Below are 72,089 nucleotides of genomic sequence, written 5' to 3'. Positions count from 1 at the left end.
AAGAAAAGTACCCATTTACCAAGCGTTCTAGAACAATCCTGAGGTTGACACTCTTGTTCTGATTGCCGGGCTTGTTTCACATGCCCTAAACTAGTTCACGTGTCAGGAAGGATGCAACAGCTACCTAGGCCTGGGTCACACACTCACACCTAGAATTGGAAGGAAAGTCTGCCACACCTGAAAACACTTGGGTGGGGATTTTGGAGGAGTTCTCGCAAGGAAATCTGAGGTGCTGAGGTGAATGCTGAGGGTCCCACAAGGCCATTAGGGAGAACTGTTGGTTAAAGTAAGTTTATTCTTGCTAGTTAAGGGAAGACACAAAGTCTCACCAACAAGGAAAGTTGCAGCAGGATTTTTATAGGGCTGGCGCTAAGGAGGTCAAGTGGAGCTCTGGTGATGTTGGGTGGGATTTTGGAAGTGAGGAATGAGTAGGGCAAGTGGATGGCACTTTGAATAGGTTGGAAGACATGAAGTGGGGATTTTCCAGTAAATTGTTTAATGGGACATCTTAGTCCTCCTCTGAGACTGATTTTTCCAGAGCAGTTGTAACCACTATGGTGGCTCTTGCTTGGTTTCAGGGTACAGACTTGGTAAATCTCCATTTCTGAGTGGGAGCTAGATGCCTGACTGGTAAAAAGAGGAGATGATCTCTACACTGGGTCATCGTGCCAGCCTGAGGCCAGTCACGGGGCTGACTTGATGCCAAGGCACTTGGATGACTAGTCCAAGCCCTATATCCCTCTTGCCTGAGGACAAGCTTAGGTCAAGAATTAGGTGAGCATGAAGATTTTGAGCTGAAGTTATTGAAAAGGTTGAAGGGCAGTGCCTGAGCAGATCACGTGAGAGGCGTGTCTCACAGTTGTTCCGTGGGTCACTGGAATCTCCTCACAAGCTTCCAGTTTTTCTTTTCGTTCCTGAAAGCTATAGACAGCATTGCATTTCAGGGGGACCAGGAAGAAGGTTTAGGATGCTAGAGAACAAGACAGAGTGGATGGTGGTGGAGAGGAAAAGGAAGAGAATGTGTGATCAAGGAGGCAGTCAAGCCTTCCTTTTAAAATGCCCTGGAGTGTCACTATATGAAGAAGGTTAAGAGTCAACACATTTGAATGAAATACCACATCTACTTGCGTTCAACAAGCACCAAATAATTTCTTCCTCTTTCACTCATGTTAATGATCCTTTTCCCCTAAGCAGATTCACAAATGGGTTTTAGGAAACTTGAGAAGTTCTCATTAATTCTTATGAGTTCAGAAAAATTCTCAATTTCTATGTTCAGTGTTGCATCCCCTAATAATTTTGGTCTGATGAAACAAAAATCATTTTTCTTTCTTCTCTGACTGCCAGAGAATCTTAGCAAAGGGTGCAAAGAAATAGGACTCAGGCCACCCCTGTGAGGTAGAAAGGATCTTGACAGCCACCACGTTGAGTGAGCAGCCTCTCAAAGGTGCCCTTCTGCGTTTGCACGGGGTCTTAGGCCTCACTTCCAAAGCCCTTTGTTTCCTAAATCATTCCTTTCTTTCCCGTGCTTTTGGAAAACTATCAACACAATCAATTTAAGGGGCTAATGGCAGAAGCAACGAGACTCTTTTCTCCATTTTTCCAGAGCTCTCCAGATGGGGGTGCCTCATGTGGGACAATCATATGCCTTGATCGTTGACAGTAATGATTTGGTGAATTGCACCATAAAGGCCAATCCAGAATTAAAAGCAGTCTTCTAAAGAGAGATGAATTTTTAAAAGGTGTTTTTCTGGTGTTTAATGATAGGCCTATGTAAGTGTGAGTAAATTAGGTTCAAATTTACAAAACTCAAAAAAATCCGGCAAAATATCCTTCGCATTTCTCCTCATCTTTGAATACAGGAGCCATTAGAATTGTTGTGTCCATACTCTGCTTCGCTCAGCACAATAGGTTGCGCTAGCAACTTGAGTTTATTGTATTCTGCTAATGTGTGCAGAGTTTGGCACCTGTTCACTTTCTAATAAGGGCACAATGAGAAATGATTCTTCTCTTGTGCACTGTGCACAGCATATTCTGCTTGGAGAGGCAGAACTGGGGGCCACAGTTTCCTTCCTCATCCATAGCTAATCAAAGAAATCATATTCCCTTTCCACTGTGGTCTTTAATAAGACCGACTGGCTGTTTCTCAAAGCTAAAAGTAGAACGGGCATCTGTTGAAAGAATTAACGAGATTACTGATTTTATTTTTCAACAAAAATAGAGCTTGTAGATGTTGGAAAGCAAGACACATATTTGGTTTGGAGTATCATTAGGATAGGTTTTTCTGTCTTCAGTCCTTTCAACAGACATCCATTACACATCCAACCTTCTGATTGAGCACATGTCTCTTCTGTAATTTTAAGGAGGTATTGGAGCCCCAGTTGTGTAAGCTCTGCTGGCCAAGGGAACTATGAAAGGATAAAGGGAAAAATTAATGAAAATAATAGAATGACGATGTACTAAATACATTTCATGTATTATAAATACTTCATAATACATCTACTGTAAATAGTAGAAACTACTGTGATTAGCTATGAGCGGAACTAGAGGAAGCTTTGTAAGAACGGATTGGAAAATCTTAAAGTTGACCAGATGTCTGTGACCCCTGAGGGAGCCATGCTGCTTCTTTCCTCCCACTCTAGGTGGAGAAGGAAGGGTGCCTGAAGGTGGGTGATTTTCTCAGGGTCACAAGAAAGCATAACCCATTGCTCTCAGCCTGTCTGAACTTTCCTTTGCCTCAACCCAAGCCTAACTGGCAGGGAAGACAACCACGCTCCAGATGGCTCATTGTCAGAACATGGGCAAGTTCTTTTTTCTTTACGTCTGGGGCTCCTCCTCTGTAGAATGAGCAAGTTCTCCGAGCTGATCCCTAAAGCCCCATCCAGTTCTAAAATTTGACTACTCTTTTTATCTAGGGACTTGCCCTCTGAAATAACTCATGATATTGTTATCTTTTAACACCCCAGGAGAAATGAAAGACAATTATTGTTAAGCCCCTTTAAAGATGATGAAAGAAAGAAGGAGGAATTAATTTTATACTTTACATATAATAACATAACATTAATGAAATAACTAGAAATAAAATAGGAATTCACAGATGATTTGACTTCAGGTCAGTTTAGCGTCTGGCTTTAGTCAAGTGAATGCTACAAAAGGCAAGAATAGACTTTGGAGTCTGGCCAACGGGAATCTGAATTCCGGTTCCACCTCCACGTGACCCCAACTTACGTTCCTCCTTGTTTGGGAAGTAGAGACTGCACCGCTCAAAGAGTAGGTGCAGGACTGAAATGATTAAGCCATGTAACTAGTGTGATCCTTGGTGAGCAGTAGTCCTCAGCAAATCTTTGCTTCTCCCATAAGCACCCTCTCTTCTTTCTGTTCATTTCATTAGCCTTTCTAGCGGCCTTCCCGGTAAGCTTTGAACCACAATTGTGTTGTAATAGTCCCCGTTCATTATCATATTCTGATTTTGTGCCTGACTCCGTGCTAAATCCCTCACCTGCATCTCCTCTTGTAATATTTACAAAGGCTCCATGAGGTAGACACTATTCTTATTGCCTTCATTTTTAAATAAGGAACCTCTGTGTTTAAAGATGTATAATTCCCCAAGATCACACAACTAGCAGGCCCCAGGATTTGAACAAAGCTCAGTTAAGCACTAAAGTCCATGTAATCAGCCACCACTCTATAATTTCTTCTTTCCTATCTTGAGAGGCATAGAATGAGAGACCATCGTTCCCTTTCCTAGTGCAAAAAATATCAAATTAATACTAAATCGACTGAACTGTCATCCTTGGTTTTATAACCTAGACCTGAGACAACGGGTCTTCATGGATGACAAATGTCCAGGTAATCTTCTGTTTATTTTTTCTTTTAAAGATTTTATTTTTCCTTTTTCTCCCCAAAGCCCCCTAGTACATAGTTGTGGGTCCTTCTAGTTGTGGCATGTGGGACACCACCTCAGCATGGCCTGATGAGCAGTGCCACGTCCGCACCCAGGATCCGAACTGGCGAAACCCTGGGCCACCACAGTGGAGTGCATGAACTTAACCACTCAGCCATGGGGCTGGCCCCAATCTTCTGTTTCTTGACTTTTAGGTAGTATTTCCAGGGGCTGCTGTCACTGAACAAGCACACGTATTCCAAGGGTTATTTGTTACTATTTTGTCTCCTGAGATCATATCATCTAAACAAAATGTACATTAAAGATAGAGAGAGAAAAAGAAATTGCAATATAATTAGTTATTATGCAAGATATAGGCTCTTTGAAAATTGAATGCATGTTGAGCTTAATAAATAGATACGTACTTTCCTTTATTGCTATTATTTTGAGTACTAAATTCTTACAGGCAGCAATGAAGATGAAAACACATGTGAGTTCAAAGATTTTTTTTCTGGATGGATGTGCATTATTACTTGAGGACTTGGGAGTAAGTTTCTTTCTAACTCCAGGAAAGAAAATTTAAAACATTTTTATTTTCCCTAGACTGCTCTGCATTAAATAAGTAGAGGTATTTTCTTTAAATGTAGCCTTTCCATAATTAGAGGAGAAGGTGCAGTAGGAGGGCAAGCATCTCCTGGGATAGCACGATAGCACATACTTTAGCACCAGACAGACCTGTGTTCCAAACATTGCTTCACCCCTACTAACTGAGTGACCATGAAATTTCACATATAAAATTAGCACAGTTATTCTTAGCATTGTTGAGAGAACTAAGTAGGCTTCAGGTTAAACCTGGGGGCTCAAACACACATTGCTACCACTACTCTCTCCTGCAACCCCATCAAAATGGGAGCAACAGAGTAAAGCATATGAACCTTTAAGGGAAAATAGAGCAGAAAAGAAAAGGATAGCAGATGAGGGATATCAACACATTTCTTGGAAGATGAGAAGTGGAAGAAAAAGCAGAAACTTACCTAGCAGAGACAGTTAAATCCCATGTGTATAAAGAAGGAGTGATGAATAAGAAGCAAGTAGACTGTGTCACAGAACTCCTGAAAGGCCCAGGAACTGGAGGTATGGGTGGGGAGGGCACTAAATACAGGAAGATTTATTAAGAGGCTTTGTAAGGAACACCTAGACCCATAAATCTCCTCCTACCCCCACACAGCTGGGTGACTACCCTTCTCCTACCCCAGTATGAGAAGGGAAATGTAGTCTCTGAAGGAACTGAGCCCAGATAGTGAAGAACTCAGAGGCAACAGGTGCAACAGAAGGTAACTGAGGAGCCCACTGCAGCAGGAAGATTAGGTGAAAGTCTCTATACTGAATGATGATGCCAGTATGATTGATAGAAAGATAGAGAGACACAGCTAGAGGATGTAAAATTTCATTAATGGCAAATATGAAAAATTAGAGAGAGAATTACATGAGCAGAGGACAATATAGCATGAGCCCAGGTAGAAATCAAGGCTTCTTTGGATTCTAAGTATTCTCTAAAAGATCACATGCAACTGCTGTTATCATTTGCCATGTTTGAGGTAAGGATTCCACCAAGCTCAGGATGACGCTGTTCGCCTTCTTCTAAAGGGTTTACTTTTCAGAGACCCCAATTCCATGCATCAATGTTTTGCAAACTGCTTAAAAGTCCAGACGATCACCAGGTATAAGGCAATACTGCAAAGCAACCCCAATATATCCCTGAATTTTTATTAGAAGACTGGACAAATTGAAGGTCATTTGTCCAGTTAGCACACTTCAGCCTGCAAGGTCCTTTCTGAAGCCACCCTCCATGAAGCCACAAGTGTCCCTCCAGATTACTCCACTTAGAAAGTAAAAAATGACAAGATCTAACCACCTAAAGAGATTGTAATCAGTTTTTATATGCTTCATTCTTAAATAACAATGCCTAGTCCAGGAGAAGTAGTCTTACGAGAAAATAATTCTCTAACTAAAAATAAGGATAAAACCAAACAAACAGAAAAAAGAGATTGACAACACAAAGAGCATGAGAAAATTACATATATGTATGTGTGCACATACATGTGGGTGCAAATGTGCATGCATGATCCATACGGAGGTTTAGAGGTAATTCAGATAAACTCTTATGCTAAAGAGAATCAGAATGCTGGGGGCAAAAATATAAAATCTGCTTGACTGAACCAAGGAGATGAAAGAATTGTACACTGAAAACAACAAAACATTGCTGAAAGAAATTAAAGAAGACATAAATGAATGGAAAGGCATTCCATGTTCATGGATTGAAAGACAATATTGTTTAAGTGTCATTACTACTCAAAGTGATCTACAGATGTAGTGCAATCTCTATCAACCCAATGACTTTCTTTGAAGAAATAGAAAAATCCATCTTAAAATTCATGTGAAATCTCAAGGGACCCCAAATGGTAAAAACAATCTTGAAAACAAGGAAGAAAGTTAGAGGACTCACATTCCTTGATTTCAAAATTTATTACAAAACTATAGTAATCAGAACAGAGTGGGATAGGCATAAAGACAGACATATAGACCAATGAAATATAATAGACAGCCCAAAAGTAAACGCTTACATATTTGGTTTTGACAAGGGTGCCAAGACCATTCAATGGAGAAAGGACAGTCTTTTCAGTAAGTAGTACTGGGAAAACTGGATATCCACATGCAAAAGAATAAAGTTAGATCATTACCTTATACCATATCAAAATTGGGTCAAAGATCGGAAGTAAGAGCTAAAACTATAAAACTCTTAGAAAAACACATATTGGAAAAACTTCATGACATTAGATTTGACAACAATTTCCTGGATATGACACCAAATCACAGGAAACAAAATAAAAAATCGATTGGACTTCATCAAAATTAAAAACTTTTATGCATCAAAGTCACTATCAACAGAGTAAAAAGGCAACCTACAGAATAGGAGTAAATATTTGCAGCTCACACATATAATAAGGAATTAATATCTAGGATATATAAAGAACTCCTAAAACTCAACAACAGCAACAAAACAGCCCAATTCAAAAAAAGGGCAAAGGATTTGAATAGACATTTATCCAAAGAAGATATACAAATGGTCAATAAGCACATGAAAAATACTCAACATCACTAATCATTAGAGAAATGCAAATGAAAACCATGAGACATCAGTTTATATTCATCAGAGTGTCTATTATAAACAACAATAACAACAGAAACACAGAAAAAAAGTGTGAAGAGGATGTGGAGAAATCAAAACTCTTGTGCATTGCTGGTGGGAATGCAAAATGGTGCAACCATTGTGGAATACAATATTAGGGTTCCTCAAAAAGCTAACATAAAACTACTATATGATCCAACAACTGCACTTCTAAGTATGTACTCCCCAAAATTGAAAGCAGGATCTCAAAGAGATATTTACACACTCATGCTCAGAGTAGCATTATTTATAATAGCCAAAAAGTGGAAGCGAGCCAAATGTCCATTGATGGGTGAATGGATAAAGACAGTGGTCTATATCTACAATGGAATATTATTCAGCCTTAAAAAGGAGAGAAATTCTGATACATGCCACAACATGGGTGAACCTTGAAGATATTATACTAAGTGAAATAAGTCAGACACAAAATGGCAAATATTGTATGATTTCACTTATACGAGATACCAAGAACAGTCAGATTCATAGAGACAGAAAGTTGAAGGGTGGTTACTAGAGGCTGGGAGGAGGAAGGAATGGGAACTTATTTAATGGTACAAAGCTTCAGTTCTGGATGATGAAAAAGTTCTAAGAATGGATAGTGGTGATGGCTGCACAATAATACGAATTCTCTCAATGCCACTGAATTGTACACTTAAAAATGGTTAAAACAGCAAGTTTTATGTTATGTATATTTTACCACAATAAAATAATCTGCTTGAAGTTATGAGAGGCATGACCAGAAGGCGAAGATTACTAGGTCAAGTCTGAGAGAAGGCAACCAAAACCAAAACCATAGCCAAACCAAAACAAAAAACTGAAACCCAGAAGTCAGAAGGATGAGCCCACCATTTAGGACATCTTTCTGCCCAGGGACAATTGTCAATCCAGAAGAGGTAACTGAGAGTCTAATCAGCATTTTTCACAGCTTTGTGGAGTGTGAGAGAAGAAAGAGTTCAAAAAGAAATAAGAGTTCAAGACCATTACAGGTGAGGTCCCTGGTCAACTCTGCATGCTCTGGGTTTAGGTCCTAAAGGATTGTACCCGAGGAGTAAGGGAGAATTGGAAGTAAGCTATTGTGCATTCAGATTGCATCCCAGCTTCAAATCATCTGAGTGGCCTGGGAAATAGCAAACTCTGAAAATGGAATAACAGGAGTCTAGATTGCTAAGACTCCACAGAGACCTGGAAAGAGCCAATAAAAATTATCTGGAGGAAAATGACATGACTCCATACCTCAAATTACTTCTAAAAATTTTCAAATACAATTCTTGGAAACCTCCCCTAACAAAAAAAGAAATGTCACAACAGGAGTCACTACTACATGAAGGAGAACCAGTAGAAACAACAGACAGCAGAAACAGATCTGCAGAGCTCCAGACATTGCAATTATTAGACATAGACTTTAAAATAATTCTTCTTATTATGGTCAAGGAGCTAAACCACAGGATTAAATATTTCTGCATAGAACTAGAAAACGAAAAGTAATATGTGTTTAAAAAGAACAAAATACAATTATAGAAATAAAAACATAATAACTAAAATTAAGAATTCAATGCTAAGGTTCACAGAAGATTAGAAAAATTTGATGAGAAAATTAGTGAATTAGTTAAAAGATCAGAGGAAAAATATCCAGAGGAAAGCATAAAACAAAAGGATGGAATCCGCAGAAAAGAGAATAAGAAACATAGGCAATACAGTTACAAGTTCTAACATATCTACTGGCTTTGAGCTTTCCAAGACTGAGGAAAAGCATTAATTCACAGATTCCAGAATACCAAAGAAAACCCAAGCCAGAAAAATAAAAAGAAATCCATACCTAAAAATATTGGAGTAAAACTGGGAGTAGGTAAGGGAGGGGGAGAAGGGGAATGAAAGGGAAAAGGAAATAATAAAAGCGATCAGAAAGATTACACTCAAAAGAACAATGAAATCTAAAATTAATTGTGCAATATCTTTGATGTTCTGAATCCCATTTCACAGCAAAAATGTCCTTCAAAGCTGAAGGTAAATTAAATATATTTTCAGACAAACAGAAGCTGAAATAATTCTTCACTAACAGACCTGACCTACAGGGAAAACTAAAAGATATTCTCCAGGCAGAAGAAAATTCATCTTAGATAGAAAGCTTGAGATGCAGGAAGAAATGAAAATGATAAATATGTAGATTAATCAAAACAAATATTGACTGTATATTATTATTTTTCATAAAGTTTATGTTGTAAGCAGAATTAAAATTGCATGACAGGAGGAGATGAACTGAATTAAAGTGTTTTAATGTCTTACATTGCCCAGGAAGAAGGTAAGAGTGCTGAGTAATGTTAGACTCTGATGAGTCAGTATGCAGGCTGTGATCTCAGGAACAGCTGTGAAAAGAGTCACACGAGTGCCTATCCAGCCAGCTGCCAAAAAATGAAATAATTTTTTAATCCAAAAAGATGTTGAGAGACAAGAGAATATAGAAGAAGGAAACATAGAAATTATATAGCAAGGTGATAGATTTATATGCAAATGTACCAATATTATATTCAATATAAAAGAATGACAACTCAAATTAAAAGACAAAACTCGTAAGACTGGTAAAAAAGCCTATACGCAATTTAGGGAGGACACATCTAAAACACAAGTATACAGAGAGATTGAAAATAAGTGAATAGAAAAAATATTTCATGTAAAAACAAACCAAAAGAAAGTTTAAATAACAATATTAATATCAAAGTAGACTTTAAGGCAAAAAAATATATCATTAGCTAGGAGGAGAGGCACCTCAAAATGATAAAACATCTGATTCACCCAGAATACATAACAATTCTAAACATGTATGTATCTAATAACATAGCATTATAAAATATAAAAGAAAAAGTGGGAGAAATATAAGGATAAATAGACAATTAGTGGTAAATGACAAAACAAACAGACAAAGTATCAGTAAGGATTTAGATTTGAATAACACAATCAGCAAATTAGATCTAAAAGATATATATATAGAATACTACATCCTATAATTGCAGAATGAGCATTAGTTTCAAGGACAAATGGACCACTTAGAAATATTGATCATATATTGAATCATAAAGCAAGTCTCTACAAATTACAAAAGATTAAAAGCATACAGTATCTTCTCTGACCACAAAGCAATTAGGACAGAAATAAATTTTAAAATATAGTTAGAAAAACATCACATGTTTTGAAATCAAGAAAACATTATAAATAATCTAAAGGTAAAAAAGAAATGCAGTAATAAGTTAAAATTAAACTGAAATTAAAGAGAAAAGAATAATGAAACTCAGAATATATTTCAAGCCAAATGTTCATGAAATATTCCATATCAAAACCTGTGGGGGGAAAAGCTGTACAGAGAAGGAAGTTTTTAGCTCTAAATGCTAAAAAATAATAAGTAACTACCTCAGTAAATCAGAAAAAAGTCAGCTAAATACACAAAAGAATGTGCAAAAAAGTAAGTAATAAAGGCAGGAACAAACATTAACAAAATAGATATACAAACAAAATCAACAAACCAAAAGTTTTTCAAGTTGATTTTTATGGAACCATATTATCCATAGAGAAAAGTTCACATATCACTAAATAGACAGCTCAATGAATTTTCACAAGGTCAACTTTCTTGTTAGCAACACCCAGATCAAGAGAGTCCTAGCAGCACCTCTGATGCCCCACCGTGCTCCCTACCATTACTACTCCCACAAGAGAAAATACCACCTGGACCTCTGACTCCATAGATTAATGTATCCTGTTTTTATTTATATTAATGGAGAGCAATTCATTTATTTAAGATGAGTAAAATTGATAAGCCTCTAGGAAGGCTTAGCAAATTAAAGAGCAATCACAAAAACTATAAAAGAGAGCAATTACAAAAATAGCAAATGTCAAGAATGAGAAAGGTGACATCACTACAGATCCCACATAAATAAAGGCAATAAGAAAATATTATTAATATCTGAAATGTAATGGGAAATTTTTTTAAAGTTGAAAATTAAAAAAACAGAAACAAGAAGAAATAGATACCTGAATAATTCTGTAACTTACAATGAAATTGAATATGAAATTAAAACTTTTCAAGAAAAATCACAAAGACCATATGACTTCAAAGGGAATTCTTCCAAACATTTATGGATGGAATAATTCCAATCTTAGATAAACTCTTTCAGAATATAGGAAAAGAGTAAATAGTCCCCAATTCAGAAAGACAAGCCCATCATTTGGGACATCTTTCTGCCCAGGGACAACTGCCAATCCAGAAATGATAGCCGAAAGTCTAAGCAGTATTTTTCACAGCTAAAAATCACTCATTTTCACCAATGCAAAAATTCTAAACATGGTATTGGCAAACGAAATTCAGTGAAATATGAAAATGATGATACATCAAAACTAACTTTGTTTTTTCCAAGAAAAAGATAATTGAACATTAGAAAAATCAATCAGTGTAATTAGCCACATTAACAAAATAAAGAAAAAAATCATGTAGTAATCTCAATAAATGAATATGGTAGATTGGTTTATTGATCTCAGTTCTTCACTTGCTTATAGCAATTACTATGTCTACGTTCTTGCCATTGCTCATTGTGGACTTGACCTTGTGACTTACTTTGACCAATATGATGTTAGTATAGTCATATGCCACACAATGACGTTTCAGTCAATGATAGACCATGTATATGGCAGCGGTCCCATAAATTAGCACCATGTAGCTTAGGTGTGTAGTAGGCTGTACCATCTAGGTTTGTGTAAGTATATTCTATGATGTTTGCATGATGATGAAATCGCCTAAAGACACATATCTTAGAATGTTTCCCTGTCGTTAGGCAATGCATGATTGTAGATGTGATATGAGAAAAGACTTAAAATGTACTTGAACAGTTAGACTTGCCCTCTTGCACTTCCACCATCATCATGATAAGAATATGGCCCTAGGTGGCTTGCTGTTCCCAGAAGAGTGAGAAACATAAGGAGCAGACTTGAGCCCAACCCATGGCCTGGTGGTAAGAGTTGCCAAACTCCACAGAGTCCAGCAGACCAGCTGTTCAGTTGTCACAAGCCACTGAGTTTTATTGTTAAACAGCACTGATATAACACATGAAAAGGATATGGTAAAATTTAACATTTTGTGATAATAAGAACTTGTAGCACACTAAAAGTAGAAGAGAACTTCTTTAGTTTGATGAAGAAAATCTACAAACACCCAGAGTTAATATCATACTTACTGATATGATTGGATATGTAAAAGTCCAAAACCATCTATAGATAAATTACTAGCATCAATAATGAGTTTAGGAAGATTGCTGGATACAAGGCCAATATACCAAAACTAATTGTATTTCTTTATACAAGCAACCCAGGTAGAAAACATATATATAGCAACACCATATACTAGCAACATCTTATAGAAAAATAAAATTTTAAAAAGATGTTATTTACAACAGCATCAAAACTAAACAATTAGAAATTAATCTTTTTAAATGACTTGCCAGAGTTCTAAGCAAAAATTTAATAAAACTTTATTGAGAAAGAATAATAAAACCTAAATAAATAGAGACATAGGTCATGTTCATGAAATGGAAGACTCTATATTGCAAATATCTCACCCAAATTGATATAGAGATTCAATACAAAATAATAAAAACCCCAAGACATCGTTTCTGTGTGTGTATGCCTGGATGAAACTTGACAATGGATTTCGAAATTCGTATGAAATTGCAAGAAGAATTTGGGAATACTTGTGCTATTGAATATCAAGACATAAATAAAGTTGTGGTGATCAAGGTAGAGTGGAATTGGTGCATGTAAAGACAAATAGACCAACGTAACAGGATCAAAAGCCCAGAAACAGAAGCATATACACATGAACACTTGATTTATAACGAAAGTGGCACTACAGAGCAGAAAGCGAGGACAGATTTCAACTAATGGTTCTGGGTTATTTGGATATCCTCATTAAACAAAAAGAAAGAGAAAACTTGACTTTGCCCTCACGCCATCTACAATATCAATTCCTGGTGACTTTTAACCAAAATGTGAACCAAAAAACAATAAATCACAACATAATTATTCATCGGGAAAATAAACATTATAAACCCGTAAGTGATTTTCACACTCCTGGAATGGCTAAAATTAAAAAGACAAACAAAAGTGGTGTACCCACAACATGACTAACAAAAATGTACAACTGAAATCTCACAAGGTTGTAATCTATCATAACATTAATAAAAAAAAAAATTTAATGAAAAAAAAAGACAAACAAGAGTTGGTGAGGAGCAATTGGGACTCTCTCACACTGCTGGGTGGAGTGGGAGCTGGGAGACAATAATGGCAAACACTTTGACATTCTCTACTAGACTTAGGATATGCTGACCCTATGACCCAGAAATCGCATTCCTAGGTATGAACCTAACATAAATATGCATCAAAAGTGAAAGGGGTTCGTACATTGTAGCATATTTATACAATAGAATGCCTTAAAGAATGAAAACAAATGAATTTATGTGTAACATGGGTGAACTTCTCAAACATAGTGTTGAGCAACAGACTAAAAATAACATATACAGTATAATTCCAGTTACATAATATTAAAAAACAGAAAGCCAGCCCTGACGCCTAGCAGTTAAAGTTTGGCACACTTTGTTTTGGAAGCCTGGGTTTGGTTCTCAAGCACAGAACCACACCACTTGTCTGTCGGTAGCCATGTTGCGGTGATGACTCACAAAGAAGAACTAGAGTGACTTACAACTAGAATATACAACTATCTACTGGGGTTTGGGGGAGGGAAAAAAAGAGGAAGATGGGCAACAGATGTTAGCTCACGGTGAATCTTTCCCATCAAAAAAACAAAAGAAAAGAAAGGCACAACTAAATTTAGTTTTTAGGAACGAATGATAAGATAGTATAACTGTAAAGAAAACAAGGAAATGTCTACCCTTAAGGGCAGGACAGTGGTTACAATTAGGGGATGTGAGGAAACTGCGGCTGGAGAGGACTAAGTATGAGGCTATTGAGGTGGCTAACAGTGTTCTATTTCTTTCCTAGACTGGTGGTTACAGGAGGTTCATTGTATAATAATTCATTAAGGTATATATTGCTTATTTATCTACCTATTTCTATGTGTTATTTGGCAAATTTTTCAAAAGCTTAAAAAAGAAAAAATCACAGAATAAAAACATCCTTAAGAAAACAAAAATGTGGGGCTGGCCCTGTGGCTGGGTGGTTGAGTTCGTGCACTCCGCTGCAGGCGGCCCAGTGTTTTGGTGGTTCGAATCCCGGGTGCGGACATGGCACTGCTCATCAAACCATGCTGAGGCAGTGTCCCACATGCCACAACTAGAAGGACCCACAACGAAGAATATACAACTATGTACTGGAGGGCTTTGGGGAGAAAAGGGAAAAAATAAAATCTTAAAAAAAAAAAAGAAAACAAAAATGTGATTTCCAAAATTATAAAAATATCCAGGAAAATAAAGCCCAGTATATATCCTGGAAAGAAAAAGTAACAGAAAACAGAAAAAGAATAAGATAGAGGATCAACCTTGAAGGTGTTGCAATAAATGGTGAGTAGATTCAAACACAGAAAAGAGAGAACGTGGAGGGGAACACATTAGCAAAAACCAGTAAAATATTTTTCCAGAATGCAAGGACATGGTTTCCTAGCTAACAAGGACCCCCACAAAACAGCCCACACCAAGGGTCATAATTGTGAAATTTAGGAACACAAGAGGTGAAGAGAAGATCACAAAGTTTCCTGGAAACAAACAAATAAAATGGGTTTGTATAAAGAGTCAGGGATTAGAATGGCCTTGTGCTTAATGTCAATACTGGAAGCCTTCAAGTTTCTTGAACATTATTACCAACTTCTAATTTTACACCAGCCACATTATCAATCAAGTGTGAGAGAAGAATAAAGACTTTTAGACCTGTGAGGACTCAATTTGCTTCCCTTGTATTCTTTTTCAGAAAGAAACTGAACTCTATGCTTCCTAAAATGAGTGAGTTAGAAAGGTAAGTCATTTGATGCAGAAGAGAGAGGATTCAAGATGGTAGAGTGAGATTAATTTCCGGAAGAGGATGAAGGGAAGAGCCAGGCCATCAGCAGGGCATCACACAGGATGGGGCAGGAGGCAAACAAAGGGAGCGTATCTGAAAGAACCCAGGGACTGGTAGGTTTCCTGGTTGGTGACTGATGAATGTATTGAGGAATTTTAGAGCTTTCTGGATGAACTTTGGCAAGATTTAACAACAGCATATAGAGAATTAAGCAAATGAAAAAACAAAGTAGTTATTAACTCCAGGAAAAACAAACGTATACAAGAAAGGGAATGCAAGAATAGTGGATAGCTCAACCATGAAAGAAAAATAATTAATAGATTTAACCAGATATTGTGCGAAACTGTTTTGAGAGATGAAACGAGGGGAAATGAGTGGGGGGATAGTGGGGAAGGGTAGGAAGGCTGGAAGGTCTAAATCTTAATATTGAATATTAGGAAGTCAACCAATAATGACTGACCTTGTAAAGCCAAGGAGTAGGATAAATATGTCATTTAAACATAAAAGCTAAAGTATAAAACTTCCAATAGAAAACCTTTGCAACTTTGGGATAGGCAAAGATTTCTTAGATAGGATATAAAAAGCACAAGTTATAAAGGAAAAAAATTGATAAATTGGACTACAATAATATTGGCCAAATTCATTTTGTCCTGATTACTGTAGCTTTATAGTAATTCACGCCTTCAGGTAGTATGAGTCCTCCAATTTTGTTCTTTCATAAGGCTTCTTTGGATTTTCTAGGTCCTTTGCATTTCTGAATAATTTTAGAATCAACTTGTCAATTGCTACCAAAAAAAAGCCTTCGGAGATTTTGACGATTGATTTATTTTAGCAAAAATATATCAAAGCTCTTGACAATCAGTCAAAAAAATCTAAGTTCCACGTCTGAGTTCTTTTGTTAACCAGACAAGTAACATATTTGTCAATTGGGGGGTGTGGCTTAGTGATCAGGATGTGAGTGCCATGGCTGGATGGCCCAGGTCCCAATCCTGGCTCTGCCATTTACTAGCTGTGTGGTATGTACAAGGCATTTAATTCTCCACAGCCTCATGCGTAAAGACAAAAATAATAGTGCCTAGTTCGTAAGATGGTTGCAAGGTAGATGAGTTAGTGCATAGAAAATTCTTCGGTCAGTGTCTGGCATGTACCAAGTACTATCTAAGTGTCTGTTCTTATAATCACACCTATTTTTTCCTTACCTCATCCCAGAATTTATTTAAAGTGGCTTACAATGAGACATAAACTATATCAACATAGCCTAAATGAAAAGTCAGAACAAAAGCGAAGAAAAAATAATTTGTACTAACAGATTCTGAATTTTCCACAAGTTGCAATTAAAGATGTTTTTCTCCCTCATGGGCGTTATACTCATCAAGAACTTTGCATTTCTAATTTAGATACAAGGATATAAGAGAAAGTAGACCCAAGAGAAGCAGAAGAATGAACAAAGCCTGCAAGGAGGTCCGGAGAGAAATAGAGCCAGCAGACGATCCAGAGCAAACCTGGGCTGGGGGGGGGGGGGGGGGGGAGATGGGGGAGGGTGTCACGGGAAGTGAGAGGGGCGTCTGGGAGTCACTTTACACACAGAGCTCCCTTTGAAGAATTCTACCTGGGGTAATAGGGAGGGAGTGAAGGCTCTCGAGAAAGGAGCTCGCATTATTCAGAAAATTAACCTGATTTTGGTCCTTATTAATTTCATAGTCAGAAGTTTAAGAGTCATAATGGCAAGATCCAAGTAGACTGTTGTAGAAAAGCAAAACAGAAATGTACAATAAAACGAAGGGAAGGAAAGAAAGTTCTTCTCTTAGTAGGATCGATCATGCATAGCAAGCTGGCTATCACTCATTTTCAGGAATCTAGGTCTAAAATAAATATGTCCTTTGGGTAACTTCTTCTGAGAATCAAATGGAAATATTTTAGGGTCTCAGAGCTCCAGACTAGACATTTTTCAAATAATTTCCCATGGTACAAATAAATTTAACAGAAACAGAAGGAGCCAGTGGTCCTGAGAAATTACTTCCTTTTTTCATCCTTCTTTGCAATCACTGTTGCAGTAACCTGGGAGACATTCACCCTACAGGTGCCGATGGTCTGGGGTGCTCTTGCTAGCACACTCTATTCCTGGCTAGCAGGATAAGTTCACAACTTCTCATCAAATCATACCTGGAACAGAAAACTCCTGGAGACAAGGGACGTTTATCGCTCTGAGGGTGATCTGCGCTTTCTCTAGTTTCCTTGGAGTAAACAGCGAGGTGATGGCAGTTTAACCCTCACGCGGAGCAGTGACACTCCCTCCTGGCTGGGCATTACATCCGCTGAGGAACCCAGGGTGTGGAGGCCTGAGCTGCCTTCCGGGTTGACTGAGCCAGAATCTCGAGGGTGGAGCGGAAGTATCCCGCAACTCTGCTCGCTCCCGCGGTGATTTACGGGTGTCCTGCTCACAGCATTATTCCAGGCTTCCCTAAGAACAACCTGCTGACCGCATGTTCCAGCCGATAGAGCCCGCTCTGTTTTTAGCCAATACTTTTATTCCCTTCTAAATTGTAAAAATAATCAGATTTTCTCTCTCAAATTTCATTGGGATGTTTTTCGATAGCAAACCAGCTCTGAGGCACGGAGGCTCCTGAGCATGAGCAAGTTCAGTGGATGGGTTTTGTAAGGTGGTTAATGTCCAGGTGAATTCAAAGCAAGATTTTGGGGGAGAATAAAAACATTTCTTGTCCTTCTAAAGCACTATAAGTAGACATTTCAACCCAGATTGTTCTAAATTCATGTTGCGTCTTTTGGTGATGCTTTTAAAAAGATAAAATAATAAAGAAATAAACGAAAGGGAAGCCATGTTAGCCATCTGTCTCGATTCAGCCTGCTGCACAATGAAAGGCTGAACATAGAGAAGAGTGCATTGAGGTTGGAAACCTATTACTAATTCAGGAGCAAGTGCATTAGGAGGCGCTTCAGAGCTCAGACCCATCAGATGCTATTAAGGAGCTGTACATGGAGACAGCCTTTTCATAATTCATGGGACAAGTTCCTTTTCTTTTGGGGGAGAAGGTTTCCTATCCATAGAAAGTTGTCCTTGTGAGTGAATTGTTAGGAATACCAATTATGTGCTTGACTATTTAATTCTACAGATCCTCTTAAAGTCGTGAAAGTGTGTAATTGATCAAAATCTGATTTCGGCATCTTTTTACAGTATTGTTTTTCAATAGCTCCAGTCTTGTTAAAAGTTGGTTGATACAAAATAAAGTTGATTAGGAATTTCTTCTTTGATATTCAAAATAGCTCTAAGGCCAAAAAAAGGAAAAAAGAAATCATTGAAGTATTAATGCTCCAGCCATCCCCCTCCCTTTAAAATACTTCTAATTTTGATTCAAGTAAAGTGACATTTATTTTTGAATCAGTGTTTAATGTTCTCTCCTTCCTGACTTACAATAAAGAAAAATTTCCAGCTAACACTACAGTTGAAAACAAGTGGCTTCACTTGCAATCAGTTCTTATGTGTTTAATGATGTTAAAAAGGAAAAGGAGTTGAGGTTTGGATTGGGATTTCTTGTCCATAAATATATCTTAATGTATCTGTTTTAAAAAAATATATTTCCCGGGGGCCGGCCCGGCGGCACAGCGGTTAAATTCGCATGTTCCACTTCTTGGTGGCCCGGGGTTCGCTGGTTTGGATCCCAGGTGCAGACATGGCACCACTTGGCATGCCATGCTGTGGTAGGCGTCCCATGTATAAAGTGATGGGCATAGATGTTAGCTCAGGGTCAGTCTTCCTCAGTAAAAAGAGGAGGATTGGCAGTAGTTAGCTCAGGGCTAATCTTCCTCAAAAAAAAAAAGCAAAAAACAAACAAAACAAAAAATATATATATTTCCCATCTACTACTAAGAGTTACTGAGTTTTAAGTGTATATTTGCTGGAATTCAGCCCAGTGCTTGCAGTATTTAAGTACATGTTCTCATATAACGTTAGTTCAGTTCACAACTAGATAGGGCAAAAAAAGTAAAAATTTTAAGTGGAAAACAATGAAAAGTTACTTCATCTCTGAGATTAGAAAAACTCTAAATATTAGATCTTGTACCAGTTATGACATAAAGGGACTGGTTTCTTTTCTCAGTGTAGGAATAATCCTAGGAAACCAAAAGGAATGCTTAGGGAAAGTACTTGGTCCTCCAAAAATTTGTATTTGGGCATATTTCAGTGAAATATGCCCAAATACTCTTAGCTTTTTATATCCAAGAGTGTTTTTTTTTTTTTAATTCTGCTTTTGAAACAGACATGAAAATCAATGAATGTAATATAAGGCCTCTGGAAAGCTGAGATCTCTAAGATTTATTTATACTTTGAGAATTGAAAAGCTGGCATGAAACGGGGGGAATTTGGGCCGTGGCTTCTCCCTGGGAGCTCCCAGTGGTGTGACCTAGAAATGGTCATAGCAAAGGATCTGCGGATTTATGGTAGAGAGAATCTCCCAAGGAGACTGAAAGTAGCAGTGCCTCCCTTTCTACCAAAAATGTTAAAGGAGTCAAGATCCTTATGTAAGAGGGCGAAAGTCAGCATCCAGGAAGAAACAGTGGTTTTCCTAAGAGATTCCTAATAGTAAACATTGAGTTTTGTTTGCCATCCAAGTCCGAAGAGCAGTTTGGGAGTTCAGAAGGGTAACTGGTCTGAAGATGAAGCCTGTGTATTAGACCTTACATTGGGATGCTTTGGTGAGAGGACCAGAGATTCAAGACTTAGATTTGGGATATATTCCATCTTAAGGGAAAGGAGGGGGAAAGACCCAGTGCCAAGACTGGCTTCTCCATGGCTTTTAATGCAACACACATTTGACTCTCAGTATAGAGATTTACTTGAAAAGTTGATTTCTTTTCTTAATATTGGGTGGTGAGAATCTCTAAGGGATGCTGTTAATCAGTTTCTTTGGGCTTAAAAAAAACCCCCGACATTTCACACCTACTCCCACTATGCAGTGCACAGTGTAGTAAATAATTTAACACTGTTTCAGCCAGGCGTTTTTCTCCCCTCTCCTCATTACCATATCCAATGTTGAATGACAATTTCTTAACGAGGCAAGATTACTCTCTATTTCTTTATTTCTTCACAGTTCTTGAGAATAGAATTAGTTTTTAAAATTTAAACAGTTGAATGGATGCTGTCTTGATACAGTTTTGCAAGTTTGAGTTATAATGATATTGGTTCCTTCAAAAGACATTTTCTGCATCTGATCCAAGATTAGCTTATGCTTCAGCTAACATTTACCAGATTTTAATAGAATGCTTTTTTAAAATCTGAAACACTCAAAGGACAACGATGATTTCAAATCCTATCTTTAAGGCTAAGTTATGGAGACGGAAATTATTCAAATCCTTAGTATGGTGGTTATATTTTAGACCTTATATCCACATGCCACAGCAGCATAAACAAAGGCAAATTTGTGATTTGGGGATGGAAGCCTATCTTTTGCTCTGTTGTACCTGATATTTCTAATTGGCTATATCTAACCATTGGAAGAAATTACTCTCTGAAGGGAGCATGATAGTGGGGCCAAGAGATGGAGTGAGATTGGGTCTCTCAGATTGGGGGATGGAAGCAGGAAATTGCCACCTGAAAGAAAGAGAGAAATCAGAGAATGGAGCAGTTGGATAATCCAGGATCCATAAAAAAAATCTGGGGATCAAATACTTGAAGGAGAAAAGGTGGAGTGGAATCAAAGATTAAAGCTGAAGTTGGAGTTTGGGAGTCAAGAGAATGTGAATGAGTGATCAGGCGAGGGGTCCTGAGCTACTTTCTGGAATACTGCTCTCTGCAAGTCTTCTTTGATGCCTCTAGCTAATGTCTCCTCTTTTAAATCTCCCTATTAGAGTGTTTTTATGGTGCAACTAATCGGGTGCTTTATGATCTGTTGGAGGTATACTCACCTCGCCAAATCCACAGGGTCTTTGGTCTTGTGTCTAAGTGAAGGTAATAGGGAGATAAGAAAATGGGCATTTACTGAGCACCTGCTATGTAGTAGGCACCAGCTGAAGTACACTTATACATTATTTAATTGTTCACATTTGACAATGGAGGAAACTGAGGCTCGTGGTCATGGAACTAACGAGCAAGTGAGAGAGCCAGGACTCAGGTCACTCCCCTCCACGGTGTGCTTCTCCCAGCACCGTAGGCCAGTGCAGGCTGTGAGTGAAAGAGTGATTTCTGTTTGTGGGTCCCTTCTGTTGTCGTTCTTGAAACAGAAGGAGACACATGAGCCACAGCTAAGTCCCAATCACTCCCAAGTGGACTCTCCAGCTTGTGCATTATGTGGACCCGGTTTCTTCCTTCTCCTTTTCTCAGAGTTTTGATGATCTTAGTTGCTCTGTAACATGACGATTACCCAGCAAAGCCAAGGCAGGACTGAGGAGAACTCTGGTGTGGATTTTACTCTTCGTTGGGAGTGCTGGAGGAAAGTTGTAGATAGAAATTATTTGCATAAGTTAGTTTTATGGAATAACTTTTTGACTTCCTAGAAGCTCAAAATGTCCTATTTTGAAGGAATCTATGAGATCACCTATACTATCCATTTGCCTCCTATTTCCTATTACAGATAAAAGTGACCTATGAGATACACTCTAGAGATCCCTGGGTTAGAGGCGTATTGTTATTATTTACTGCAGAGAATGTCCTTTGATCTTTTTTTTTTTTTTACATCTGCATCATTTTAATAAAGGAAGGGAAAAGGCCTAGTATGTAGAATGCTTTCCTTTTTGGCAGTGAACCTTGAGAGGTAAATATTTAGCAAGGATTTCTGCTAAACTGACGACTAATTGCTTCCAACTTTGGTTAAATTTCTGAGTCCTCCATCAAAACGTCCAAATGGTAAGTCATTAGGCGCATTCGTTCCTCGTTCTAAGAGCCAGGATGTGCTCTCCAGACCTTGTGTTTTGAGTACGAAGGGCCTGTGCAAATTTGCAACATCATTTAGAACCTTCTGAACTTCTCATCCCAAAGGATACTTTCTCTCTGTGGCCTCTCCAGGCTTCCATGATCATTATCTGACCCCAGGCTCTGTCTCCTTCATAACCTCTCAGATGATAAAAATGGCACTGTCATCTTTGAATGCCAGGAAATAAAATGAAAAGTGATGAGAAATCTCTGCCAGGGAGGTTTTGTTTTGATGCTTTCTTCCATCTTCCTTCATCTGCCCATGAGGAAAATGAAGGCAATGCTTTTATCAGCTTTTATTATCTTGATTTATAACCTTAGGTCACAATTAGGAGGTAAAACCTAAAGGCATAGATTTAAATGGTGCCAATCATGCTCTCTCCATTTCATTCTTTTCTCTCTTTTTCCTTTCTCTCAAAAGGATTTCATTTCCTCATTCTTCATAATCGTGTGTCGACCTGCCAGCATAGAGAATGCGTCATTGGCTCCCTTGTCTTTAGTTAATGCCACACTTTTCTGCCTTAACTCTAGCTCACAAACTATACATTTGTGTCATTACATGCCTAGTTTGCACACATTCAATTAGATGTACAATGTGCGTCCCATAGTTTGAGCTGATTTTGACGAGAATTGTGATGAATGGCATTTAGTAGCTTTAATTTATCATCCAGAAATTTTCATTTTCCAACATCACTCAGGGAATTAAAAGAATAGCAATTAAGCTGACCTATTGTGCATCTTTATTCTGTTGCATCATTTCACATTCATTATGGTTCACAGTACAGAATGATGATGTTCATTCATTCATTTGAACGAGTTTCCTTGAGTGTCTTCTATGTGCTGGATACCAGTCAAAGCACAGGGGAAAACAGTAAGAAAATAGGCAAAGTCCTTGTTCTCACGAGGCTAGTGATCAAGGGGCAGAAAGGATAACAGACAAGTAAACTATCCACTTGTGGTATATCCAGGGGGTAACACCAGGCTGGGCAAGGGGCTCATGAGGACAGGGAAGGGAATTGAGGTCGTAGTAGTGAGGGAAGGCCTTTCTAAGAAGGTGACCTGGAGCAGAGGGCCAAATGAAGAGGGGGTGCATGTTATGCAGCTACGAGGCAGCCTTCCAGGCAGATGGAACAACACATGTCAAGGACCCCAGGATGGAGCAGGGTTGGCCTGTTTGAGGAACAGAAAGGACACAAAATCTGGAGCACAGTGAGCAATGGGGAAAGTGGCTGAAAGTAGGCAGCTGATGGACAGATTTATGTAAGGCCTTGTGGGCCAAAAAAAGCAGCTTCAATTTCATCCTGATAAAGATGGGATGCCATTGGAGGTTTTGGAGCAGACGGGACATTATCTGACCTTTGTTTTAAAGAGCCGCTCCAGCTGCAGTGAGGAGAATGGATTATAGAGGTAACTGCAGAAACCAGGCAACCAGTTATAAGTTATCACAAGAACCCAGTGAAGCATAATGGGGCTTGGACCAGGATGGGGGTGGTGGAGGAGAGACAGACAAGGTTACATTCATGCTCTGCTTTGCAGGTGCAGCCAACAGGCTTGGCTGACAGACTGGATATGCTGGAAGAGAGAGTGGGGACAAGGATAATTCCAGGAACTGGGGATGCACAGCTAGATGAATGAAGTTGGGGCTTACCGAAAGACGGAAGCCTGAGGAAGGAGAAGATCAGAGAGAAGGAGGAGGAACTCAAGAGTTCTCTTTTAGACATACTAACTTAGAGAAGGTTGTGGACAAGTTGGTGGAGATGAGGTTCACAGTTGAGGTTAGGCTGAAAATGTGAGCTGAGTCTCTTTTGGCATCTATATATCATGTTAACCTTAAGTTGTCTTTGTTTATGTCTGAAGTTTAGTTCCTTTCTTTTCTTCTCTTCTCTTATGCCCACACGCCTTTATTTCCCTTCATGGGTACACTTTCTGAACTCCCCTGCCCCAAACCCACAAAGCAGATATTCCCAGAGCATTGTATGTGAACTAAAGAACTCCTTGGAAAAAAAGCAATTCTTCCTTTCCAAAGCGTGTCTTGATTACCCCCTCACATGCCACACACACAGTATGATCAAGAGCCCTTACATTTTGAGAAATGTGAAAGATTCTTACTGAGAAAAATAGTTGCCTATAGAATAAGGGCTGAAATTGTCAGGCCGGCATTTAAATTCTGCAATGATCTGACCCCATCTCACCTCTTCAAGGCTCCATATGTTCAAACTCGGGTCTCAGATCCAACACAGGGCACCTCTGGAACTCCAAGAGTTGGTCTAATCTCCCCTCAGCGAGAAGAGGCCATTATTCCCAAACACCCAGGGAGAGCAGGTGGCAGCAGCATCGAAGGAAGAAACACGAGAAGGGAGCTCAGTCCCAGAGGGAAAGGCCCTCAACTTGGAGGACACAGATGGCCCAGTCCCTGGAAAGGTGATCTCTGGTGCAGGGAGGAGCAATTTCACCACTGCTCAAACTTGAGATCCAGCTTCCACGTTGTTTTGTGAATGTGAAGCATCTTGTTCCTGAGAAGAGGGTGCCGTAGATTACAGAAGTATTTGGACCACTGGAAATGGGACTCCCCACCTCACAACAATCATTCATTAATAAGTTGTCATTCTTGTAGATTAGTCTTATTTGCTGCATAGAGCGGGGGTGGAGAGTGGTCTCTGGAACCCATCTGTCCTAGTGTAGGAATCTACCTATACTAGGTCTGTGATGTGGGAGAAATGACTTCACTGTAACTCAGTTTCCACACCTGTGCAACCTACTTCAATGGGTTGTGTGAAGATTAAATGACTTCATATGAATAAGGTACTTAGAACAGTGCTGAGCCCGGAGTCCGCACTCCACTGAGAGTTACTGTTACTATCACCCGTTCACCATTGCTGAGAATCTGACGATCTTCGGGTATGAAGACAATGCAGTCTAACTGTGAGGCTGCAGGGGAAACCCTGACTTAGGAATTGACTCAGCCGTGGCGGTGTTCTTGAGAGGTTCTGCCAGTGAAATGCCACCTCTCCATACCCTTCTCCTCTCAGATGCCATCCTGACCCCATCAGTGCAGACCAACTCTCTTTCTTCATGTTTCCCCGAAAAATATTTCATCATTAGTTATCAATTACTGTGTAACAAATTATTCTGAAACATAATAATAAATAAATAAATAAACATTTATTATCTTGCAGGGTCCAGAATCTGGGAGCACCTAACTGGAAGGTTCCAGCTCAGGGACTCTTCTGAGTGCAGTCAAGATGGTGACCAGTCATCTGAAGGCTTGGCTAGGGCTGGAGGACCCACCTCCAAAATGGCTCACTCACATGGCTGTTGGTGGGAGGCCTCAGTTCCTTACCGCACAGACTTCTCTGTAGGGCTGCTTGAGCGAGTGTCCTCGTGACATGGCAGCTGACTTCCCCCAGTGTGAGTGATTCAGCAGAGAAGGAGGAAGCCATGATGCCTTTTATGACTAGTTTCAGAAGTCACCTGCTGTCATGTCTGCCACACTCCATTTGTTAGAAGTAAATCTCGTGCTCAAGGAGAGAGGAATTAAGTTCCACCTTTTGAGAGGGAGACTGTCAATGAATTGTAGACGTGTAGTAAAACAACCACAATTGGTGACTGAGACTCAGGGCTAGTGAGTTAGTACAATATTCAGGATGGTGCAGACTCTGCCTCCCTCATCTTTAAAGCTCTTATTGGTTTGTAGAAGCTTGGGCCATCTACCTAGGTTACTCACTAAAAATTGTAAGAACCCGGCTGAGCAGCATTTTGTGGTTGGCCCAAATCAGACCCTTATGAAGAACCCTGACCACAGACAAGTCTCTGGAAGCACACATGGCAATGGCATATCTTGGGGATAGTAAAGAAAGCAGCTGAGTTCCTGTGAGCCTCTGATTACCTGACGGCTATTGCTCTGTACACAACGCGTGGAAACTCGGCTCCTGTAACTCTCAGTATTAAAAGGTTTTTTCTTTTCAGTCATGAGACTGAACTCTGTAAGATAAGTCTTGGCACTGGTGGAGAGCTGCGCTCGGGATTTTTAATTCCCTCATCTCCAGCTGATCTCAAATGCATGAGGGAAATAAATTCTAAGTAAATGATGGAGCTCACCCATCACAGAATCATCCATGTAAGTTGCAGAAGAGTCTTTACCAGCATGAAGATGCTTATGTAATAGTATTAGAAGAGAAACAAGCAAGTTATAAAATGGTATATACAGTGGATCCCTTGTTCATCTAATAATTGACTATAGCTTCATATCTGCACATAAATCTATATTTACAGATCTACACTTAGAAGCATATGCACCAAAATATTAATGTTGGTTAACAGTAATTATTTCTGGATGATAGGATTATGAGGGAGTTATGTTTTACTTTTTTGGTTTTTTCAAATCTAATTTTTCAGTGATAAATATGTATTGTTCATTTTATAAAACAGTTATTTTTTCAAGGAAGAACGTCTGGGGATAGCAGACATAATATACAGTGGAAAATATGAGTACTTAAGTTATTATGTTAGGAACTTTAAAATCATTTAAGGGCAGGATTTAAAACCTTGTTTGCATCCTGATCCAAGCTAAAACACAGTAAAAAGACATTTTTGAGTCAATCTGGAAAATTTGATCATGAACTGGATATTAGATTAGGTTGGGCAGCCTATGGCCTGATGCCTGTTTTCGTAAATGAAGTTTTGGTAGGACACAGCCTCGCTGGCTCATTTGTGTGTTGTCTGAGGCTGCTTTCTCTCCAGAACAGCAGAGGTTGAGTAGTTACAACAAAGACCACAGAACTCACGCTGCCCGAAACAGCTACTATCTGGGCCCTTACAGAAAAAGTTTGCTGACCCATTGCTATTTGAAAAACATCTAAAACCTTTGGAAATGCCAACTGAATAATCCCTATTTATGTCACGTGGATATACATGTACATGCGTAGGATTTGTTTTACAATACTTCAGCAAAGGAGGAAAAAAAGCAAAAAAGGATAGACGAGACAAAATCTTGGTAACTGTTGAGGCCAAGAGAAGACTATATGGGGATTCATTGTATTGTTCTCTCTGCATTTGCTTGAACGTTTTATGCAAAGGATACAGATCTGTGTTTACTTTCAATTAATTACTATGCGTGATGGATTGTCTGCCAGAATGCCTGCAATTACCCTCCTCCTGGTCCCTCACCCGGGGAAGGGAGAAGCGCCTGCATACCTCTTACGGTGGCATATTACTCATGATAAGAAGGAGAACTACTGATAACAATGCTGATGAATCTCAAGTTCATGTTGCTGAGTGAAAGAAGCCTAGACTCAAAAGGCTACACACTGCACGATTCCATTTACGTGGTATTCTGGAAGAGGAAAGCTAAGCGATGGAGAAGAGAACAGTGCTTGTCAGGGGCTAAGGGATGGGGCGGGGCTGACTACAAAAAGGACATTTTGAAGACATATGGGAACTTGTCAGTATCCTGACTGTGGTGGTGACATGATTTTTGACCTCGTCTTGGGGAGTTAGTTATTCTCAGTCCTTCACCAGTTCTGCATTAGGAAGAATATTCTCCTTGGGAGAGGCTGACACCATAACCCTCACTCTCTAATGAGGTGCTGCCCCTGAGAAGTTTCCATGGCGTTACTATATTCCTTTTGCTGTGCACCCCCCTCCCCATGGCGACTGTTCATTCACGGCTGGCCTCTGTGGCGCCCTCTCCTCACCATGCCTTGCTTCCCTTTCAGTTTGCCTGATAAACCTTGGCCCCAGGAATGGAGAGCCTCGTGTGCAGAACTGTAGCTTCTCACTCAGGTGTCCCCTGACCAGTTGCTGAAATGCTTGGTCTAGTTCTTAAGGAAAAGCTGATTGAAATAAGCTGAAGGAGCTGTAGCTCAGAGGGTGATGCCAGAAAATTAAAGCAAGATCTGTCCTTTTTATAGCCTAGTACCAACAGCAGCAAAGGTGTATTTACCCTGGGAGGCAGAGGCTGGGGTGTAAGAGAGAGTAGCTTCACACCAGGAGGAGGGTTGACAAATGAACAACCAGGATCATGTGGGTGATGACCAAAGTGGGCCACCAGGGGCCCTTCCGGGTACAGCAACCACGACTAGAAGCACTGAGGAGTCTATGGAGCACAGACGGGGTCACAAGACACAAAAGAGGACTTCGTTGGTGTCATGGAAGATATGCAAACTGCTCTGGGATCCTGCTGTAGGAAAAGAAGAGATAGAGCTGAGGAAGACTCAAGAAGAGGATCCCATGACTGTGAAAATCACCTCTAATTGTACCCTGTGCTACAGAACCAGAAAATGTGGCCTCATGCCCAACATTTTCACGCAAGTGCGTGATGTGATGGATACTCTCCTGGCTACCGTCACACTCAGTTTCACAGTGGTTCATTGAGATTGGGTTCAATCTTATCCTTGCTCTGTAAGCGGGGGAGGTGGGGCTCAAATGTCAGCTCCACAGGAAACAATCTTTATCACGTTCTCTGAGAGAAGACGTGTGTTCCACCTGCAGCTGCTCGGAAGCCCTCCCACCTCTCTTACCATCTTCCTTTTGTTCTCTATTCTGTGTCTTCCCCTATAATTATTCCTAATTCTGGCCTTCTGTTCCATCCTTTCCCCATCATCCTCTGGAATCCCTTATGCCATTCTAGTGAACCTACCTTTATCCTCATCTTCTTCAAAGAATATTCTCTCCATGTCCACGCCTGGGCAGCATCTCATTCTTCCAGCTCTATGTTGTTACTTCCTCTTCTTCCACAGGCTTAACCACCTCCATGTTTGAACTCTGGCCACCAAACCTTGTCACCATGCTGCAGATCCCTGGTCACTTTCCTCATTCACTGAGGACTTAGGCAGCGAATCTGCCAGCTCAAAGCCTGTTACATCACCGGGAAACTTCAGTGTTCTTGTTTGAGGCCCACAAACATCCTAGGCCCATAACATTTGTTCTCTGAACCCTGTATTGTCTTCGCCACCACTCCCGGTTAGCCACCATTCCTGTGACCATACTCAGCAATGGGGATGGCAAATGTGTGGCACTATTGCCAAAACGCCCATATCCTGAGATCCTTGTGAGTTGGTCATTTCATTCTTTCCCGTGTCATGGACAGGGCCGTAGGACCCTTCCTAACACAGTGCGAGAGGGGTGAATCTTATCCATATTCTTATGCCAGCTGGTTACCCAGAACTGCACAATGCCTGTGGTCCTAAATTCCAGGAAACTATTCTCTCCCTCTTGTTACCACCTGCTCTTTAAACTCATTGAGAGCTCCATCATTTCATCTGCCTCTTTCCGGGACACTTGGCATCCTAGTAACCAGGTCCTGCTGCTGCAACTATCCCAATATCCCCAAACTAGGATGGAACCAAGTCCCTTTTCTCTGTTCCCATCTGGTTTTACTTAGTGCAGCTGGGAGTGATTTCCACAATCATGCTAAAAAAAAGCATGGTCTCCAACATCAACTGGTCCTTCAATGCCATTTGGAAATCCTTTTATTGCCATATTTTCTGCCTGGCTCATTTTAAATGCCCTTCTAATATTTAGAAAATTTTATAATTTGCGTTCCCCCTTTCCTAGCCTCCATTACAACTAAACCACGGGCCTACGACCTCGGTGTCCCCAGTTTGGTTCATCCTTGTAAGATCTTGATTTGGAACAAATCAAGCAAAGAAACAGGCACTTTGTGAGGCATCAGTTTGACTGGTGAGGGTAGTAGCAGAAACATCTGACTGTTGAAGCTGGCAGTGGCTACAAGGCTGAGGAGACATAAGTACCCCCAGCCCCGACCCCCACTGCGAGCCAAGGTAGACACAGTGAGGGATGGGAGAACATTTCCTATATTACATTGTAGTAACTTTCTTTTTTTTTTTTTTGATGAGGAAGATTGGCCCTGAGCTAACAATTGTGCCAATCTTCCTCTATTTTGCATGTGGGACGCCACCACAGCATAGCTTGATGAGCAGTGTGTAGGTCTGTGCCCAGGATCCAAACTTGTGAACCCTGGGCTGCCAAAGCAGAGCGTGAGAACTTAATCACTAAGACACTGGGCTGGCCCATGCAGTAAGTTTCTTGATTGCCCATAATTTACCTTTACAATCTCTATCCTTCTATGCTTGGCTTACAGTAAGTGCTTAATAAATTTTTAGCATCAGTGACTTGCCCAAGGTCACTCCATAGGTGGAGGAGCCAGATGTCAAATTCGTTGTTCTCACTCTAAAGCCACTAATCTTTCCAAGACATAATTGGCAGAACTACTTTCTGGGTCTGACTCCCCCCCTTAGGTCTGGGATAAGTGGTGATGGTTGCTTGCAAGAAATTACTCACCTCTCTGCTTCCCTGCCTCTAACTCAGCAGCAGGCCAGGTGGGGCAGTTGCAGAGGTCCTGGTGCATTCTGTGTTTGCTAGAGGCATGATGCACCGTGCCCTCTGAAAGGAATAGCTGAACTTGTGTCCCTGTGAGAGACTGGATCTTGAGGACACAGTGAATGAGAACAGGGAAGCCTGACTGGTGAGCAATAAGCAGGGCTTGGAGGCTTTCTGAAGCCAAGGACAGTTGCAGGGGAAATGTTCAGGGTGACAGAAAGTGGCCTCTTCCATCCCTAAGGAAGGAGCAGTACCAGCTTGACATGAGAGCAGCTCACTCCTCAGTCGTTTCAAAAGTACTTTTACAGGAGAGTTCCTCAAGACTCTACACGTTGCCCTGTGAAACACATGTCAGAGACGACGCTCTCTGTTGGCCTTCCATTTCTTTTTTCTCCATTTTCTTTTTCTTAGTACAAAACAACCGCACTTCCTAGAACCCTCACTTCTAAGTGGGGTCGTGTGACTTGTTCTAGCGGGGGGAGTGGAAGCGATGCATCCACCTTCAGGCTGGCCCCTAAAATCTCCTGGAGGTTCTCCCATCACCTCTTCTCTCTCCTCTCCCTCCATGGGTACAGATGAAGATTCCGATATCTGGAGCCACTCGATGGAAGGGACCAGAATGCCTGGGTTCACCACTCGGAGAAGAGGCACCCTGGAGAGCTGACTGACTCTGTTTCGAAAGCAGTTTCCCCCATCATTTTCTTTCATCACACCTTGTTCGTTTCCTTTCACGGTACAAATTATAATTTCTAATAGTACATATTTCTGTGTGTCTATTTTTAATTCTCCACTAGATAGTAAGCTCTGTGTGACTGGAGACTATGCATGTTTTGTTTGTCACTGCAGAGCCCCTAGTCATCACAGCACATGGCGGGAGGTATTAGTTGTATGAATGAATGAATACGTGCCAGCTTTGGTAATTAGCATAGCAGAGAACAAAGATGAATACAATGAATTAAGCAGTAATACTGAGACTCAGTCAAGTATACAAATAAGGACAAGACCAAATGCAACATAGCATTTTTTTTTTAAAGGAACAGAGTAAGAAGTCGACCTGAGGGAGCTCCCAATGGCCAAAGCTGGAACAATTTGAGCAACAAAAATAAGTATTGGCTTATAATCCTAAATATAAAATAAATATCCATGAGTCCACTGACAGAAATAAATGTTGGAATAACTAAATAAATGGGAAGAAGAGACAAATCTCACATACAGAAGAATTCCAAATAATCTATGTAGGGAGATAGAGTCTAAGTCATCACCCCTTGGGTGGGTATGCTTAATGTCTTGCTTCCAAAGAGTAGAGTATGAAAAGAGGGAAAAAAAGTAACTCAACAGTGGGGGAACCTGGCAAAAATCAGCTCAGCCAAGTGACCAAGGTTCACATTATCAGTGACGACACACGTTGAAAACATGTCCTTTTGACGTGATGTGATGTGATGAGAAAGACACTTTATTCCTGCAGTCTTCCTTCTGAAGACCCATAAGCCTGGTCTAACCAGGAAAAAAACATGAGAGAAACCCTTTTTGAGGGGTATTCTACTCCTCAAATGTCATCAGAAATAAGGACGGTGAGAAATGGTCACAGCCTGTATTAGTCAGGATTCTCCAGAAAAAAAGAACCCATGTGCTATGGTCTGAGTGTTTGGGTCCTCTTCAAATTCACATGTCGAAATCCTAACCCCTAAAGGTGATGTTATGAGGAGGTGAGGCCTTCGGGAGGTGCTTAGGTCATGAGAGTGGAGTCCTCATGAATGAGATTAGTGTTCTAATAAAAGAGTCCCCACAGAGACCCCTCACTCCTTCCGCCCTGTGAGGACACAACAAGAAAGCACTGGCTATGAACCAGGAAGAGGGCCCTCACCAGGACATGACCACACGACCACGCTGATGTCTTGATCTCGGACTTCCCAGCCTTCAGAGTTGTGAGAAATAAATTTATGCTGTTTATAAGCCACCCAGTCCAGTCTGAGGCATTTTGTTAGTGCAGCCTAAACAGAGTAAGACACCATATTTACAGATTTATTACAAAGAATTGGCTCATGTGATTATGAAGGCTGGCAAGTCCAAAATCTGCAGAGCCAACGTTTGTCCCAGTTCAAATCCAAAGGCAAGCAGGCTGGTGTAGAACCAAGAAGAGCTGATGTCCCAGTTCAAAGGCTGTTGGGCGGGCAAAATCCTTTCTTACTAGGGGGAACTTCAGCCTTTTGGTCTGTTCAAGCCTTCAACTGATTGAATGGGGCCCACCCACACTGTGGAAGGCAATCTGCTTTACTTAGTCTGATGATTTAAATGCTAATCCCATCCCAAAACTCCCTCACAGACACACCTAGAGGATTCACTCCCAGGTTTTGGAACCAAAAATAGAAAAAGAAAAATCCCACCCAGAATAGTGTTTGACCATAAAATTAACCATCCCAGAATCTAAGGAAGCATGACGACTAAATGAAAGGCGGAGTCCTAAATAGGATCCTGGACCAGGAAAAGACATTAGGCAAAACCAGAGAAATCTGAATTAAGCACAAACTTTTATTAATAACAATGTATCAATATTGGCTTATTAATTATGACAAATGCACTATGCTAATATAAATTGCTAATAAAAGAGAAGACTGGGTGAGGGGTATATGAGAACTCTTTGTACTGTCTTTGCAAACTTTATGGAAATCTGAAACTATTCTAAAATAAAAACTATATTTTGAAAAAGTGATAGAGTGGTTTCTATGTAGGAAACACCATATGTGTAGATGAGTGGTATCAAGAAAGGCTTCATGGAGGAGGTGGCTTTTGAAATATACATTTCAGATGCAAGTGGGCACCAGATTATGGAAGTCCTTGCATGTCAGACTGGCAAGTTTTTAATGCATGAATGTCTTAAGTAGAGCTCTAGCTATAGAAAATTAGATCAGAGAAAGAGTGGCGAAAGGGAGACCAAATGGAAAGATTATTGCTGGATCCAAGGGAAGGTAAAGAGAGACCCAACGTGGTGCCAACTGTGGGAACAGAAAGGAGTTGGTGGTTTTGGGAGACACCAAGGAGCAAATCGACAGGATTTGGGCGCTGGATATACTAAAGAAGAATTCAAAGGACTTTAAAAAATTTTCAGGAATTTCAGCTTGAGTGACTTGAAGGATGGTGGTGATCCTCGTGAGAGTAAGACAAGAGCAAGAGCAGATTTAGAGAAGAATGAGATGGCAAGTTGCATTATCTTCCGACTATTGTGGACAGGATCCCCGGAAGGCCTTGGGAAAGACGCATTTTCTCGGGAGGGTGCCTCTGGTTGGAGACGGAGGTATCGGAGTCCTGTCAGAGGTGGGAAATGGCTAGAGTCCTGGGTGTAGGAGGGAAGGGGGCTGAGGACAGGTGCTGGAGGACACAGCCTGTGAGGGGAAGGCTTGTGGAAACCAGAGACTTCGGAGGAGAATGAGGAAATTGTGATGTGACGGAAGCTCAATATAACCTGCCTGCCCCCTTCCTGAAGAAACGAAGCCAAAGAAAAGAAAAATAACAGCCCCACAGGATACACCGTAATTGATAAACCTAAACCGAAAAATTGAGAAAGGAGAAGTTACAGCCTACTGGGAAGGCCTTTACTGTTAAGTAAAAGCGACCATTGTAGGTATGGTTGACAAATTGAATGCAAAGGCAAAGAATGATTTGGGGGAGGGGGCAGCTGTTATATAAAGGAGGGAGGATTACAAGAATAATCTAGAACTATAAATTGCAAATAAAATGAACAAAGATTGAATCACAGAAATAAAGGTACACTTATATTTAAGGAATAACAAAAGTTACTGTTTTATCCTAATATATGTTTATTATTTACTTGATACGCTTAAAAGCAAATGGTTTTAAGCATGATTTCTTCTTTCGTTCCTTTTTTTTTCCTGCTGGTGAAGATTGGCCCTGAGCTAATGTCTGTTGCCAATCTTCCTCTTTTTTTGCTTGAGGAAGATTTGCCCTGAGCAAACACCTGTGCCAATCTTCCTCTTTTTGTATGTGGGTTGCCACCACAGCATAGCCAATGAGTGGTGTAGGTCTGTGCCCACGATCTGAACCCGTGAACTCAGGCTGCTGAAACAGAGCATGCCGAACTTAACCACTACACCAAGGAGCCAGCCCCCTAAAGCATGATTGCTAACATCTATGTTATCTCAAAAGAGAAAATAAATGAAACAGCCTGTGCAAGATAGAGACAAATTATACAGCAAAGAAGAACAAAAAACAGGAAACATTAAAGAAATCAGAACTATAGGAAGATATACCAATTTGACTCTAAGTAAGAGTCAATTAAAACTGTTAAAATGCAAAAATATCAGATTAGGCTAATAATTCTAGTTTAAAGGAACACAAAATATTACGACACAGAAAATTTTTAAAAATAGACAAAGAAGGGGCTGGCCCAGTGGCATAGTGGTTAAGTTCCCACACACTGCTTTGGCAGCCAAGGGTTCACAGGTTTGGATTCTGGGCATGGACCTTAGCACCACCGCTCATCAAGCCATGCTGTGGCAGCATCCCACATACAAAATAGAGGAAGATTGGCAATGATGTTAGCTCAGGGCCAATCTTCCTCAACAAAAAAAGAGGAAGATTGGCAATAGATGTTAGCTCAGGGCCAAACTTCCTCACACACACACAAAAAGACAAACACATTAGCAAAAATGGTAAAATGACATATAGACAAGGCTGTTCATCATGACATTATTAATAATGCCAAAGGCAGCCTAGTGACCAATGTCTATCATCAGGACACTTGTTGGATGAACTCTGGCACAGCCACACAGTGGAGCACTGCGTGCCTGTTGGGCCTTTAGCAGAATGAGGGTCTCTCTCCTGCTGTGGAGCTGTTCCCAGGACATATCGTGGAGCAGTCATTTAGGTAGGCTCTCTTTCCGTGCCCACTTGAATTTAGCTTTTGCCAACAAAATGTGAGTGGCAGTGATATGCTCAGCTCTGCGTGGAGTTAAGAGGTAGTGCATGATTCATTTTTCTTTCTTTTCCCTCTGCTGAGGCTATGCAATCATTCAGCCAGCGCTTACTCTTTTAGCTTGGGTCCCAAAGTCAGGATGATGGTGAGACAAAGCAGAGCTCCTAGCTGACTGGCAAAGGGCATGTAACATGAGGAGACGTGAACCCTGTTGTATAAAGCCATTGAGACTTTGTGTTAGTTTGTTTCTGCAGCTTAACACAGTATCTTGACAGATACATAAACTTGTAGCCAGAAGTAGGGGACTGTGGTAAAAAAAAAAAAGAAATTGTGGTATTGTCCCAGCAGTAAATGGTTCAGAAACTGAGCAGAAGCTGGAAGAATGGTGATCCATGCTATGCAGTGGTGAAATATTTAGTCAAAGAGGATAAAGGGAAGAGAAGGGCCTTGCAGAGGTTGAGCCAAAGAGTCATAAAAGCAATGGCCTGGGGAGCCCCTGCAGAGAGCAGAGCAGTCCCACTCAAGGACCCCAGGGTAGGGGGTCCTCACAACAGCCCCCCAGTGGAGTGTCGGCCTTGTTACAGAGACTGCTGTGTTCCTCCCATTCGTCCACTCTCCAAATGGAAATGTCTGCTGTGATCATCTCAGTCCATCCACTCATGGTATGCTGTTGGGTGTCTGTGTGTGAGAAGGGGGACAGAGGATGAGATAACTTGTCTTTTGGTTCATAAAACTCTGAATCCAGGAAAGCAGATCAAATGTGAATGGATACAACCACTTTAGAGAGTTGTTTAATAGGTAAATACAAATATGATATGAAAAAGAAAACAAACTCCCATCCTATAACCCAGCAATTTCACTCCTAGATAAAAAATGCAAGAGTGCATATAGCCACCAAAAGACCTGTACAAAAATGTTCACAGTGTCTTTATGATAATCCAAAATAAGAAACAGTCCAAGTGCCCATCAATAGTAGAATGCATAAACAAATTGTGGTATTTATACAGTAGAATAGTACTCAACAGTGTACAGGAATGAACCCCTACTACATAATAACGTGGGTGAATCTCACAGGTATGAGGTAGTGAAAGAAGCCAAACATAAAAGGTTGTATACTTTATGATTTTACTTCTATGAAGTTCCGAACAGGCAAGCTAATCTATAGCATAGAACAGCAGCTATCTCTCTGGTGGGGTTATTCCCGGGAAGGGGCACAAAGAAATCTTCTGGGGTGCGAGAAATGTTTTGTTACACTTCAACAAAAAATTTAAAATAAAGTGAAATATAAATGAAACAAGAAATGCCACATCTAGATCTAATGTAGAGACACACACCCGCCCCTCTGGTGTGAGGGCTAGCACCCATGATCCAGAGTCTGGACTGGGAGACTAACACCAGGAATGGGTTAGCATCCTCAGGTTACATGAGTGCATTTTGTACGCAGGAAAGAATTTGAGTCAAACATTTAGTGCCAAGAAAAGTGGGCTGTGATAGTTGTTATGGCTGTTTACAGATGTGTTGGCTCTCTCTTCTCCCAACCACGCAATAAAATTGAACTTCCTTGCCCACGTGAAGTTCGCTACAGCCATGATACTTTCTACAGCTAATGAAATGTGAGCAGCAGCGTGGTGAGTCCCTTGAAAGCCAGGGCCGGCTCTGCCATGTTCTTCCCTCTGCCACTGTGACTGGCAATCACCAGGCATAGCTGCTCCCTCAGCCCAGGCCAGAGGGAGAAGGACAATGGCCCAGCAGAGACCCCACTGCCCAGAGAGGGGCATGGACTGTGAGATGAGAAATGGACTTGTTTTGTCTCAAACCACTGAGATTTCAGTGGTTTTAGCATAGGCAGACCCTAGCCTATCTTGACAGAAACAACTATTAAGTAAAAAAGGCAAGTGCCAGGAAACCTATATTTCTTTTTTTTTTTTATTTTTATTTTTTATTTTTTTTTTAAATATTTTATTTTTTCCTTTTTCTCCCCAAAGCCCCCCGGTACATAGTTGTGTATTCTTCGTTGTGGGTTCTTCTAGTTGTGGCATGTGGGACGCTGCCTCAGCGTGGTCTGATGAGCAGTGCCATGTCCGCGCCCAGGATTCGAACTGACGAAACACTGGGCCGCCTGCAGCGGAGCGCGCGAACTTAACCACTCGGCCACGGGGCCAGCCCCAGGAAACCTATATTTCTATGCTTCCTTATTTGAAAGAAGGGAGAGGAATATGAGCAGATATATGTATTTGCTTACATTTTGAAAAAGAAACAGTGGAAGAATAAAGTAAAAACTAAGTTTTAAAAAATTATCAATAATGAAAGGGGTGAAGCGGAGTTAAGAAGATATGGATGGAAGCCAGACTTTTCTGATTATACCTTAATATACAGTTCTTACTTTTGAATCATGTAAATTATCTTCCATAGTCAAAACACAAAAGAAAATCAAGAGAGGTGTCCTTGTAGTGACGGAACCATTTAGTATGTTGACTGTGATAAAGTTATTTCGAGTTAAATACACACACACACACACACACTCAAGAGTGCAAGTAAAACTGGGAGAATCTGAATAAGATCCACAGATTGCATCAATGTTGATATTCTGGTTGTTCTATTGTTTGACAAATGGTACCATTGGGGGAAACTGAGGAAGGTGTATGCATGATCTCTCTATTATTTCTTACAACTGCATGCAAATCTATGACTATTTTATCAAAGTTTCAATTAAATGTCAAAATAAATCAAGAAGAATAAAAAGCATTCCCTAAGTCTTGAAAGCAAATTGAATGCCACCATCCAACTGTATTTCAAGTTAGTGACATAATCATAGGAAGAACACAATTATTTCAAATAACTGTAGAACATAGTATTTTGATTGACTAGCCTTAGTGAAATATATTATAAGGGCAAATGAAGCTATAAGGAAATCTTAAACTTCATTGAGTAAGCTTATCATCATTAGTAATAGTAGTATGGTTTCAGAATAAATTTTTCTAAATTGTTATGTTAAAGCAACTAAGTTACTGTGTTAATTTTGTCAGGAGCCAAGATTTTCAGCATTCAACAACAAAGCTGCAAGTACAGAATCAAAAAAGTTAAGTAAAAGTCGAGTAGCATTGCATTAAAATGAAAATAACACTATGAACTCATTATTTTCTTTTCAAAAGCTACATCTTTCTTAGTTTTTTCCACTTAAAAGTCCTGGAGGCAATGACGACCTGGGAGCAATGAGCACCCTAAGCAAACAGATTAGAGTCTCTAAAGATTATTCACTCCTCTCAGAGAGTTTTTGCAACTGTGGTCACCACAGCTCCCCTTGGAGTCACACGCTTGAGTGTTGCCTTTGCTCCCTGAGTCTAGACTTGGCCACGTGACTTGATTTGGCCAATGGGACATTAGCAAATATGATGCAAACAGAGGCTTGAAAGCACTTTCTCCTTGAGGTTTATTTTCTTGCTTCTCTTGGGAACTCTGTGACCACCACCATGTGAAGAAGCACAGGTGAGCTGACTGGATAATGGGAGAAACAGGGTGCATTTGCCCCTGGTGCCCTAGTCAACAGCTCACCAAGGGCCGGCCATACGAGCAGGACAAGCTATGTGAATTATGGGATTAGATCAAAGTGAAAATGTGGGACCCTTTGTTCAAAATACCAATAATTTCAAAAAAGCAATAGCAGAGCACTGGGAACAAGTATGAGGCCTTCAGAGCATGGAGCCCTGTGTGCCCGCAGAGGTCACAGACCTAGCCCTGCATGCGAATAAGGCCACCCTAGATTATCCAGCCACCTGCGCTGCTTTTTCAGGGATGTATTAGAGGGTTCAGCAGAGATGAAGTGAGCTGTCCCAGCAACCCACAGAATTATGAGCCAAAAAATTGTTTTTTTCTGCTGCTAAGTTTTGAGATGGTTAGTTGCACGGCAGAAGCTATCTGACACAAGCACTCCATGGGCTCCTTGGAAGAAGGGTTGATTCCAGGTCTGGGGCAGGAAATATACAAGAGGAGACTAAGACTTTTTTGCCTGAAAACAAGGAAGCTCTCAAATACTAACGTTTAAAGTATTATGAACGAATGTCTAAAGAACATAAAACAATTATAAATAAATATTGAAATCTAGTTAGTAATATCCACAATGAACTATTTAAGGCGAAATATACTCATGTATGAAACTTACTTCAAAATTCATCAGAAAAATAATAAGGATTAATGGAACAGTATAAGAGGGATGGATGGACACAAGTGACAAAGCAAACATACTAACACGTTAATGGTGGTCTCTAGTAGATGGTTATACAGATATGCACTGTAAAATTCTTCCAATAGTCTTTATTTGTAAAAGTCTTCATAATAAAATCTGGAATAAAAAGCATATAGGAATCAAAAATTGATTGAAACACATTAAATATATAAAACCCTGTGTATTCATAATGATATTCAAAAAATGATTTAAGACTGATCACCATTATTGACAGCTAGGTCACCAACTCTTTCTGAAGATTGGCCAGTAAAGGGAAAGAATTCCACATCTATCCTTCCTTTCCTGTATGACCAATATTTACTCTCATTGATAAGGACAAGTTTATCTGTTTGTTTTTTTACAGGATAATTCCAACTAATCAAAGTGAATGGAGCGATAGAATTAGAAACCCACTACTTTGCAAATCCTAATGAAATAATTGATTCAGGCAAACATCATCAATAGGTGAAACCCTTAGATGAAAAGTTAATGGGGATGGCAGTGGAAAGATCAGATTGTCACCACTTGAACCCCTGACATCACTGAGAGTGGGCTGACCACACATGATGTGCTCCTGATGTAATGAATTAAGAAGGACACATGACCATCTATGTATTAATTGCACCAAATACAATTGAATCTGCCTCTAATCAAGCTTTAAGGCTGACTTCCTGTTTACATGGAGGGGTACAGAAAACAAGCTAAATAACATCAAAAGGAAGTAAACACAAAAATTCAAAATGTAAGACATTCCACAGAACAACTGGTCAGTTTCTTCAACAAACCAAGGCATGATTAGCACATTCTAGATTAGCAATGTGTGGGAGACCTAATGATGAAGGGTAGTGTGTGTGCTTGGTTGTTTCCTGCCTCAAACAACCCAACTGTAAAAAGATATTTTAAGGCAAACAGAGAAATTTTCATTGGTATTGGGTGTTTGAGGATAACAAGGAATTACATGTTTTGTTGGATGTGGTGATAGCATTGTGGCTATTAATAAAAATGTCCATATTTTTAAGGGTAAAATGATAAAATGTCTGGGATTTGCTTGAAATACTTTAGGAAAAAAGGAAATTAAAAAAAGTAAAGATGAAGTAAGTATAGCAAAATCTTGATACTTGGCACATGGGGGAACTTTTATTATGCTCTTTTTTTTTTTACTTTTATGTATATTTGAAAAACTTGTTCAAAACGTAAATAGCAGTCCCCTAGACATTCAGGTGAAATAGCATATCATCACAAGAAATTTTTAAATATGCAAAATACAAGGAGAGAACTTCAGAAGCCCAATTTTCATGGGAAGCTCTAATATATTACTCCTGGTCGATGACGACAGAAAAAAAACATTTAGATTTGACTAATTTTATTATGGTTTGGATCAATGGGTATTTATGAAATAATAAAGGCAAAATTCTGCTTAATGACTTGGACAAACAAAAGAGGGTAAAATCTACAAATAAGTAGAGAAATTGCTTCTTTTGAAGAAAGCATCATACCATGGAAACACATCTGTAAAATGTACTCAGTGTTGGTGATGTCACAGTAAGATGAATTTTCACACATAAGCCTGGGGAATTGTAAACTCACTTTAATAACTGTAAACATTTAATTATTGTGAACTCAAATTGTCACTCATTTTCATTTAACCCATATCGTCTTATGTATAAGATAGAGAAACGGGTACAGATATTTTGATCCCAGCATTTCGACACTAAGAAGTTTTTAAAGATATTCCATAGAGTAGTGTTCAAAGTGAACTCTAAGTCCATTTAATTCCTTGATCAATTTTCTATCGACCAGTGCTGTCCAATAGGACTTTGTGAGAGGATAGAAACGTTCTGTATCTGTACCCTTCAATATGCAGCCACTGGTCACACACGGCAATTGAGGACTTGAAATGTGGCTATTGTAACTGAGAAAGCGAATTGTTAATTTTATTTTGATTCATTATTATTAGTAAGTTAATTATTAGCCATTATTAATTTAAATTGAAATAGTCACATGTGGTTCACGTCTACCACATTGGACAAGACAGCTATAGTCAAACCATTACCAATTACTTGAATATTTATTTTTATTTTGCTAAAATAATTTTAATACAGATGAATTATTTTCCATTAGTATTTTAAAATAAATCTTTGATTTATTTGGCTTTATTTGTTTCTATCAAATTTTACTCATTATAGCTTCTGCCACTGTGTGGTTTTTGAAGTCATTCTTTCTACCAAGTTGACTTTTTCCCAGCAAAAATTTTAAGATCTATATTTTATAAAGAAGACTTAATTCTTCAATTAATTTTTATTAGCAAACAAAATTTAAGGCCCACCCTGGTGGCTTAGTGGTTAAGTTCAGCACACTCCATTTTGGCGGCATGGGTTCAGGTCCCAGACACAGACTTACACCACTTGTCTATCAGTGGCCATGCTGTGGTGGCAGCTCACATACAAAAAGAGGAAGATTGGCAGCAGATGTTAGCTCAGAGTGAATCTTCCTCAGGAAAAAAAAAAAAATTATTTTTGCAATTTCAATTGTCAGTTTTATTTTAATAGTTTTTAGAGTAGACATCGTCAATACGAATTGAATAAAAGACTACTTGTTTATGATTATTTCTTAGACTAAGAAAATTGTGAGAATTTTTATGAGAGAAAAAGATATATAAATAACAAGATAAACATATAAAAAGACACAGAAGCAGAGAAACAGATGCACACAGGGTGAGAAATGACAGAGAAGGACATGGCAATGTGGAGAGACAGATATAGAAACAGAGGAAAGAGAGCAGGAGCTGTAGCATTCTAGGTCTCAAGTGTGCAAACAACGTATAAAAGGAAAGAGGAGGTCCCTCCTGGAAGCTGTCCCAAGAGCCAGAAGTTCTTTCTGGAAGTCTTCTGGAAATCTCCCCTTACACCTCATTGGGTCACATGTGGAATCTCTGTAGCCAGGAGAATGCCACGATCTGATGGGCTCAGGCTTGACCATCCTTTGACCATCCCTGAGCCAACTTCGTGTTCAAGCATGAGGACGTGATCTTAAATTGCTTAAACTAGTCAGACCCCAGCCCTGGCATCCATGTGAAATGAATGGTTGCTCCGTCATGGGGTTTGGGTGCAATGGCGGCTTAGAAGATAGGGTGGATGATCCCTGTTTATGCCTGTTGTCCTGGTATAATTATTAATATATCCCTCTATTTCACTTTCAAAAGTGACTTGGTTTGGATGATAAAGTATATGGTAATCCTAGCATTAGGAGAAAATCACAAGGGCTATTTTATTTACTACTCTTTGCAGATACTGGTCCTGTAATCATGGGAAAAAGTATTGTTATCTCCAGAAGTTACAATGAGAACATGTCATTATCTCAATTTTCAATGAATCTTGGTATTTATGTTGTTAAAAGAGTCAACATTTTTAAAAGTCAAATACGCTTGGGATTATGGTCCAGGTAGATAGTTCCAGACCCACCTTGACCACTCACTAGCTTTGAGATCTAGTCATTCTAGGCCTAAATTTCCTGAGTTCCCAAATGAAGCCATTGGACAATCATTTCTTTTCAAGCTCTAACAACCTATTCTACTATAAATATCCATTCGCCATCTGGGAGGCTGGCCAACTTTCGTTCTATAGCATTAAAAAGTGCAGCTTTAAGATTAGCATATGCCAATGCTAAGGAGGCAATGAGGCACACAGAAGAAAGAGCCCGGGCTGGCTTCAGACACCAGCTCCCCTCCAGGAGCTCCGGGCCGTGGGCAAGTGTGTGATGTATTCGCCGTCTCTAGACCACAAGGCAGTCTGTCACAGTGATAAAGTCCCTAGGATCTAGGAGTAGAATCAGTTTAGGCTCAGATTTTAGCCCCCTCGCTGGTTTGACATTGGCAAGGCTCTGCTCTTGCACCTAGGTCTACCTCACGGGGTTGCTTAATTTTTATTGTGAGGCTCCATCCCACCAGGTGACAGACACAACTGCCAGTTCAGGGTTAATGGGTCTCACCCGCCTACTACACACACATCCGGCACACTGCCTTTCCCAGAGATGCCTTTCCTTCTTCTTCGTTAGTTTTTGGAGGGCATACCTACTGGTGTGTGAGAAGAGAGGGGGCAGGCAGGGGCTGGGGGGCCCTCTGAGCAGCCATCATCCTCTCTGGCCCTTGGTCTTCTATCCACGCCACGTGGAGCGTCAACCTTGGTTCCTGTCTCCCAGACCCTGGCAGGACCAGACATTCTGTGGTTCTCCACGATACTGCAAAAGGCCCCATCTGCATAAAAACACCACACAGCTGCTTCTTCCTGGACTCTTTCTGCCTCCCCGGGGCTCCACCCAAAAAGCAAGATTCCAGTCGTCCCCCCAGGGACAGAGTTTGAGGCTGGGCTGCAGGGGGCAGGGCACAGGAAACTTTCTCAGACTCCTACTCTCCCCTCCGCTAGCCCAGGGCATTTTATCTATTCTCTGGGGCAGGGACTCCACCTACCAAATAAACACGTGCCTTCCCCAATCTTATTTCCATGCCTTTAGTTCTTTGCTTTCTTCTCGAAAGGCCAGGATTTTGAAAAGCTTTCTTTTTCTCTCTCTCTGCTTTCCCTTCCTTGAGAAAGTAAATAAAATGCTCTGGCTTTCTGGATCAGATGGAGGCCAAAAGACACAAGGAAATATCACAGAAAAAGTAGTCAGTTAAAATTTTACAGCAACATATGTCATATACAAAGTTAATAAGTAATCTATGTACAACACTCAGCACTGTGCCTCATGCATTGGACACACTCAACAAACCGAAGCTGCGATGATTACTATCTGCTCTACAGTGCTATTTTAAACATTGTTTATAATATATGCAAAATGCTTGACATATATAAGTGATCAATAAATGCCACCCGTCAGATTAAAGAAAAGTGGTTTTGAGCTTAATATAAAAACTAATATTGGTTTGAATGAGGAAGATAACTAGAAATAATAATTTTTTAAGAAGCTTTGAGAATTTGTCTTTCCATTGCTCATTTTTACCTTCCATAAACCACATCCTATGCTAACTCAAAGTATATACTTAACTGCCCTTGACCTCTATTCTGGAAGATTGTATCAGCAAAAATAACCATTAGGCCTTTGGAATGACACATGACATACAACACCGGCCATTAAATCATCAATACATTGGGCTGAATGAAATTATTTCCTTCATCTAAATGTAATGGCAAGAAAACGGGAAAAGGAAAATTATAGATGGGGCTGCGGTGAGGGTAGATTCAGAGACCTAGGCTTCTGGGCATGTTCCAGAAAAGTATGAAAATGAATCAGGCATCTCAGATTTCTTCCGGTTTCTGGGGCTACTTTCGTAAATAGGATGTGTCTGCTGGAAATGGAAGCCACTCTGGTTAACTAATAGGACACAATCCTATTGCCATTGCCAATGGTTTGGGTCAAGGACACTGGGTTGGCCCCTGTAACTAATGTGTGGGACTTATGTGAGGAAAACCAAGGAACCTTAATTAAGTCTAGGAAGTAAGATTGGAATAATCACAGAAAAATACAATGTTGCTACGTAGAAAGACTAAATATGCTAAATTCATTAAGTTTTAGGCTTAACATTGTCCCAAGTAAAATTCCCGTGAGTTCAGAACTGGGGCAAATGATTCCAAAGACAATTTTTAAAAATAAATATAGAGCTAATTTTTTGAAACAGAAAGAGTAATGAGGAGGTGCTTCATTCACTATGTAGTAAAAAGCATTCCAATGTTGCAATAATTACAATGGCATCGAACTGGTTCATGAACAGAAAGACAGATAATGGGAAAGACTAGCCTGAGACCGACCCTCGCAGATGTAAGAATTTATAATGCAAATGTGTGTAAATAACTTAAATAGTATTAGGGAAGTTAGTGAGGTACCTGAGGGAAAAAAATCATGTTAAAACTCTGCCCATATATCACATATCAAAACTAACTCCAGATGGAGTAAAGAATTGCACATAAAAACATCAAATCATAGAAAAATTGAAGAAATTATTTTGTTAATTTGGCAACATGGAATAAGGTTATAATCATAAAAATTTAATCAAAATAAGAAATTCCAAAGAAAAATTATGATACATCTGGCTTCCAGCCTGAGAATTCCAAAAGAGTCAAGCTGAAACTGTTGTTTCTTTTCCAAAATCAATTTTTAGTTTCTCCCCATAAATATTATACTTACTCTTCACTCATTCTTTTTAATGAGCAAAGATGTTCCTCTGATACCAACTTGGTGCAACATCGTCCCACGTCTTCCTCTTGGTTTAACCCTCAGGCGCTATGTTAGAGGGTGCATTTCTTTTTCTAATAGGAGTGATACTTGGGCCCCATCCTCTTGTTTCATTAAAGACAGCTTGCTCTCTCTCCTTCGTCATTTTGTCAACAGTCTCCTCTTTTACTGGATAATTCCCATGAGCATAAAGACATATTTGATCTCTCAGTTTTCAGCACACACGCACACACACACACACACCTGCCTACACACACAGGCCCTTTAATCCGCTATCCCCCTCTAGCTATTGCCTCATTTCTCTACTCCCCTGCAGAGGAAAACTTTTGGAAAGAATTGTCTAGGAACACTGCCTCCACCTTCTCAGTCCATCCACTCTTCAGCCCACTCCCATCTGGCTTCTGCCACCAACAGTCAGATGAAATCGCTGTTGTCCTGTCACAAATGAATTCCATTTGCCACAATCATTGGGCCCTTTTCTGTCCTCATGCCAGCCATTGACAGAATGGATAACTCCCTTTTCTTGACACGCTCTCCTCTCTTGGAATCTGTGGCACGACATTCTCCTGATTTCCTCTTCAGTTTGGGTTCTCTTCTTTTTGTTGAGTACTTGCCCTGCATAATCTCATTCATTTCCATGGCTTTAAATACACTCCATCTGCTGATGGTTTCCAAATTTACATACTCACATAGCCATTCGCTTTCTTGCTCTCTCAGCTTGGATGTCCAATAAGTATTTCGAATATAACGTTGAAAATGGATATCTTGAGTTTCCCCCATAACCTGCCTTCACCTCACACAGGCTTCCTAATAAACATCCCCTGTGGTGCTCAAGCTAGAAACCTAGGAATCTTCCCTGATTTCCCCTCTATCGCATCCTTACAAGTCCCATCTGTTCTGCTTCTGAAATATCTCAATTTCCTCTAGTTCTCTCTATGTCCACTGCCACCTTCCTGGTCGGTGCTATATCATCTCTGGCCTGGATTACTGCCAGAGACCCTTGGCCTGTCTCCTGAGATTCAATCTCGCCCCCACCCCGCATGCATTCTCTTCGCAGCATCCCTGCCTATCACTCTAAACCAAATGCCACTCAGGACTCAGGGTATGTTATAGGAGTAAAGTCAAGAGAGGTTGCTTATGCATCGTATGATGAGAAGGAAAGAGAAATCAAGAATGACTAGGGTTTTGCTAAAGCAGCTTCAGGAGAAGTGATGACTTTTATCAAGGTGGGAAAGTTTGGGTCAGGTACAGGTTGGGCTGATGGAGATGGTCAGGAGGGGTGATCAAGAGTTTTCAATGTGCTAACCTGAAATGTCAGGTAGCCAAGCAGAGGTGCTATAGTTGGATAGAGATATTAGACAGGATAGATATTTGTCCAGTGAAGAAGTTAATCAAGCTAGGCTACCAGACAAGGAAGTTTAGGGAAAGATTTGGAAGAGTTAAGCTGTGAGGCGACATCCTAATGGAAATCTGTAGTACTATTTGGATATACAGGTCAGAAGATCAATAGCAAAATTAGACCTGGAAGCTTAGACCTGAGGGTCGGCCCGAGAGTTTGAAGTATGGAAAAGATAAGATGGAGGGGAAACTTCCAGGAAAAAAACGTATTTTCATGTCACATATTTTATTCAAAATATAATTAGTTTGAGTCCGATGGGAAAATGTTTAGCATCATCTCTGTCTTCTACCCACTAGAAACCAGTAGCACTCCCCCTCCCCCCAGGTGTGACAATCAAAAATTTCTCTAGACAGCTCCCTGTCTCCTGGGGTGGGGCAGGAACCGCCCTCAGTTGAGAACTACTGGATTAGAAGAATGGCGATGAGAAAACCGGTACTTCCTTTTAGCCGCTGAAACGCTACTATTCGAGAATATTGACGAAATAGCTACAAAGGCAGTAGCATTCTGAGCTTTTATCCAGCAGAAAGCTCTTGAAAGGATTTGATAATTAAGGTGGCAGCGTGCACCTCAAAGGTGTAGGGTGGGGAATTAAGAGGGTCGTGGAGGGGAGCTCCTGCAGGAGAGCCACCCTGAGCCCCGGGGCAGAGGACAGAAGGCTGAACCCCTTCGCTCCGCCTGCAGGTCCCTCCTTCCCCCGCGGGAATGCTGTCCGCCCTCCCCAGGGGACCGCGTCTGTAGAAACAGACGCAATGTTCCAGCATTGCTGGCCCCGACGGGCGCCGATTTCGTTGGAGACCTCGTGCAGTTCACCTGCTGCCCCCTAGCGAGGCGGCTGGGGGCTGCCCGGTCCGCTGTGGCCCCTGCCGGCTTAGGTTTCCAGGCTGCAACTGCCAAACTGGCTCTGAGCTTGAATAAGAGCGCCCCGGAGATCAGAACACGTGGGCCTCCTAGCTTCCCTCCCGTCCTTGCTCCAGATTGCATCCCTAACACTCACTGGCGACTTCACAAACGTGGAGAAGGGGAAGGCACAGGAGGTCAACCAGACAGGAGAGGAGCAGGGCAGGGTGACAGAAAGGCACGGGCCACTGCGGGAAGGTAAAGATAGCCCCGTGAAGAGTGGGCCGGGCAGCCCCTTGCACCAGGAACGTGCTCTCCGTTGCCCTCTGCTGCAGAAGCGAGTGAAGACAGCACTGGAGGAGACAGCGTTCTGTTGGAGGCACGGATGAAAATGTTATGCGCCAATATAGGCCACGGAATGACACTGCTCCTTACGAGTTGTAGCTAAAGACAGAGCATCTATTTTTGTGTGTGTCAGGAAAAGAAAAGCTAATCATAGACAGCAGAGTTCCTTAGCACAGATTTAGAAATACTGAGGGACTAATGCTGCCCCTGAAACATGACAACTGCACATGGGAGGGCGGGGCAGGGAGAGGAGACAGCTCTGAGGCCTGTTACAGTGATCCCCACGCCAGGAGAGTCTGAGAGGCCCTGCTCTCCTTTCTTCTTCTTCAAAGAAGCAATAGGGAATTTAAAAGTCACGCCACACAAATTGTGAAGAGTATTCATATTTTTAAAAGATTTATCACAATTTCTTTACATGGGGGTCATCCATAGTACACAAAATATTTTTGATTTACCAAAACAATTTATTCACAAGGTGTGTATGTGTATATATATATATACGTATACACACACACACACATAGAGCATAGAACAAAAATCCTCATGCATGTATCTGCATGTTTCCTCTGAGTTCAGGTTTTGAATAAAGGAATTTGAAGAAAGGAGAGACATGACTTGACCTGTTCTGAAAAGATTCTGGCTGCTGGGTTGGGACTAGACTAAGAAGGCCAAGGTGGCAGCAGGGAGACCACTTAGTGGGGGGCTTCGGTGTTCTAGACAAGATGATGGAGGCTCTGACTGGGGTGGTAGCAGCGCAGTGGTGATGACTGGGAGAGAAGAGATTCTGAGCTGGAGATACTGAGTTTCAGACGTCTGTTAGACATTCGACCGGAGATGCCAAGTAGGCAGTTGAATATGAGTCTGGAGTTCAGGGCCCAGGCCAGAAATATCACATTGGAAGATCTCAACATATGGCTGCTATTTAAAGCCATAAGACTGGAGGAGATCACCCAGGATGGAGTCTCGGGCACTCTGAAGTTAAGAGGTTGGGGAGAAGAGGAGGAATCAGTAAGGTGCCTGAGAAGGAGACTCAGTGAGGTAGGAGGAAAACAGTGAAGCCAAGTGAAGACAGCGGGAGAGGAGAGATCCATGCTGCGAAGGTGATCAATAATCTCTGCTACACGTGGTTATGACTCCAACAGCCTGAGGGGTGGGCTGTGTACTTCTACACTGTGGTAGAAGGGGGGTGGAAAGATTGACCAGATCACGAGGACACCAGAGGGGGTTTAATTAGGAGCTTGGTTTTGATCAGGGGAGTGATATGATCAGAACTGTGTTTCAGAAATAATGGTGTGACAGTGTGGCCTTTAGAAGCATATACACCACGGTGGTGTGGTGATAGAGAAATGATTCTTTTTTTTTAAAGATTGGCACCTGAGCTAACAACTTTTGCCAATCTTTTTTTTTTTTTCTGCTTTATCTTCCCCAACCCCCCGTACATAGTTGTATATCTTAGTTGCAGGTCCTTCTAGTTGTATGACAGAAATGATTCTTAACTTTTTGCTTATATACTTTGAGTTGCTTCATCAACTTCACTGAAGATGTATTACTTTTCTAATTTAAAAATTAAATAAAGTTAATTAGAAATACAAGAAGACTGGAAACTAATAATTGGAAAGTGCATTTTAACAGCTCAGGAAAGATATGATTGGGGTAAGAATAAGGACACTGGCAGGGAGATGGAAGGCAGTCAGACACTTTAGATTTTCAGAACCTGGTGCTCTGCTAGGGACTGGTTAAGGAGACAAGCGGGAGGGTGGTGCTATCGAGCTCAGAGGGCACGTGCACCTCCTCACCCACCTCTCCCACCACAACCTAACTTGAGCCCCTCCCTCCAAAAGTGCCTAGCAAGTGTCTCCACATCCTGCTGTTGTAGGGTTGACAGCAAGGAGGGGGTTCATTTCTAAGGTTGACATGAATGAATCACTTGCATAAATGATTTAATTCAAACTCACGATGCTTTTTTTTTCTCAGAGTAAAAACTAGAGGTATGAAGTGATAAAATATAAAGGTAACTTTGAGGGGACAACCTTTTCAAAAAAAGGGCTAAGGACTCTCCTTTATGACATGGCTTTCCGACAAGAACTAGACATCTGCTTTGGCTAACTTGGGGAGGCATTTCTTAATGTTTCTCTGTCCATGAATAGCAAACAGACAAGTGACCCTGCCCACATATTCTCACTAGGTCTACCTGCACGTACAGCTTTCTGCTAATTCAAAGGACAAAGGTGACGAACCAAGGGGGACATTTTGCAACCTGCTAGAGTCAACTGAGATGCCGAGTAGGCAGTGGAAGAGATTCAGGCACTTACGTTGTTAGCCTTTTTTTCCATGAATCATTGATTCCACGTCAAGTATATCGACCTTACATTTGACATACAGCACTTCAAGGCTTGTCAGAGTAAGAAATGATTATTGGCAGAGGATTGTCTTAATACGAATATTCAGATGACCAGTTCTTCCAGAATCTCAACTTTAAGCTTGGATTGAGCACAGCCTTGAAAGAGCTGTTTACTGGGATTCCAATACTTAGCAAGTTTTAAAGATTTGCTTTTACTGAATTGCACTGCAACATCTTACTGGTCTATACTGTGCCTTATGAAATTGGTCATTTTCCTTCTAGCAATGTTAACATGGATTAAGCATCACAGAATCCTCGCTATAAAGCCCCACGGGAGCAATGTCCTCAGGCCTTGGTACCAAGATAGTGGCGCACTTCTGGATTATGTGTCTTACCTCGTGGAGACTTATCTGTGTAAGTGCTTTCCAAGAAAAAGAAAGCTCAAAGTTGAATTTGCTGCCTAATTTTAATAAGTATTCAGGTTATCTTGGCATGCATTTTGTTTTAAATATATCCCTGAGCCTCCCTTACATATTTACCTTTGTGTTTTCATAAGCTGTCTTACTTTTATTCTTTTAATGAGGCAGGAAAGAAAACAGCAAACCTTGGGCTCAGGGTAAACACAGGAATGGGGGAGGGAGAAAGAAATGTGAAATGAATTGTGTTAAGTTAAAAGGCCACTGCTATAGAGATAAAAATATAAAATAAACTAAGAGGATATACTGGAAGGAAAAAGCAATACAACATCCTTAGCACATTTTCTGTGTACTACTGAATTCATTCATAACTCCTTTTAAAAACCTCTCCCCCAAAACTATAACACAAATCTCATGAGCCATGCAATGAATTCTGGATGTCATTTTGACTTAACGTAAAATGTCAAGAACCATTTCTATCGTCTAAGTAAATTAACACAACACGTTCCGTAGAAAGTGAATTCCACCAAAGGCCATTTAATTTGCTAAAATGAAAAACACAGAATGAACTTTCCTTACTGCCACAACTACCATCTTAAAAAACAATACCAGGATTCAAATAAAAATCTATTGCTAGGCGCTACTTAAACGAAGATATCTGTGTTAAGTATCTTGTGTAAGAACCACTGGCAAACAAACAAAACCAGAGCCAAAACACATACTTCTTGTGATGAATTTTAAATTATTTGTTTTATTTTTCTGTCCTGGAAATGTTATGTTCACTTAGAAGAACCTTATAGTATAACGGAAACAGACATGAATTCACTGAGTGTCTGCACAGACAAACATTTTCAGAGTTTACTCATGACATATTCTTCAAATTCCCCATACAAAACTAACCGCTTACAAAGAATTGTTTCAAACTAGATTGATGATTTAAAAACAAGCACAAAATCAACATAAAAACAAGAATCTTCCACTCTTTCAGGAGAAACATTTCATGTGAAATTATCCTCTTTGAACATCTTTGGTGTCAATTCTGGGTGAACCAGGACGGTCGCTTCCTGTCTCGTTCGATGATCCTCTTGCCCTGATCTCGCTCAGACGCTGCCTCTCCCGTGTACAGCACTACAGTCTCTACGTTAGGAGCCTTGAAAGGGCCGCCTTCTTGTTTCCCTATCTGTCTTCTGATCTCTGCAGTCTCCTTGCACACCTTCTCATAGCAATAGCCACAAAGGACATGTTTCTGTTTCAGGTGACCACACTCAGGACAAACATCTATATTGGTCTTTCAAAACAAACAAACAAACAAAAACATATTTAACAAGAGGCAAAATAATGCACAAATCATCACTGACAGGAGTGATGCTTATATTTGAATTTTCTTGGAATGTTCATGCTACTTGAGGTCATAGACCGTCTAGTTCAACCTCACTTTAATAGGGACACTGAGGACAAATGACGAGTTTGAATTAGTAGAAAAATTGGACTAGAACTCAGGTCTACTGACTCTGAATCTGGTACATTTTTACTTAAACACAGTGGTCATACTATGAAAAATGGTACTCTACTCCCCACCTTCAAATACTAAGCATATAATAAGGATTCCATCACCACGATGGGGAGATCCCTACAGGCAGCATCTTAAACAAGAGACTAAGGAAAAGGGAATTACTTTTTCTTTCAATCTATCCTGGGGAAAACAAGATGACAAACACATTACAGGTTGGCTTCCCCTGATTTATCAGTGTAAGTCAAATTCCTGTATGAAGTATAGTTGATAAATGGTGTTATTTTTCTTGTTATGCACAAATGTTGATTATCCCTTAATGTAAAACTCCCTTGTTATGTTACAATTTGGGGGTATTTTAATAAGTTTTTATATATGTCTATCCAACTTTAATAAGACAATTATAATCTCTAAAGAAACATATCTTTTTGATATGTTTTGTAGGTAGTTTTGAAATATAAAGAAAAATGGCAAACAGGAGCATCAAAGAAACTCCAAACACTTCATAAGATTACTATATGGACATCTGTGAGGCAGATGTCCATATATTAATTATTAATAATTACATTGCAATTATATTAATAATAAAAATTATTTTATTAAAAATAAAAATAATTATACTAACATATTATATTTATATTAATTAACAAAAAGAATTTCTTTTTCTGAAAGGAACAAAATTCCTTGCAAATTACTTGCCTTAGCAACTTGTCACTTTACTCTGCTACAGAGGAAACCTGACTGCATGTCCAACTGGAGGTATAGAAAATAAGAGCCACAGTCAGCTGGTGCTCTTTTCCTGATCAAAGGCCCCAGCATAATATACACTATGAGGTAAAAAACAATTCAGTGGAGAAAATGACTGCGCAGGATAAGAGTTGTTCTTTTCCCTCAGAATAAATGGAGTCAGGGAAATCATGTGATAGATTGGTACAAGACCTCACTCCCAAAAATCTTAAATTCTCTTAACCAACTCTATGAGTTATTGTTGTTTTAATTAATGAAGTATTTTTCGGTTCCAGATTTTAAGTCCCAACTGTGACTCAGTAAGACTTTTTGGTTTAAGTTCTAAGAGTTTGGTTTGATACTAAACGTGGAAGCACGTGAAAGTCAATTCTGTGTTCTTGCACTGCTGTTGTGGAATGCTACGGAGGAAACCATAATTCAAAGCATGGCTGTTAAAGACATAAAGTAACAGATCAAAGGTAATAAACACTATAATTTTTGTTTGTTAGACCAATGAAGAGAGTGTACGCATGGCGGGGTGGGGCAGGGGAGGAATCTGGAATTGTCTGAGGACAGGAACACACACACAAAAGTTTCAAGAGAAGAACCTGAGCTCAAGAATCAGACCATCAGGGCTCACTCCTGACTCCACCACTTAATTCTTGCTGCCTCAGTTTCTTTATCCTAAAAATTAGCAAAGCAATATTTACTTTGGAGGGTTGTTCTGAGGATTTGACAAAACAATTCACATAAAGTACTTAGATGCATCAGAGGCACTCAACAGATATTAGCTTTTATTAATACTTCTCTAAGTATTTTCCTTCACAGTATTTTATCGGACACCATGAAGAATAGAATAAATATGTAAGGGCTAGTAAAACCCAAGATCCAATATGTCTACTGCTTCTGACTTTAATTTTAGGCTCTGCCATAGTTAAGAGATTTACTCATATATGGTTCAAAATCACATAGCTCAGGACTCAGTTCACAATTCAAAGTCATGTAGGCTTTTCATAACCGGGCTCTCTGTCCAGACTCCAAACTCCCTCCTTGACTGTGTTCCTAAATTTAGGCTACAGGATAGGAGATAGACATACATAATAAGAACACTGTATTTTATTTAGGGCAGGGAAAAGCAGACATAGAAGATCTGAGAATAATTTACCCATAGGCTATATGAACATACCAAGATACACCATGCAGCGGTGGACATGAGGAAAAGCACGCCCACAAAAATCAATGTATTACCTTAAGTTTAATAAGCTTCTGAGGGTTTCTTCGCCTACACCGGTTAACTTCAATGCTGCGTCTGCTTTTGGGAGCTGCCATCCAAAAGATACTACCCAAAAGGCTGGAAATCTCCTTACTTCCATTGGTATCATTTGCTGGTTCTGTAAATACACCTGGACCTTGGACCACTAAAGCTGGTCCTACAAAAGAAAACATGCAGATACAGAATCGGTTTCTAGCTTCTAAATGACTATTTATAGATGTCATTCTCCTTAACAATCAACAGTGACAGGCCAACAGACATAATACAAACGGTTAATTTAGAATATTACATTCAATAGACATTTACAGAAAACCTTAGCTATAAAATATACTAAAGCTCATACATAAAGCAATCAAGGAACACAGAATTTTTTCTTAGAGGCACCTGCTGAAATGAAATCAGTGAAATTCTACCAAGAGTTTCTCACCTTATGAAAAACAGAACTTAGGGGTTTAGTAGCAAACATGAATAAAAGTCTGAAAGGCACCTAATTTAAACAAAACAAACGAACAAAGCAAAAAAAAAAAAAAACCAAAAAAACTAAACCACTCAATTGTCCAATCTACTTGGGGGCACTACCTAATTATTTTACAAGTAAATCTAAGCTTGAGATTCCCAAAATGCACTTCTGACCTGCACTGAGATAACTGCCTATTGGCTCTTTTTTATTACATTCAAACTGAGTTAGCTCCTTTGTTACATAACGTGGTGGCCCTTGAAGTCACTTAGTTCTTCATAATATTAAACTTGATTCCTGTCTGTTTTCTAAGGAAAACAACTAATTCACCACTCTCTATTTACGACTATCAACGCTTCACTTCTGTTTTTCTGTCTTGTTTATAAAATCAGAGTCTTTTCCCCTCTCCTTGCTATTCCTCAGACTTGCAATACTTCTTTTGATTTTAGGAACTCTTAAAACTATACAGAGCCGTCTAACACTTGACAACTGATATTCCTCTTCAATAGACCTGAAAGCGTCGCTAAGCATAGCCCAGTGGTTAACCGCACGGACTCTGGATGCCCTGGGTGACCTTGGAACCTTTCTGAGCCTACTTCTTCAGCTGAAAAGTGGAGATACTTAATGGGACTGTTGTGGAGATTATCCCAGGAAGCACACGTAGAAGGCTCTGGCATACAGTGGGCTCTCTGTTCACACTGTATTATCACGTGCGAAACCTTAGAAATCGAGTAGAATGTAAACGTCAAAGCAATGACAATCTTAACATCCGAGACACTTCCAATTAAAATTAGTTCCCGGGAGAAACACGGGGATCAGGATTCAAGTGCAGAGTTCAACCACCACAGGAGGACAAATTGCTTTAGGAAGCGGGAGGCCCCGAAAGGAAAGACAAGAGGATCCAGGTAGTGGCGGCCCTTGATGTCAAGCTAACGCGCTTGGGTTACAGTCTGTGTACGAACGGAGCAATCAAACGACTTTTTCTTTTTTGCGGGTGATGGGGAAACAAAAGCAGCTGTCTCTTGCATCTAAGCAAGTCAAGGTCTGGGACAACGTCCCCTACGCGCGGGCGCGGATCAGAACGCGGGAGGAGGGCACAGTATGCGCTGTGGCCACCACGCTGCCTGGGGTCCCCTCATCCAACCCCTTCTCCACGGCGGCCTTCTTTACCTACCCCACGGAGGACTGCACAAGCCTGGCCGGCTCTGCTGAAGTTTCCGCTGCAGCCGCTCCCAACAGTTCCGGAGGAGTCCCCGAGCTGCGGGCCACGGCGGAACCACCAGCACCAGCATGGCCGACGCCATCTTCCTCGCCCGAAGATAGCTCCCACCCATCTGCTGGGTCCGGCCTCTACCTCGAGCATGCGCACTGACGCAGAGTCAGGCACCCTCCACTCCTGGAACTACATCGCCCAGCATGCCCCTGGAGCGGCTCCGACTCTCCTCCAATCACAGAGAGAGAAAGGAAGGAGCGGGGAGGGGAAATGAGAAGAAACCAGCCGCAGTGCGCATGTGTGCGGAAGTGCTTTGGCTCTTTGGGTAAAGATGGCGGAGCGCGGTTACAGCTTTTCGCTGACTACATTCAGGTATGGAATGGGCCCTGGAGGTCCTCCGCGTAGTCGAGATTGCAGGAGCTCTGCCGACTCGCTTTTTTCCGTCCTGGTCTCTGGCTTGGTGTTTTCGGAGGGCCTGTTAGGAAGTGGAGGTGGGAATGCGGCTTTGCAAAGTCATTTGCCTGGCCCGCCCGGGGTTCCGGGAGCCCCGGTCCCGGGAGGCCGCGGGACCTCGGATCTGGGGATCCGGGGCGACCTCGGAGCTGCGGGAGGGTCAGGCCCTCAGCCAGGATAGGCTTTCGCTTTGGAGACTAGAGAAGAAGGCAGTTTTGTATTAGGTTCTCCAGCTGTCCCGTTCAGAACTTAGGCTATCTTTCCTGACCCAAGTAGGCCTGATTCGGGAGCTTCTGGACCTCGGAATCTTGGTCAGATCTGTGGGATCCCTTTTTCTCGAAAAGCCTCAACTTTACAGTTGGGTTTGAGTCTCAGTCTCCCTTTGGCACTGGTGTCTTTGGAAACCTCCTCCTCCCGCTTTCGGTTTCTTCGTTGCTCCTACTAAGGAGCATGAAGTCTAAAAATGAAAGCGCTAATTTTTCCATGGTGAGCCCTAAACTACAAGACTACACTTGCGTTTTGGCCATTTTTTTTTTTTTTTGGAGGAGTATATGTTTTAAAAACATTGTAGGCTTTTCTGTTTTAGAACAAGAGATTAAAATAATAAGTATAGTCTTCAAAATACAATTGAGATGAACCATCGTCCCCAACGTGAGGAAACTGTCATCGAAGGACTTAATAAATCGACCGGGAAGGATTCCTTTGACCATTTTCTTGCGGATCAGTAATGCCTCGTGAAGTTAAAATGCAGTCCCAGCTGACGGCGGAAGGCAGGCAGGATCTAACTTGTTGAGTACTTTGTGTGTGGGATGCAGCTGAACCTCTCCGTCTCCTTCCACTACCTTGTGTGATACACGTTATCTCAACATCTAGCGGTGAGCTCGCCACAGCTCGGACACATTGAACAGCTTGTCCAAGGTCATCGTGTGTAGCGGAGTTAACATTCAAACTGGGTTCTCTCTAACGACAATTAAAACACTTCCCATTACTTTGTCTTCTTAAAATGCTAAAATACCTTCCTTACTCTCGGTTTTCATTAATAAGTATGCAATAGTGTTTTTTTATCTCTCGAGTGAAATTAATTTAATTCTGTAATAAAAGATCTCATCATATACAATGCCAGAGAACAGGCTGTGCCCCAGGGAGTCACTGTTCATCTTTGAACAAAGCAAGTGTGTTCCCCAGAGGTATTTGAACTAGGTATTAAATAATAATTGACAGCTGGTTAGACCCAGAAAGTCATGATATGATTATTGAAATAGTGACCATTAAAGGAAATCAAGGACAGCCTAAATTTTTAATTTAAGTGCCTATTGATGTTATTCTGGTCTAGTCACCTACTTTTGTCATTTAAGAGTGTTTAAACTGCCGCCTTTGGGCTTATTTCTTAAATAGGTCTGATATGTCTCTGTGAGTCAAAAGCTTCCTGGGCTCCTGGTACTAGGTTATGTGCTGGAATCCTGACTGAACGGATCTTATACTTCATTGAGGAAAACAAACAATGTAAAAATAATTCAAGTATGATGACCCTTAGCCCAAGAGGAAGCACAGGACACCACAGACCTGAATATATAGCATTCGACCTCGTCTGGGTGGTCAGGGCAGCTTCCCTGAGGACAGGACATTAAGGATTGGAGGGTGACCAGAAAGAGTTCACTAGGCAGTAGGGTAACACGTTCCAGACAGAGGGACGGGCTTGTCAAGCATGTTTTGAAATCTGAGTAGTCTGTGTGTCTGGAGCAAGGTGGCGTTGTCCGCGTTGAGACTTGAGTGACAAAGGGAATATCCATAATTTGATGAAGATAAAACAGATGACCTTCTGAAACTCAAGATTATCTTTTTAGTAGGAGACTGGAGATATAGACCTGGCTGTGTCACTTTAGACAAATTACCTTCACTCAGGGACTTTTTCTTTATCTATGAAATAAGAAACTTGGTCTGCAACGTTTATGATGATTCTAACTCAACTTGATTGAAATAAGTATGACTTAAAAGGCCAGTTTGAGACTAGCATTTGACCAGCAAACCCATGGAACCAGATTTGTCAAGTATAACCAGCTCACGACTTCTAGAAATAGTTATATATTATATTGAAAATACTTTGTTTTGACTGACATTTAGGTCTTACATCATAGGCCATGTGTACTTTCTGAAATGTATGGCTTCCCCACATGAAATATATGCTATTGCTTGGGTTTTAACAAATACATACATGTTCTTAATAATACTATTATTCAGTGTTTACATCAGTGCTAATTTTGTGCTAGGAACTTTTATAAGCATCACTTCATTTGATCTTCACAACCTTTGAAATAGGTAACTACTGTAGTACTATTATCCCCATTTTACAGATCAGAAAACAGACAGAGGTTAAGTAACTTGCCCAAAGTCACAAGGTTGGTAAGTGGTGACAGGCAACAGTGATGCTGCTGCTTTCAGTAACAGACTAGGAAAAAACCACCAAAGGAAAGAAGTGCTTCACTGTGAATATGTTCACATCTCCTGATAAACTTAGTTTCTGTCCAACTTCATGATAAATTTCAAAGCTCACCTTTTCCTTGGTGTTTGATTAATGCGTTTGACCTATATATCTGCCTTGTCTCAGAGATGGTCCTGTAACAAATGTTTGAGAATGTGTGAATTTACCTTTGTTTCTTTTTAAGTCCGTCTGGTAAACTTGTCCAGATTGAATATGCCCTGGCTGCTGTAGCTGCAGGAGCCCCTTCAGTGGGAATTAAAGGTAATTAAATGCTTCATTCATTTCGGATGCCTGGTAATAGTTATCCCAACATTCTTTTGGAATTAATTAGTAATTAATTTATAAATAAACAGCTGTGGCAGCATGATTTTTAATAATTCTTTTTGTTAATTTATAGGATTCTGAGGTTTAAAGAAAGTAATAAGCTTTAGTTGATTAAAATTTGTTTTCAAAGTGTAGTGCCTTTATGTATTAGTTGTGATAATCCATAAATAGTCTTTCCCATTCAAAAAACTGAGTATTCTTTTGTTTTTCCACTGATTATATATCACTATTCTCTGGTGGAGAATCCTTCTTATAATTTAGAAAAAGTTAATTTTAAAACTTAAACTAGAGCCAGCCCTGATTGCCTAGTGGTTAAAGTTCAGCGCTCTCCCTGCTTTGGTGGCCTGGGTTCGGTTCCTGGGTGTGAAACCACACCACTCGTCTGTCAGTTGCCATGCTGTGGTGGTGGCAGCTCACATAGAAGGACTAGAGGGACTTACAACTGCAATATACAGCTGTGCACTGGGACTTTGGGGAGGGGTATAAAAGAGAGAGGAAGATTGGGAACAGATGTTAGGCCACGGTGAATCTTTCCCAGCAAAGAAGAAAATAGCCTATTAAAAAAACCCAAAAACTTAAAGATATTATAATTGTTTCATATCTTAAGACCCTTTAAGAAGAAAGTCTGTATTATTGATTTTAAATTTCATATTATAGGAAGAGAAGGCCAAGTAGGCAGAATTCCATTTCTTTAAAGCATGTGGACTCTCAGGTGTCCTAGAATGTAATACCTTTAGCTGTTGGGATTTCTTAGTGCAGTATAGATGACCAATGAAGGGAGAAATTGATATCCCATTCCTTAGGTAATTTTGATACAGAAATCCAGAAGAAAAGGTTTTATAAATAAGAGGAAATAAAAGAGTTTGGGTGAAGTGCGTTCATAATTAGAAAACTTGAAGCAGAGTCTTTAAATGACTAAACATAATTTTTTTTTTAAAGCTGCAAATGGTGTGGTATTAGCAACTGAGAAGAAACAGAAATCCATTCTGTATGATGAGCGAAGTGTACACAAAGTGGAATCAATTACCAAGCATATAGGCTTGGTGTATAGTGGCATGGGCCCAGATTACAGGTACTTTATCCTATTTCTTGTTTTTCTCACCATCTCATGAATTGCCCATAATCTATACTTTGAGTAGAAAAATTGAGAGGTGTCTTTTCTTTAATCTCCCAACTTGTCGTTTTTGTGTTTTGTTGAGCAGCAGCAGCATCATGAGCAGTGGGATTTAGTTTGCCTCTATTGGACAGACTGAGGGTTGCTTTAAGGACTCAGTGTGACTCCATTGTAAGAGGAGATAGATGTAGCACTGGTTCCTCTTATCTCTATGTAGTGGTTTTTCCCTTCTGATTACGATCCCTCTTCTACCATCCAAGGGCTGGGCTTCAAGGGCTTTGCTCTTGTCAAATGAGTTTTAAAAATGGTAAAAGCAGTACAAGTTATAGTAAACTATATAAAAAAGTCATCAGGCAGCAAAAGGAAGCATCACCATCCGGAGTTAACTTCATTATGTTTATTTCTGTTCTTTCTTAGCAATGGGACAAAATTCTTAAAGGCCACAGAAAGTTGCTCAGTATGGCAGCCAGTCAGAATCCAGATGCTCATAGAGTCACTCCCTTTATATTTCACAGGAAAAGAGAGAGTGATCCTGTTACATCAGGGTACCAGCAAGTTCAAGGCAATAGATCATTTTCTGTGTTTATCATTTAACAAGTGAAGGGAGTATTATTACTTCATTCTTGATTTTGTGGAACACGATCATCTGTAGAGCCAAATTTCGCTTTAATGAATTTAAAAGCAACAGTGTTGCTGGAATGGGGTCAGGTGTCACTGCGGTGGATCCTGGTCCTGCCCTATAGGAGGGATACTGCAGTGTGCTCCCACTGACAGAATCAACTGAGAGGGACAGCACGGGAGTGGGGTACAGAGGGATAACGTGCATGGTTCAGATCAGTAGTACCTGAGCAGGTAAAGGATCCTATTTGTCTTGCTAATATATTTGATTGTTATAGTATATTTTTAGTATCTTTTGACAGATTTTGTGTTTTTTAAGTCATAGGTAGTTTCTTGCTGTTCGTTAATCTCTATTAAAAGGTACTCTTTAAAGTGCAGTCTATAGAAAAGATTGAGGCAGAATGAGGAAAAAACGCCTGAAATTGTGTGTGTGTGCGTTTGCTGAACTGGGATCTAAAAAGACAGGGTGGCTGCCCTTGGGATAAGGTGGCACAGTCTTGAAGAGGCCATAGAGGAAGATAAAGCTCTCCTGTGTATGTATGCTAAATCTGTTACTGCTAAGCTAACTGGTACCCCTACTCCCTAATTTTCTTTCTTTTGCCTTGTCCATCTGCTATGGCTCAGTTCCTCTGTGATGCTCTGATATTTTCTTATAAATTAACTGGAATCAGATGACTGACTTTGAGCTGATAGCTACTCTTAAAGAGATACATGTAAAAGTTGAGCTGTACGTATACGTCTCTAGGAGAACGAATCTTAGGTGGTAGAGCATCGTAATTTTAATGAAACCTCCTTACTTTCTTGTTTGTCAGAGTGCTCGTACATAGAGCTCGGAAACTAGCTCAGCAGTACTATCTTGTTTACCAAGAACCCATTCCCACAGCTCAGCTGGTACAGAGAGTAGCTTCTGTGATGCAAGAATACACCCAGTCAGGGTAAGTTGATTTTATTACTTGAAATCTGTCCTGAATTAGGATGAAAAAGTCATTTTAGAAGAGTAGATGTATAAAAAAAGAGGACCTAACTATTTTCCTGTATTTGCTTAACAAGTAAAGAAAATCACAATGATGAATACTTGTGATCTTAGAATATTTTCTTAAGGGAAGGTATTTGAATGTTTTCTTGCTGTTCATATAACAGCAGAAAGCAGCTTCTAGATAGACAAAGTCCTTTTGCCAGTGATTAAGTGCTTCTTTTCAGGCAAATAGTCATTGCTGCTTCCAAATTTGTATCTTTCCAGTCAGAAGTGATGGTAAGCACATGATGAAGGCAATCATTCTTTGACACATCCATATTCATGTTAATTCTCTTGAGTTTGGGGTGAACATGGAAAAGGTAGTATAAAGGTTGTTGCTGATCTGTAAATCCATTGGAAAAGCTGCATTTGTCGTTTTGTTAGGACACTTAGTGTTACTTCACACTTATTAACCTCAACATTTGTGTCACTCCATTTACCAAAATGATTTGACTACTGTTTCTTAGTACCATAAAGAGAACTCATTTTGACTTAATTTGTTCAGAAGGGTGTTAATACTTTTTAAGGAACTTACAAGTCTAATTCAGTTTACCTGATAATTTGCTTTACTTGAGAGTATTAATAAATTCTTACCCTAAGTTGACGTTAACACCATGAAGATGCCAAGTAATTTTCATTTTCCTTTCTTCAGTGGTGTTCGTCCATTTGGAGTTTCTTTACTAATTTGTGGTTGGAATGAGGGACGACCATATTTATTTCAGTCGGATCCATCTGTAAGTATCATCGGATGTCTCTGAGGGCTTTGTTAAAGTGCTCTTTGAGTATCTAATAAAAGCAATAACCATAAAAATTTTAAAACTTAGCATTATTTCTCTGTTTCATTTGGGCTTCAGAGAGTATAAGTAGTGCATATTCATTTGCACATTTAAAATGTTGGTAATTGAGTCCTCTGATGTGGAAGCTACATTAGTCCTGCCCTCTGTTCTTCTGTCTTGTTCATTAACTTCACATACTTGAATGATTGTTGAAATACTTATAAAATCTCTTTAAATCTATGGAACCTTGTTACTTTGGGAACGACTAATGACAGATAACGGGTCTAGAGGACAGAGTTGTGCAGTAGTCCTCCCTTATCTCGGGGAGGGGGAGATACTTTCCAAGACCCCCAATTGATGCCTGAACCCGCAGATGGTATTGAACCCTATATATACTTTGTTTTTTCCCATGCATACCCACTTGTGATAAAGTTTAATTTATAAATTAGGCACGGTAAGAGATTAACAACAGTAACTAATAAGAAAGTTGGCTTTGGAGCCACTATTAATTAGAATATGGGTTACTTGAACACAAGCACTGCAATACTGGGACTGTGGATCTGATACCAAGATGGCTAACAGGCGGGTAGCAGGATATGCTGGAGAGAGGAATGATTCATGTCCTGGGTGGGATGGAGTGCGAGATTTCTTCATGCTACTCAGAACAGCACATAATTTAAAACTTAGGAATTGTTCATTTCTGGAATTTTCCATTTAATACTTTCAGACCGAGGTTGACCGCAGGCAACTGAAACCTGGGAAAGTGAAACCAGGGATAAAGGGGCACTTATGTACTCTTTGCCATCAGTTTCCTCTTGGGGCTGACTTGAGTGTGACTCTTCCCGCACACACATTGATGTAACTGTCTTGAATTCAGTGTTTTGCAAAATGAGTGAGTGGTCTGCTCTAAAGCGGAAGATTGGTATCTGAGTTAGAAGCTGTTCATAGAGGATACTGCTGCTCCTCATCTGTCTCATTTGCTGTGAGGAGAGCCGGAAGAAAAAATCCATGAGTAGGAACTGATCTTCATAGTTTATGAGTCATTAGATAATTGCAAGTTCACTCAATTCAACTCTTAAATGATCTAACCTTGTAATCTGAAAAGGCAAAAGAAAAATATATGGTTGTTACTTAAATCAGAAAAATAAAATATTTTGGAAACTTTGACCGTGTCCAATACCCCATCCCTGAGCTTCTGAAACTAAATGACAAGCCCTTTTACTCTCCTTTCCAGTGGGTAGCAGAAGCCACCTTCACTGGAATCCAGGTCTCATTTTTTGCCCTTTTTTCCCTGTTGTATCTAAAAGACAGTTGTTTCTTTTAAGATATATTTGATATGTGTCTTTCAGTATTTTTTGTGTGTGTGCACGTGTATTTTTTAAACAGATGAGACCATGTAATATATAACATTGTAGCTGCTTTTATTATTAAAACCTTTGAGGCTGCCAGCCCTGTGGCCAAGTAGTTAAGTTTGCGCGCTCTGCTTCAGCGGCCCAGGGTTTCACCTGTTCAGATCCTGGGCACGGACATGGCACCACTTGTCAGGCTACGCTGAGGCAGTGTCCCACGTAGCACAGCCAGAAGGACCTACAACTGGAATATACAACTATGTACTGGGGGGCTGTGGGGAGAAGAAGAAGAGGAAAAAAAAAAAATTGGCAACAGATAGTAGCTCAGGTGCCAATCTTTAAAAAAAAACCTTTGAATATTTTTAATGAAAAGCTGTCTCTGCTTAATTTGTTCACTAATGATGATGAAGAGTTGCTCACCGTTTTTCAGATACATATGACAGATTGTTAGAGCCCTCCAGTCCTCATAAGCTGAAATAATACTCTTGATTATTTGCTTTAAGTTAATCTCACTTTCTCTCAACTGGCTTTTTTACATAAATTGTGTACAGTAAATTGCACCTATTTAAAGTGTACAGTTTGATGAGTTTTGATGTATGTAAATACCTGAGAAAACTATCACCACAATCAAGTACTGAACTTTTCCATAACCTCCAAAAGTTTCTTCATGCCTCTTTGTTATTTATCCTTTTAACCTTTTAAAAAAAATAACCTATGTTGTGACATGTTCCATTGCATTCCAGTAGATATTCTGTGACCGTCTAGAGACAAATTATGGAGCTAAAACATAAATGGCAGGGCGAGATGATTAGATTAGTGTTTAAAAGAGTTTTTCTTCTTCCCTTCCTGATTAGGGAGCTTACTTTGCCTGGAAAGCCACAGCAATGGGCAAGAACTACGTGAACGGGAAAACTTTCCTGGAGAAAAGGTGGGCTCATGGCGGCTAGATTGCTTAGCAAACTTACTTTATGGTTTTCAGCTCTTTTTAATTAATACCGTGAGTCTAAACAGATGTGTTGTTACTACTCTGTATTTGAGCCTAGTTACAGATAAAACAAACAAAAAACTTCTCTCCCCCCTGGATCCCTAGCCTTCAATATACTAAGGGGTAATATTATTCACTTCTGAAGAACTTCTCTTTCTACATTCATATGGTTGTTTTCTCAATGTTATTTTTACTTCATTTTTCTTACCATCTCAAAAAAGAAAAAAAGACCATTGGATTTGGAGTAAACATTTCGGGAGGAAAATTTTTAAATGATTTAAGTGATAACAGTTTACATTATGACAGTTACAGAAAAAAAATTGTAAAGCCAAATACTTGGTTTGATGGTAGATTAAATATAAGATGTATGTGCTGGATAAAAAGTGGAGCGCTGTGTAAAAATCTTCTGTCCCTGCCGTAGCACAGCAGATTGCTCTCACTTATTTCCAGCTGCATTCTAGACTGAGCGTTATTACTACAGTCCACCCAAAAATGCCCTACATTTTGAATGGGAAAAGTTTGTAATCAACTTTAACCAACAGAAAAATCTTCTCAGTACATTTTTCACATAATATTAATGTTAAGGTTACTAAAAACTTTTACTTGGGATTAATTGGTAAACTTAAATATTCTTAAGATCTTAAAGTACTTTCTGTTTCCTAGTACATATTATTAGTGAATATTTTGAACATTTCACATGATGTTATAAGAACAAACATAAGAAATTTTAGCAAAGATTCAATTTCTCTGCTTATTTTTAAAAATTAATATAATATTGCCACCACCTTCCGATTATATTAAATTATTTATACTTAAGGACGTTTCCTGAAATAAACTCACGTTAAGTTTATACTCTTCATGATGTTGGCATGCACACCAAATAACTGTCAAGTTCTCATTTGGGGACAGCTATCTCAATGAGGTGACTAAAAGAATCTGTAACTTAGTATTTTCAAGAGTGTTTTAGTTGTTTAAAAGATCTTAATGCTGTTGCTTTCATTGTGTTTAAGTAGTCATGAATAATGTAAATAGTGCCATAAATCATTGTTTTCTCCAAAAAATTCTTTAGATATAACGAAGATCTGGAACTTGAAGATGCCATTCATACAGCCATATTAACCCTAAAGGTTAGTTTACTATCTAACAATTGGATTTATAATGATTTTATAATTAACTGCTTAGAAAGTTGACCCTTTTTCCTCCCTCTTCGATAGGAAAGCTTTGAAGGGCAGATGACAGAAGATAACATAGAAGTTGGGATCTGTAATGAAGCCGGATTTAGGAGGCTTACTCCAACTGAAGTGAAGGATTACTTGGCTGCCATAGCATAATAATGAAGTGACTGAAAAATCTGGAATTTCAGATGATCTCTGTACTTAAACATGTTTAAAGTATGTTTTGTTTTGCAGACTTTTTGCATACTTATTTCTACATGGTTTAATGGACTGATGTTTTTAAAATGACACTTATAAATCATAATAAACTGTTAAATCCAACTTCTAGCTTTTTAGGAGTTAGTAAAATTGTAACATAATTATGTCCTGCTTTTTATCGGTTGATGTCTGGAAACTACATTGCAAAGCAGAATGGTGAAGTCCCTCTTTAGTCTTCCTGCAATTTTGGTTAAATCAAATCTCGTTACCCTCTTGACTACCAGATACTGTCTGTGCTTCAGTAGAGCGAAATGCTGCTTTGGGTAGACATGGCTGCTTTCAGAGCTGGGAGAATCTGCAGGCTCCCGCGGATTCCTGAGACACGGGAGGAAGCATAGGTGTGTTTTAGGCACCATTAGCTGTGGATCAGTGAGACCCTAGGATGCTCTGTGAGCCTGCACTGGAGCTGTGAAGAGTGCTAAGCCAAACAGTCTCCTATTGGAGATAGATTATGTAAGTAAATAGAAAGTGGTCTGCTTCTCGTTGGTTTCTCCATCACAGTTAGGTAAATGTATTTAAAAAGAGCCCCCTAGATTCTACTAGACGTTTTTAACTCGAGGATGAACGTGAGTGCTGGAAGCAAAATACTTAGACTTAAGCGTCAAAACTATGGCTTAAGGCTCTCCCTCGTTCGTGTAGTCTCAGTTTAATCAGAACCTTCGCTGCACATGAAGTCCATACAAGCAAGCAAATAATGGGGTGTCTGAACTCTTTTCGTTATATGTGAAGGCATATAACGAGGTGCTTAGTTTTGTTTCTGTGTTTTTTAAGGCATCCTAGGATAAGAGAAATCATGTCCTTGGTCTCGCTCACAAAACATAGAGTCTGTGAACATAATTATTCTTATCAACAAAGAGATAGTAGGCATTCCCATGATTTAAATGTAGCTCAAAAGATTTTGATTAAGATTTAGCCAAATTTAGGGGAAAAGAGCCTTATCTTGGAGCATTTTTGTCAGAATTCCCAGTTCTACCCACTATTACTCTATCACCCCTATCTAAAATTATAGGTGACAGAAGCGTTATTATGAGAGATGGGAGACGCCGACTTGACCTCTATTTCAAGAGGTTTGTCTTGAAGTCTTCCTCTAATAATCATTCTTGATGGGCTTTTGGTATGTTGGGAATCCAGCACACTAGAACGAGAGCGTACTGGGAAAATGGAATGGTTTTTGGAGTCAGGTCTCAACTCTTCGCTTGCTGCCTGAGTGACTGCACAAGGTAATTATCTCAGAGGATTTTCTAAGGGCTAAATTTGAGAAGACAAGTGAAAGGCCTGACATGGTTAATCGGTAAGTACTCTAAGTTTTAGCTCCCTTTGAATTTGCTTAGGCCCTCTGTAATGTCCAGTGTTAAAAAACCAGAGGATGCCAGAAGTCTATAAATCGAAGGGAGCAGTAAAGGCCTTTATACTTAAGACAGAAGGAAAGCATGTGGAGGTGCTTACTGGGTGCTAAGAGTAAGTCCTACAGAATCAAAGGGGGAAGATTAGCTGAAGTTGATTTGTGTCTTTTCCCTGTCTCTTGCCCCATTAAATACAAAGCCCAGTTCACTGAAGTTGCCTAGAACACTTCTCCCTTTGTTCTCAGTTTATTCTTTTCATTGACCTTAAAATTAAGCTGTTGCTTTTTGTCCCAGTTCCTGGGAAACTCAGTTCTTTCGTCTCACAACCCCCATTGCATGCGTCCCTAGACGTTCGAAAACTCTTCAGTCGTTTCTAGCCTGCGGATTCTAGCTGCTTTTAATCTTACTTAGGTTTCATAATGCCCCTAATGTTTGTGGCCCCTCTCTATTTTTGGCTCAGTTTATATCTTCTTACTCTTAAAGATTTTGCCTCCACTTGTTCTTTCCTTTCTCTTTTCCAGTTCCTCACTGAACCTTGAATTTAAGTTTGCAAAACAGTTATAAGCAATGAAACATGGAAATGTTTAAACTTCACAGATGTGGGAGCAGGAGGGAGTCAGAAAGGAAAGGGAAAATACAGAAGAAGACTAACAGTGACCTTTATCGAGTGCTGATTCCTTGGGCACTGATTAAGTGATGAGGGTGATCAAAGGACTTTTCATTGATGGCTCAATTATGTGCATGGACTGAAACCCCAGTTCTCAGTCTTTGACCTCACCTCTTTATCAGGTGTCTCCTTGCACTGTAGGCAGCTCTCAGCGCTCGTAAAGAAATGCCAACTGATACTCAGTGAATTGCCCGAGAACCTGCAAGAGTTGGTAGCTCCCTTGGTTTAGAATTCTAATTTCCTGAAACCCAGTCCAGGGTCCTGTATTGTCACATTCCCTTGCGTGGTTCCTTTAATTCAGACCCTGCTCCCAAGGACCTTATAGAACCAGCAATACCTGGCTGCCGAGAAAGTGATAGCTTCCTAAACATGAACATATTTTAAAAGTTAGATAACTTTAACCCTTTATCAAAGGCCATGTCCCTGAGTTTCATCACTTGTAACTTTTTTAGGTATTCTATCAGGTACGGGCCTCCACGTTTCATATGGTGGTTTCTGATTCCTGAAGTGTAGCCACCATGTAAACTGACTATTCTGCACGATGAGAATTTAGAACTCTTACACCGCCCCCACTTCTGCTCTCTGCATCAATGTAATTAGATCGCAGTGTTCAGTTTAAAAGGTGGTTATGGCTGTGTAAGTATACTATGGTTATGTTTCCTAAATTTTCCTGGAGGTGATACTGCCTCACTTTTTTGTTTGCTTTGCTGTCTGTGTAGCTGTCACTAATTTTTCCCAGTTACAACAGGAGTGTAAAACCCTCTGCGTATTCTTCATGAAATTAACAGTCCTTGCCCCAACCCTCCAACCCTCCCCTCCACACACCATTCCAAGAAGTTTCTCTCTTGGAACCTTTGTCCTCCTGCTCTAATCCAAGCTAGTTGCATGTTTGAAACTATCTTTATTGTCTCTTTTTTGATTAGCTGGGTTTAAAAATTCTAGGTTAGAAATAATTATCTCCACATTTTGAAGGCATTACTCTAGTCCCTTCTAGATTCCAGTGTTGCTGATGAGACGCCTAATGCTAGTATATATGTGTGATGCTAAATCTTTTGTTTATAACTTTTCCCCCTCTGCAGCTCTTAGGATCTTTTGTCTGCAGTGTTCTGAAATCTCACAAGGATGTGCCTTTGTGTAGGTTTCTGAATAACTGTGCTGAGCGCTCAGCCCCTTTCATAGTAGAAACAGATTTTTCACTTTTGGTTAATTTTCTAGTATTTCTTTGAGAAATTTCCGCTTCATTTTGTTTTTATTTCTAAAACTCCTATTAATTCGATACTGGACCCTTTTTTTCCCCCTGTGTTTTTCATCTGTCTTTTTATTCTACTTTCTAGTAGATTCTTACCCACTCTTGCTACTTTTCTATTGATGTTTTAAGATTTGGGATATCATTTTTAATTTTGAAGAACTCTTTCCTATACTCTATCACCTCTTAAAAAAATCCTCCTCTTGATTCATGGCTGAAATATCTTTTATCTGAGGATGCTAGTTAAAGAATAATTTTAAAAACCATTTTGTTCTCCTTTCTGTTTTTTTCAAATTCCAAACAGAAAAATGTTTGAAGGTACTGCATTTGTGAGTTGTGAGTCCCGAACCTACTTACTGGGAGATGCTGAGTATCTGAATGCTGAAACCATTTCTCCTTTTTTGCTCAGTTTCTCCAGAGAAAAATAGGGTTGGGAGAGGCCTAGCGGGGCGCGAGGAGGAGCGCCAGCGTTCTAGGAGAGGCAGAGAAGAGGCCCATAGCATTTCATCATGTAGTAGGAAAACTTCCACTCCTTTCATGTGTCTAGAACCTCGCTGATTCCCTATCTTTAGCATAATAAACTCGAGTCTTCTGCCTGGGGAAGGATGGGTAACGGCTCAGCTGCCCTGGACGGAAGAGAGGACTTGAGTGTCTGTTCCTTATCCAGGCTTAAGCAATGCCCATTTTCACTTCTGCCGCTCTGCTCCTCTCCCTTCGGCCTTCCAGGCACCTGCAGCTCCAAAGCCTTTCTGGGCGTCTGCTTTGTGAGTGACTTGATGCAGACAGTTTTCTCCCCTCTGCTAGCTCCTCCAGCTGCAGAGGCTGCCTGCGTTCAAATAACCTCTCTGTGGCGGAATAACCTGTGAAATGTATTTACCTTTTAGGTTGTTAAAAGGATTGAGGAAATTAATATGTGAGAAACACTTAAAACAATGCCTTCCATATGGTAAGCATTGAATAAGTGGTATTATTGCTGTCTGTCTTCCACAGATGTGTTGACATATCTCTTGTGCAGTCATCTCCTGTGTTTTTGTGTGGTTTGTGTGTGTGTGTCGGGGGGGGGTATTCCTTTTTCATCCCTTTACTGTCATTTAAGTAGCAGCAGGTATACACAGGATTCGTTGTAATTTGAAGTCCTCTTTGTTAAAATTAGTCTTGCTTTATCAAAGCCCTAACCTTTCTGGGTGACTGGACACTCCACTAGGCTAATATAAAGCTCCCAGCTTCTCGGAAGCCACCGGATCGTCTGTCCTCCTCGGAAAGGCAGCACATCTGTATAATGTCACACTTTCTAGGGAGAGCCCAGGATGGTACAGAGGAAGGTGCTTTGGCTCGGGGTCAGAAATCCCGGCCCCAGCACTTAGCACTGTGTAACTGACAAGCCTCTTCAGCCTGTTTCTTCCTCTGTTACAATAAGCCAAAATTTTTTCTAAGACTAGCAGGGCCTGGTTCCCGGCAGGGGTTTGAGTTTGAGGGCAGAACTGTGTGCTTGGGTCGCAGCAAGGCGATGGGGCGCAACCGGGAGATTTTCTCCGCCAAATGCCGCCCCGGCTCCAGCCCCAGGCAAAGGCCAGTCAGGATTAGGTGCGGGGCGCGGCGGCCCGGCCCTGCGAGCTCCGCCCCCTCTCCTCCCGGGGACCGCGGGGCACGAGCCGGAGCGGCCAGGCGCCCTCAGCAAACATGGCCGCCGCGCCGGCGTCCGCCCGCCGGGGGCCGCGCTGCCGCCTGGGAATCGCGGGCCCGGCGTCCCGCGCGGTCACGTGACGGGGCGGTGCTCGCGGCGGCCTGCGGGGTGGGGGCCGCCGGGCGAGCTTCCCAGCGGGCCGGGCCTCGCGCGCGCACGTGCCCGCTGCTCGCGCTCGCCGTCCTGGGCGCTGCCGGTGAGGAGCCGGGGCCGCGGGAGCGGGGGGAGTCGGGGGAGCGGGGCGCCGCTGCCGAGGCCCCGGGGGCCGGGCCGGCCTGGGGGTGGGGTCGGC

General features: G+C 40.5%; 3 protein-coding genes and 1 long non-coding RNA gene across 6 annotated transcripts in view; 2 read left to right on the top strand and 2 right to left on the bottom strand.

Annotated features, from left to right (window-relative positions):
• Window positions 1–2,181: 2,181 nt before the first annotated feature.
• Window positions 2,182–17,481, bottom strand: LOC138923945 (uncharacterized). Its single transcript, XR_011438323.1, has 2 exons — window positions 17,319–17,481; window positions 2,182–2,405 (listed from the first exon to the last, which is right to left on the bottom strand). It is a non-coding gene; the product is annotated as an uncharacterized lncRNA (long non-coding RNA).
• Window positions 17,482–51,863: 34,382 nt separating this feature from the next.
• MRPL32 (mitochondrial ribosomal protein L32) lies at window positions 51,864–56,455 on the bottom strand. Its single transcript, XM_001495244.5, has 3 exons — window positions 56,273–56,455; window positions 54,617–54,798; window positions 51,864–52,420 (listed from the first exon to the last, which is right to left on the bottom strand). Exons 1-3 carry the CDS (start codon window positions 56,430–56,432, stop codon window positions 52,166–52,168), a joined length of 597 nt encoding a protein of 198 aa, XP_001495294.2. The 5' UTR covers window positions 56,433–56,455; the 3' UTR covers window positions 51,864–52,165.
• A 68-nt stretch (window positions 56,456–56,523) lies between these two features.
• PSMA2 (proteasome 20S subunit alpha 2) lies at window positions 56,524–66,920 on the top strand. The gene is made up of 8 exons (XM_001495200.6): window positions 56,524–56,683; window positions 59,428–59,504; window positions 60,507–60,639; window positions 62,112–62,234; window positions 62,967–63,048; window positions 65,294–65,367; window positions 66,494–66,551; window positions 66,639–66,920. Exons 1-8 carry the CDS (start codon window positions 56,643–56,645, stop codon window positions 66,753–66,755), a joined length of 705 nt encoding a protein of 234 aa, XP_001495250.1. The 5' UTR covers window positions 56,524–56,642; the 3' UTR covers window positions 66,756–66,920.
• A 4,811-nt stretch (window positions 66,921–71,731) lies between these two features.
• Window positions 71,732–72,089, top strand: part of C4H7orf25 (chromosome 4 C7orf25 homolog) — a 3,041-nt gene continuing 2,683 nt past the window's right edge. The window contains exon 1 of one of the 3 annotated variants that reach the window (XM_023638969.2): window positions 71,732–71,993. The gene's annotated coding sequence lies outside the window, so the exon portion shown is untranslated. The remainder of the gene's footprint in view (window positions 71,994–72,089) is intronic. The other 2 variants (XM_070265505.1, XM_023638968.2) reach the window with 2 other exon arrangements.

This window comes from Equus caballus, chromosome 4 (assembly GCF_041296265.1).
Source record: "Equus caballus isolate H_3958 breed thoroughbred chromosome 4, TB-T2T, whole genome shotgun sequence".
NCBI classification, from domain to species: Eukaryota; Metazoa; Chordata; class Mammalia; order Perissodactyla; family Equidae; genus Equus; species Equus caballus.
This window is presented reverse-complemented; position numbering and strand designations above follow the sequence as displayed.

Coding starts and splice junctions, on each gene's coding strand:
- MRPL32 (XM_001495244.5), bottom strand. CDS start 56,432: ATGGGTGGGAGCTATCTTCGGGCGAGGAAGATGGCGTCGGCCATGCTG. Junction 54,799..56,272: donor CTTGTGCAGTCCTCCGTGGG/GTAGGTAAAGAA, acceptor TTTCTTTTGTAG/GACCAGCTTTAGTGGTCCAA. Junction 52,421..54,616: donor AGAAGCTTATTAAACTTAAG/GTAATACATTGA, acceptor TTGTTTTGAAAG/ACCAATATAGATGTTTGTCC.
- PSMA2 (XM_001495200.6), top strand. CDS start 56,643: ATGGCGGAGCGCGGTTACAGCTTTTCGCTGACTACATTCAG. Junction 63,049..65,293: donor TATTTCAGTCGGATCCATCT/GTAAGTATCATC, acceptor CTTCCTGATTAG/GGAGCTTACTTTGCCTGGAA. Junction 66,552..66,638: donor CAGCCATATTAACCCTAAAG/GTTAGTTTACTA, acceptor CCTCTTCGATAG/GAAAGCTTTGAAGGGCAGAT.